General features: G+C 34.7%; 2 protein-coding genes and 1 long non-coding RNA gene across 6 annotated transcripts; 2 read left to right on the top strand and 1 right to left on the bottom strand.

Moving 5' to 3' along the window:
• The first annotated feature begins 19,283 nt into the window (after positions 1 to 19,283).
• On the top strand, positions 19,284 to 30,691 carry LOC115975853. Of its 3 annotated transcripts, none has more exons than XM_031096882.1 (8): positions 19,284 to 19,442; positions 19,637 to 19,804; positions 20,278 to 20,411; positions 22,592 to 22,775; positions 24,920 to 25,066; positions 26,378 to 26,956; positions 28,168 to 28,347; positions 30,022 to 30,691. In XM_031096882.1, exons 2-8 carry the CDS (start codon positions 19,661 to 19,663, stop codon positions 30,196 to 30,198), a joined length of 1,545 nt encoding a protein of 514 aa, XP_030952742.1. In that variant the 5' UTR covers positions 19,284 to 19,442; positions 19,637 to 19,660; the 3' UTR covers positions 30,199 to 30,691. The 3 variants fall into 3 exon arrangements, with proteins under 3 accessions (XP_030952742.1, XP_030952740.1, XP_030952743.1); XM_031096880.1 differs by having other exon boundaries at positions 19,284 to 19,509; XM_031096883.1 differs by lacking the exons at positions 19,284 to 19,442; positions 19,637 to 19,804 and having other exon boundaries at positions 22,575 to 22,775.
• Positions 30,692 to 35,971: 5,280 nt separating this feature from the next.
• LOC115978022 lies at positions 35,972 to 36,866 on the bottom strand. 2 transcript variants are annotated; one of them, XR_004088622.1, is made up of 2 exons: positions 36,695 to 36,866; positions 35,972 to 36,467 (listed from the first exon to the last, which is right to left on the bottom strand). It is a non-coding gene; the product is annotated as an uncharacterized LOC115978022 (long non-coding RNA). The 2 variants fall into 2 exon arrangements; XR_004088623.1 differs by having other exon boundaries at positions 35,972 to 36,464.
• A 3,186-nt stretch (positions 36,867 to 40,052) lies between these two features.
• Positions 40,053 to 41,053, top strand: LOC115966372. The gene is made up of 2 exons (XM_031085618.1): positions 40,053 to 40,538; positions 40,748 to 41,053. The coding sequence occupies exons 1-2, from the start codon at positions 40,053 to 40,055 to the stop codon at positions 41,051 to 41,053; spliced, it is 792 nt and encodes a 263-aa protein (XP_030941478.1).
• The last annotated feature ends 20,689 nt before the right edge of the window (positions 41,054 to 61,742 follow it).

Genomic DNA, 61,742 nt, shown 5'->3' with positions numbered 1-61,742 from the left:
TCTACGGAGAGGAAGAGTGCACACGGACCCACAGGACAACACACAATATTTTTAGTGAAAACTGAAAAAGAGTGTGATAGCATTTTGATTTTTGAAACTGTGGTCAATCAAGAATTTAAGATTGGGACTCCAAAAAAACAAAAAACAAAAAAAAAAGAATTTAAGATTGACACGCAATATTTTTAGTGAAAACTGAAAAAGCGTGTGATAGCATTTTGATTTTTTTTTGAAACTGTGGTCAATCAAGAATTTAAGATTGATAGAGACTACTTATATTTATATGTAGATAAATGCAAACCGTATTTTATTTATCGTAAGATCCGATGCAACCGCATTAAACGTCTAGTGGGAAATGAGTACAAGGCGACAACTTTCTCTTTCTTTTCATTAAAGGGGCCCACAAAGAAATTATTAATAATAAGTGTAGGAATTTTCCTTGAAAGCAGTGGGGATGAAATTTCCGTTGCAAAAGGAGCGTTGTATTGACCACGAGGAATTATACCGTTTATGAGGGTGTGCCACGACATTTGTATATCATTTTGATAAAAGATTTTTATTTATTTAAAATTATTGAGTTAGTATTTAATTTTTATTTAAAATTTTATAATTTTAAATAAATGAGAGTCTTTTATTAGAATAGTAGATCACATCATTTATCTACCATAAGACCATATAATTTCTTGTTGAACACGCCACCATGCTAGAGATTGAGATCCCCTGCGACATACCACATGGGATATTGGTATTACACAGTTTGATGGTATGAACTATGAAGGGTTTAAATTGAAAACTGCTTTTGGTAACTTGAAAAGAGTAAAAAAGTAAAATATTGTCAAAAATCTGCACTGAAAATTAATTTTTTTTTAAAAAAAATAGGATCCAAATCCACAGAAAAATTTGGATTTTAAAATTCTTATTGGGCAAGAATTTTATTTTATATAAACTATAACTATGCATGTCTCATGTACAACTTAATTAGGGGTGTCTATGGGTCAAGTCTAGTTAGATTTAAGCTCAGCTCAATCTTGTCGGGTGGCAAAACGAAGGACTTGCAGTTGACCGGAGAGCATCAACGAATTGGATCAAGTCAGATTTCCATGGGTTGAGTCGGTTTTGATAACGGTGACAATTCTAACCCTAAACAATGGATATCTGAACCCGCGGGGGGGGGGGGGGGGGGGGGGTGTGGGGTGGAAGGGATTAGTCAAATCGTTTCTATCAATTCTTGGAGGGCACTACCCAAATCGAGCTTTGAAGCTGCACACTTGTTGTGACTGCCGCTCTCATTAGATCAATTGGGTATCAGATTGGGCCACCAAGAGTTGAACAGTCTAACTGGATTATGGATAACTCTATGTTTAATAAAGAATCATATTTAAAAAGAAAAATATTTTAACAATATTATTAAAATTAAATAATAAAATAGATAGTAGAAAATAAAAGAACATGCATTACTTTAAGTTATATGACAGATGCACATTATGGAACACCGACTCTTTATAAAAACTAAAAAATAGATCATAAAAATAATTAAAACAGCAAAAAAATTCTTGGAAGTGATCTCTTAACATTTTAAATCTTTGGTAGAACATGTGATGAATGAACAAGTAATAGGAATGGAGCAATTCCTTGTATAAGTACTCAACTCGTAACTTTTATCTCATAATTATTGAAGTATAAACAAGTTTTCGCCTTTGTGCAAGTTTCTTTCTAGTATTTATTTATTTATTTTTCTCTTGGAGGTATAGATTCCCTAAAAGAAGTCACAACCCATTCAATCCATCCATCATTCTCATGCAAGTAACAATCCTAATCTCATTTCCATCCAACCCTGGCATTCTTAAACACCAACCTTCATCTCTTTCCATCAATAATCCTTGTTAGAGATATATTAGTTCAATGTAATAAGCTCGAACTCAATCCTACTTTGTATATAAACCAAGTCTCCTACTTGTACTAAAAGTCTATTAGTCTAAGATTTAGTTTACTATATATACACATGTTATGGTTTATTGTAATACAAAATTTGTACTGCACGCTTATATTTTAAAGATGTAGTCATTAAGGGTTTCCTCCATGGATGTAGGCCATAAGGCTGAATCATATAACTCTCGTATTCTTGTATTCTATTCTTCATACTTCTACTTCCACAGCTATTCCAATATATTCATCATGAAATATCAACGCTAATATTTAACAATCCTTATAACACCTTCATATATGAAAACAAATCATCAAAATTCTAATTTTAAATATAATAGTCTTTTGCATGTTCGAGAATTATATGTAAAGAAAAATGTGGGGACGCAGGCCCAAATATGTATTGGGCCTTGGGCCTTGTTTGAGGAGGCACAATGGTTCGAGAATAGATCAATAGTAAGAAAGACGAAATACTTTGAACTTCATGGGCAGACTATGACCGTAATGTCTGGGAGAGGTTGTCCGAGGAGGAATATCCCATCGGCTAAACGCAACAAAGATCAAGATGTGCCTCCTGTCATCCATGGTGACATTCCAGGAGGCTCTATTGATATAGACATGCACTATGAACATACTGGAAGAATGGGAGCTAGGAAATATCTAAGGAAAAGCTACTGCCACCACATTGAATGCTTTGTAGCTAACTTTCTGGCCACATTTATATGGAAAAGGCCCTTGAACGGTGCTACCTTGGCTACCCTAATTCATAGAGGACCAGAAAGGGTGTCCGATGGGACAAGCACTCAAGTAGTGGCCTGGATGATCAACAAATGGACGGCCAAGATCATTCAAAGGGAGATATATAATGTAAGAAACCCTAGAGGAAAAGGATCAAGAATTCAAGAGAGAAACATTGTAGCAAACAGGAAACAAATTTGTAACCAAACTTGTGAGAAGTATATAAAAACTAATCTCCTCAGACTGTGCCAAGGGCGATATAATTTAGTTTAAATCAATCTATCTTCCTATTTTTGTCATTTGAACCCATATTATTTGTTGTCCAACTCATTTTAGCCCAGTTTTCCAACCCATTCTCTACAAATTCATTGCTTTGGGCTTCCTAAGTCCATCTGTCTTTTGGGCTAAGGACTCAATTCCGGTCCTTACAAAAAATATTTCAATAATACAATATAAATTGATATTAAAATATAATTCTTCTAAAGTAAAATTCTATCATTAAATGTTTTAAAAAAAATCAAAAGATCATTTGGATTAAAAACTAATTATAAACTCTTTTTGCCTCTTGAAGTTTGGGATTATCTTTATTTTATTCATTTAAATTTTCATTTTGGCTCTATCATTCATTGTCGTTAGTTATATGATTGTTCAAAAAAAAAATTCCCTACCTATAAAAATAATATTCTTGCATTCCTCAATAATTTAGAAGTTAGAATTAGTATTTCATAAAATACTTAAGCATAAAGGGACCCTTAAGGGTCATATTACTGACAAGAATGAATAAGAGAGTCAATATGAAAATAGAATCAAACATGAAGCGCCAAAATGAAATCATGCCCAAACGTTAATGGCTAAAAGTAGGGGTTGATAGTTTGGGTTGGGTTGCCAAAAATTATTTTACATTTAATTGTGTCACATTTTAGGTTAGTTGGGGTTGAGGTTTCTTTGGTTTTCTCAAGGTTTATGGAGAACCAAAAGTGTATGTTTGTTTTTGATGATGTATGCTCCGAACTCAACGGTGGATCAACAACCTGAAAAAGAAAGAAAGACTATCGAAGGTGACCAGAATGGAACCGGCCAAAGACTCTCTAATGTTTAAGTCAATATTTCTCTCAATGACTAAAGTATAAGAAGTGGATAAATAGTTATGCATACCATAGTTTGGTGAGGCTTGGTCCCTTTAATAGAGAGTTTGGAGTGAGTCTACTTATTAGATGTCACTGACATCGTGGGAGATGTGTGGACTTTGTGAGGATAATGGAGCGAATTTCGGGGAATTCACCCCACATTTCAGAATAGTGGATTATGGTGCAACTGTTCTTGGTTTGTAAAAAAAACCTTAGAATTTACTAAGTGTTAGTTGTCCATGGTCTTTCGTCTGTAGACGACTTGTCTTTTATTCTAAACGACATCTCTCCTTTCTAGTGTTACTTCTTTCCCCTTTCCTTTTTGGACAACTGTGTAGGACGTGGATCTTTTGGACGACTCTTATGGACGATATATACTTCTTAATTATCCATAAGTTTCTATATATAAAAAATAATAGTAGGTAACATTTGAATCTTCTACACCTTTTTCTCTCTCCTTTACACGCATTCTCTTTCTCTTCCCTGTCGGGTTATATGTTTGGTTTGTTTGGGTTTGGAGGATTTAAAGGTGATAGTAACAGCGGCATGCTTCTTGGACGTGACAATGTTAGTGGCTACAAGAGGGATGGTACTAGTTGTACTAGGCATATCGATGAAAAAACAGGGATGGTAATAGAACAACCATTTAGACAGGGGGGTTTGGCTTTCTTGAGCTTGCACTTTTTCTTCAAGCTTTTGATTCAGCTCACACATTGATGATGTGGTGTGGACCTGAATGATTTGTTTACAAAGATGGGTTATATGTAATGTATTGTGAGGTTGAGATTGAGAGGGAATTAGTAAGGTGAGAGAGAGTGAATCATCAAATTTTGACACAAAGGGAAATTGGTTGGGCATTATGACTAGTGATCAACTTGGATGGAAGGGGAATAGGGTAGGGTTTTTCGATTTTAGATTTGATAATAGGGGTTTTTTGTGTTTGTTTTTGCAAAAAATCAAAGGGAAAGTGTAAAGGTGATGTTAGGAAAAAAAAACCATAAAAATAAGAAAAATAAAGTTGATTAGAATAAGAAAATTAAAATAAAATGTTTGGGTTGTGTTTGGTTCTATGGAAATTGATTTTAGAAAAATATTTTCCACATTTAAGGGTGTTTGGGGCAACTGAAAATGTTGGTCAACCGGAAATTGTTTTCCTATTGACAATACAATAAAGACACTTATGATGGAAATTGGTTTATACTTTCACTTTTCGTAAATTATTTTCCACTTCACCCAAAATTCATCAACCTAACCTCTACCCCTTACCCCCACTGTCTACCATCCTACCACCACCATCACCTACTAACATCTCCGATCTGATGGTCAGCCACTACTATCAGTCCTTAATCACAATTTTTTTAATCTATTTTTTTTAAATTATATTTATGCTTAGGAGATGAGAAAATGTGAGAAAGTAGTAAAAAATATATTTTCCATAACATTTTCAGGAATGCAATCAAACAACTGAAAATATTTTATGAAACACAAAACAATAGTTGAAAATATTTATTTTATGAAAAACTATGTTATTTTGAGTTGAGGAGACATTTAATGGCCTCCTCATTCTAAACGGACAGAAGTAAATTCAAATGATATATAACATTAAGGTAAAGTTAAAATAGTGGTTAAGGTAAAGTTAAAATAGTGGATTAAAATTTTAAGGAGTAGAATCAAAATCAACCCAAAATTTAAGAGTATAATATGTAATTTAGTCTTTATTGTTGAGTGTTTGATCCATTCAAATTATGTTAAGGAATTTGAATTTCTGATTCACTATTAAAGATGCATGAATTTTAATTTCGTCAATTTTTTACAACCAGGAATTTGAATAACATGTCATTAGGAAGACACTTTTGTCTTCAATTAATCTAATATTGGTAATGTTAGAATTACAACTTTTCTCATAACTTGCTCACGTAGTAAGTTACAAATAGTGGAATTATGGATTTACATAAACCTAACGCTTTTATTTCTACACTCACAAATTTTGCCACATGAACAAGTTGTTGTAAAAATTGTGCCAACAGTTGTTGTCCAAACATTTTCCTTCTAACATTGACTAAATCTGACAGTGGGGACGGGTTATTGAAAAGGTTGCAAGTTCCCATAAGTAAATAAAAAAATTGAAAAAAAAAAGAGAAAAGGTTGCAAGTTCCATGAAATTTCTTGACTTCATATATTTACTTTTCATAGACCTAAGAGCATGAGCATCGGAAATGCAAAAAAGAAAAAAAAAAAAAAAAAAAAAAAAAAAAAAAAAAAACCTTATTTTACATTCTCAAACACAATTTTATCTATTTTATGAATTTATTTTATAACTCATCTTACATTCTAACTTTTATTTTTACATACAACCCAATAAAATAATATAAACTATCTAATAAAATAATAAAAAGTATTCTTCTCTCTCTCTTTCCTCTCTCTCTCTTTTTCTTCACACACAACCACAGGATTAAAAAATTAAAAAAAAAATTTATTTACAACCTACGAACAATAAGGTTGCATATATGCAACCTTACTATAGCAGGTGGGTATAAATTTTTCCATCTAGCAACCCAGTTGTGGCATGCTTTTGATGGTTTGAGTTGTAAAATAGCAACTTGGGGGGTTTTATACTCCCAATGCTAATGCTCTAACGCAGTTTAGTTATTTAGGCATCTGTCCCTTCGCTAATGGAGGGATTCCTAGGAAATGCCATGTGTGTCTTGACGAATTATTACATATTATCCGAAGTTTTAAATACTTTATATTTCTTTTCTCTATTTTGATCGGAACAGTTTTGTATAGATCTATTTTAGTATTTTGTTTCACAAATGTTTTTGTTTATTCATTGAAATAGAATATTTTGGTACCTACTTATTTTAGTTTACCGTTTCAAAATTACCGCTAAATTATATATAGTTTATTATAAAATTTATATACCTAAATTAGCATCACATAATATTATACCATATTAAATTATTAATTCAAATTTAAATAATATCATCGTTATATAATATAAGCATATAATTTGTCATATATGAGTAATTTTTTTTTGAGAAATAAATAAAACAAATATATATATATATTAATGAAAAAAAATATGTCACATGTGTAAAGTAAACAAGAAAAGAACATTGTTAAAAGGAAATAATAATAATAATAATAATAATATGTCATATATGAGTAAAGTAATAAAAAATAAAAAAGGATTTAGGAAAAAATATCATAATTTGTTTACATATCGACTGAAGTCGCCATATTAGGTGAAATTTAGTAGAATAGACCAAAATAGGTAGAATGGACCAAAATTGGTTGAAATTGAGAACAAAATAAAATAAATCGGACCAGTTAGTTAATTAATTGGAATGGAAAATTTCGACTGTTTTGGATGGGAACATAATAGAATTCAAAACTATAGTATTATTGCAATATAGTAACTTGATATGCTATATAAAAGGTGAAAGTTATCATAATTTAATTAAGGCCAAGAGTTTTAGTTCAAGTAAACATCTCTTAGTATTTTTAATGAAGACATCTAGAATTTTAGAATTCGAACTGTCAATTCATTACCATAATTATCAAATTATAAAAAAATAAAAAAATTCACATACTTGTTCAAATTATATCATATTTTTGTCTTAAATAGTTTATTTTTATTCTTGTCCATACAAAATCACTGTATTTGAAAAGTATAAAAAAAATTTGGGTCCGTATATGAGCAAGAATGCCTCTTCCTTTTTATTATTATTATTTAGTTAGAGGGAAAGGACAAGATGCTTCTGTCAGGAAAGTAACGTGCAATTGAAGATGTATATTCTACTTGGGCGATCAGGGTGTTGGAAATTTAAAGGAAAGAAGTATGATTTTGCTAAGAAGTTTAAAATAATGATAGTCAACCATCGGTGGTCCGAATAATCCGTAAAGCAAGGAAAGCGTGTCCAGAGAATCCTTATATTTCTTTTTCTTTTTTTATCTTTTTTTAAGAGAGAGATTGAACCCAAAATTTATTATTTAATTATCTGAGAATTTCTCGATCAAGCTAGTTAGAACCCACTTTTTGGCTAGTTCTTATTAATATGAAATATTATACTTCTTGTTATTTTAGTAACGTTTTAGTTTACCTTAACTTGTTAACCTCCGTTTGGGAAGCGCAAACACGCTTTCTAGATGTTCTTTTTTTTGTTTTAGTGGGTTTTGTGTACTGTTTATGGGACCCGCAAGTAATTTTTTCAGTAAAAACAATTTTAAAATTGGGTCCTACAACATTATTTACACATTTAAAAATTATTTTGTTACAGTATTTTCAGTTTTCAATAATAAGCAGTATCCAAACAGACCCTCAAGATATTATGTATTATTTTTACTAAATATATATAAATTGACACATTCTTTTGCTCAAAAGATTCTTATTTACTTCATGTAAACTGCTTATGGTATGGGCTTTCGCATGTAATTGCTTCAGCAGGTAATCACTTGCAACTACCAACCAAAACTAAATGCAAGATCTTACAAAAATAGTTAATGTGATCTTTATCATAGTAAGCAGTTGCTTCATGCTCTTAAAATTTTTAATTTATAAACAGCAATCCAATTTGTTAAGTAGTGAACTATGGTACCATTGGATTTTTAAACAACTTTGTTATAGTGGTTTATAACTTTTGCTAATAAGCTCTAGCTCATATAACACATTTTTCCCTTGAGAGCATGGTGGGTGTGTGATGAGGTTGTCGGTTAAAAGCCTATTGGATGCATGACTTATTAATAACAAGAAAAAATCTCTCAAATTCAAACTAATTAATTCTCATCTCTCTCTCTCTCTCTCTCTCTCTCTCTCTCATAGTTATATAATAGTCTCATATTTTTAATTAATTGTAATTATACAAATACAAGTATCAACTTATTCAAGTTGGAGGCTTGGAGCATTTAATTGGAATATTGGATTAAGCAGTTGAAGATCTAATTAAACTTATTTAAATTGGAAGGGAACCTCATTACCTTGAATTTTGATTTATTGAATTCGATCTTTTCATAATTTCTATTTTGTTTATTTGCTAACTCATTATTATACTTCATTTTTACTAGTGACTAAAATTTTAAAATGGCTTATAGAAATGATCATGTCATACTAGATGATGTAGAAGAAAATGAGGAAGGACACCAATATTATGAGTCAACTGGTTTGCCAATTTCCCTTACATCCTCCTCCCCAATTATTGGTAAAGTGATAGTAGTTCACATTCACAATCTCTCACCTCAAATATACTAGCTACTACAAGCACCCCAAATGTTAGCCAAAGAAAATTAAAATTTGAGGTTTCAATTTATTTTTATAGGATAAAAAGCATAGTTGTCAATATCATACGTATGATACATATCGTACCGGATACAAAAAAGTTCCATATTGTAAGAACATATCGTAAGTGTTAATGAATTGTACGATACAATGATGTGTATCGTATGAATCGTAAAATCGTATTGTATTGTACGATATGTACGATTCTTAGACATGTGCTTTAACGAGTTTTTTTTGGGGTTAAAATTTGTGCTTTTATTTTAATCCAACAAGTCGTTAAACTTGTTTTTAACACAAGGATATTAGTTTACTTAATTTAACCCAACAAAATAAAATGTCCATAAGGTCTTTTTTTTTTTTTTTTCATACAAAATTTGGGACCACATACTTACACTTTACTTTCATATTTGTAATTTATTTTCTATACTATGAATAAGGTATTAATTGACAATATAATTATTTTTTTGTCATTATTGTTATAAGTCTAAGAAGTTAGAATGCCAAGAAGAAATATTAAAATAAAATATTAAAAAAAACAAGAAGAGATAGTAAATATTGATGATAATAAAGAAAATTTCAACGAAGAAATAAATTTGCAAAATAATGAACATGTTGATAACGCTGACTTAGATGTAGTTGATTAGGTAAGACAATGAAATTAAATCATTATTTTGGGTTATTTGTCATGTATTATAGTTTTTGAGTTTAATTAATTTGAATATGTATATTATAAACACATGCTAATTTGATTTATTTAATTTGCTTGTTATAAATTATTATATAAGTGATATTAAATTAGTTATTAGTTGAATGTACTCCAAATTTATAATAAATATACCCTTTATATATGTATGTCTATAATTTTAGTATTAATTTTATTAAGTGTTTGTGTATCTTGTAATACACGAAACGATATGATATGGTACATCATACAGAAAAATCAAAAATCAATTCAAGATACGAATAACATTTTGACAATTATGATAGAAAGGATAAATCCTAATGGAAGCTGTTTGTTTTTAGACCCCTATAAAAATAGATTGTTTAACCTAATTAATTAACCAAGTAAAAACTTAGGTTTATTATTCAGATCTAGGTTAAAACAAAACAATCATATCAATGTAAAATGCGGAAAATAAAGAACACAAAGATATGATGACCTAGGAAACCAAACCGATAAAAACCTAGGGAGGATTTTACCTAGCTATCCTTAAGGTAAACCTGAATCTACTATGAAAGAATTGAAGTTTACACAATAGCGACTTAGACCACTAACATTCTATTGCTACCTCAAGTAGAAAACAAACTACCACAATCCCATGATAGCTCCGAGTCCAAGGACTACTTCTTTCTTTGGCCTTTGTAAAACACAAACACCCACGTTTGTGACTTTGAGATCCCACTCAAAGGTTTATCAACACAAACTCTCCTGTTTGTGACTCTAAGACCACCCTTGAAAGTTTAGATCATCAACACTTTTGATGACTAGAGAAGGCGACAACTTCTACAACACCGGATCTTGAGATTTTTCAAGTAGTAACACCAGTAGAAAAATATGAGAGAGCTTTTTAGGTACAAAACCCTAAATACAAAAGAGGCACAGTCTTCTCTCTCTAAAAAGCCTTATAAAAACATGCTTAGGGTTTCCTTTATATACTAGAAGAAGTAGATCTGAAACCTTAATCCTTAATGGGTTTGAATTGCTGTTTGGGCTTAATTAAAATTCTGCAGATACAACTTTTGATCAGTTGAGCCTGTTCTTCATTCGATTGAACCAGGCAGATTATGAAATCTTCTTCCTGTAGCTTGTATCTTCTTGAATCTTGACTTGAATCACCTTAAGCATTGTCTAATAATACTTATAGACTCTAGGATCTATATCTAGACAAATTTGTGTTCACGATTTGCCAATTGTTTTAAATTTTTAGAACCTAACAATCTCTCTCTTTGGCAATTCGTGACAAAACTTACATACAATATGAAATGCTCAAATACAAGAACAACCCAATACAATAAAATGCCCAATTACATCACAAATCTCAATCTAAGACTCCTATCTAAGAAGTTGCCAATAAGAGATAGAAGGTCTTGTTCAGAATGTACATGTCTTTCTTGAAACACTCAACAAACACATAAACACATGCGTGGAAAAAAAGACATATAAATAATATGAAACACAAATATAAAAACAAGAGTAAACTAACTCTCCCCTAAGTTAGATACATCAAAAATATTCTCCCCCTTTCAAAAACAATTTCAACTCCCCCTAAACAAAACAAAAAGGATTCCCACATTTCATCTAACTCCCCCTTTTTGTCACGTATTGACAAAGACAACTCACACAAAGAGTAAACAAAAACATACGCAACAAAAGGCAAGAGAAAATAGAGAATTAAGATAACACAAAACAATTCAACTCTATAGAAAATAGAGACAACTCCCCCTATAAACAACAAAGGTTAAAAACAAGCTTCTCCCCTTATAAAAATAGGAAACACTAAACAAGTGTTGGGAAAAACAGTTTTAGGGAAAATTTAGGAGGTGGAAATAAATAAAAACACACAAACCAGACTTAAAAACTAAGTTGAGGATATACATGAAGAAAAATATTCTCTCTTTCAATAAATGCAAACATGACATTATATGACCCATAAACAGTTGCATGAGTAGAGAAAATATTTGCACATTGATTATCTATCATATCTCTTAAGAAAAATATTTTATGCAGTTCACGCATAAAAATAGCATATACTAAAATGTACAAAGGACCCAAAAATTAATTAATCAATTTTTAAATCAAGTTGAGTACCCAATTTAGCAAAGTGTATGCATGTTATGTGTGAAAACAATGAGAGATATGACTGCAAAACTGCAAGATGGATACAAAAAAAGCAATGCAATGCATGTGAATCCTAAACATAAATGATGCATGAAAAAAATTTGGTCAAAAACTTAGAAACTGAAAATTTTCAATTTCGATCGGTCGAGCATCGATCGATTACCAATCAAGCTAGGCAAATTCAAACCAAAATTTTTATCGCAATTTCGATCGGTTGAGAAACAACTTCGATCGATCAAAAATCTGGAATTTCAAATTTTTTGAAAAACAGAGCACTTTTATGCAGAAACTTATCAAAACATAATATTTCATGAATAAAATGCATGAGTATGAGATTAAAAGTTTTTCAAAAACACTTGAATTCAACTCAGATCTTCCAAAAACACATTTTTGAATCAATTTGTCCTCAAATCTCAAACATTAAATACATTTTGCATCAAAATCAAGGAACCTTTAATCTTGGATGGCCACAAAAAGATCACACACAATATAATGTACCAAGTTTAGCAAAGAGTAACTTGTATAGTGTGTGCAACTAGCAAAAACTTGAGATATATGTGAGGTGATATGTGAATAGTAATCAATCACAATTTCTACAAAATTTATCACATAAATTTAAGAGAGACTATCACCTAAAGAGTTACATCATATAACTTTCACATCTCCTAGAAAACAAACTTGTAATCATGTAAGTTTCTTGATTTGTCTTATAATATACACACCAATTTTATTTGATCAGAAACTTATTAAAATAGCCAGGATAATGTACACACTAATTTTAGCATTTAAACCGAGGCTACACCTTATGTTCTTTTTGTGTATGTGCTACACTTTCTCGAGCATAAAAATCTTATGATATGCACTAAGATGTTCATGATTGGTTAGTAAACAGTGGTGAGATGGTTATTTATGCCTTTCTCAATAAGTTGAAGTCCAACAATCAAAGGCATGTGACTTCAAGATCAAGAACAAGTGATCAAAAACTATAAATATCTCCCACACAACATGCACTACAAAGCTCAAACTAGTAAAGTGCAATAAAATAAACGCATCCAAGCTAAACAAGGTACATAAACTTGTTATGTAAAGATAATATGACCAATCATTGATTATAAATCCAAGATGTGAAATACAAAACACAAAAATATTTTTGGTTTTTAAAAACTTTATGACCAAAAAACAAAAAGCATACATTATGCTAAATGAACAATGCAAATGCAATGCATGACAGTGCTTAACTAAGCTATAAAGGGTACACAAACAGAAAATATCAATTTCTTAATTAACCCTTGAGTACATGTACAAATTAATATATACTTACACAAAATCATAAATAGCTTAGCACTTATATAACACATACTATTCAAGTTTCTCCACAATGTCAAGCATGTTCTAAATCAAGAGAGAGATATTATAACTCATGTAATCCTTAAGAAAAATAAAACTAGACACAAAATAAAATATTTTTGTCTTTTTGGAAATTTTCAATGTTTTTGGATTTTTTTTTTTTAAATAAAAAACAACCTAAAAAAAAAAAAAAAAAAAAACAAAAACAGAAACAAAACATGTCCACAAATAATTGAAAGAATTAAATCAGGGACAAGTAAACAACACTCACCTTAGAGAATCTTTTCTCACCCATATAGCACGAATCTTTGGCTTTGTAAGTGAAAATCCATGAGAGGCAGAATGTATTTGAGGGATTACACCAATCTTCTGAGAGAGATTGAAATCCTGCAAATTCCTTTCACAAGCCAACAAGCTCAAATTTTTCAAAAGAATATGAAACAATTTATATGGACTTATGGTAGGAGAAATATCATCACATATCCTAGACTGAAACACAGAATGCTTAAATTTCAATTTATGATAATTAGGACGAATGTGACCAGAGACACCACAAAAGTGACAAACAGGAACAAATTTAGGATTATCAGTATTCCTAACAGCAAATCTAGTCTCAGATTTTGGTTTTTGCCTCAACAAATAACAATTTGGTCTAATATGACCAACAACACCACAAAGGTGACAAGTAGACACAAAAACAGATTTATTATGCTCTCTAACAGTAAGTTTAGACATAGGTTTAGAAATTTCAGCGTCTACATCAGAACTTTTACCTTTGTCTAACCTAGCAAAATAAGCATTTTCTTTATTATTCCTCTTGAAAGGAGGTATATAAACTTTTTCAGTTTTTGGCTTAAGAGAAACAGAAATACTTTTGTTATCAACAACAGGCTTAGTACTAGTCAAATTTTCAATTTTAGCTTTAGATTCAACTAACTCTTGTTCCAAGCTTTTCATCTTCTCATCTTGAGAGGAAATTTGATTTCTCAAAAATTCATTCTTTTTATTAGATTCATATAATCTAACAACCAATTCCTCTTTTTCAAGATTAGCCAATTTTAATTCTTCCTTGAATTTTTTAGTAATTTTCATAGATTTCAATAATTCCTTACGGAGAATTTCACAGGCATCAAAAAGATAAACAGAAACAACAATGTCCTTTTTATTCAAATCATCACAATAAAAAACAGTAAGACACTTAAAATTATCCATGATAACAGGGATCAAAGATCAATTCTTAGATCAAAAGATCTAACACAAAAGAGCTACCTGCTCTGATACCACTTGTATATTTTTAGACCATTTTTAAACTAGATTGTTTAACCTAATTAATTAACTAAGTAAAAACTTAGGTTGATTATTCAGATCTAGGTTAAAATAAGATTAACCTAGTTAATTAGTCAAGTGATTACTTAGTCAAATTAATCAGATCTAGGTTAACTCAAATATATCATATATCATATCATTGTAGAGTGCGGAAAATAAAGAACACAAAAATATGATGACCTAATAAACCAAACTGATAAAAACTTGGGGAGGATTTAACTTAGATATCCTCAAGGTAAACCTAAATCCACTACGAAAGAATTGAAGTTTACACAATAGTGACTTAGACCACTAACATCCTATTGCTACCTCGAGTAGAAAACTTACTGCCACGACCCCATGATAGCTCCGAGTCCACGGACTACTTATTTCTTTGGCATTTGCAAAACACAAACACCCACGTTTGTGACTTTAAGATCTCACTCAAAGGTTTATCAACACAAACTCTCCTGTTTGTGACTCCAAGACCACCCTTGAAAGTTTAGATCATCAGCACCTTTGATGACTAGAGAAGACGACAACTTCTACAACATCGGATCTTGAGATTCTTCAAGTAATAACACCAGTAGAAAATATGAGAGAGCTTTTTAGGTACAAAACCCCAAATACAAAAGAGGCACACTCTTCTCTCTCTTAAAAGCCTTATAAAAATGTACTTAGAGTTTCCTTTATATACTAGGAGAAGTAGATCTGAAACCCTAATCCTTAATGGACTTGAATTGTTGTTTGGGCTTAATTAAAATTCTGTAGATATGACTTTCGATCGGTCGAGCCTATTCTTCGATTGATCGAACCAGGTAGATTATGAAATCTTCTTCCTGCAGCTTGTATGTTCTTGAATCTTGACTTGAATCATCTTGAGTATTGTCTAATAATACCTATAGACTCTAGGATCTATATCTAGATAAGTTTGTGTTTACGATTTGCCAATTGTTTTAAACTTTTAGAACCTAACAGAAACAAAAGAGATCGAAGAGAAAGGTTTTGTTGACCCTAAAGAGTTGACTTAGTGGTTCCAAAGGTCTCATGTTATCCATAAGATCTTGGGTTCGAAATCTCTTGCTCATCCCATCTTGGGGCCACCTTTATAGGATTCTTCTCTATAATATCCTAGTGTGTGTGGGACATGGTATGTGTGTATGTGGGATGGAAAAAACTGCATATATTTAAAGGAATAGTTAAATACTTGAAGATGTATGGATACCTTTATTTAAAAAAAAAAAAAGAAAAAGAAAAAAAGAGAGGTTTTGCTCTCCAATTCATCCCGTTAATTGTTTAATAACAACAAGAAGGCACACCCAGCCCAGTCCATGGGCCGAGTAAGAACAGATTGGGTCAACCTAGTCGAGGTTATTGTGACCTTTAAGTGAAATTCAATTTGCTAACCATATTTACTAATTTATGGAAGAATCTTTTTACCTTGCATCCCATAATACTTGACCTTTTGGACTAGTTACTTTAACACACAACGAGAAAGTTAAAGTAGGGGGTGTTTGGTACATGTGTTTGAAAACATATGTTTTGTTATTTGAAAACATGTGTAGAAATACGTGTGGGTGAAAAAAAAAGTGTAAAAATGTGTGTAATTTTGTTTAAAAATAGAAAACATGTGTTGGGGAGTTTTACCAAACAACCCCTTAATATTTGACCTTTTGCACTAGTTTTTTTGAACAAAAAAAACGATAGAATTATATTAATGAAAGCAAAAGAAAAATACAAGAACCATCACCGAGAGATCAACCAAAAGAGAAGCCAAACACAATTGCAGGAAGAAACTCCAGACAAAGGAGACAAAAGAAAAAAGGTCTATAGTAAAACGTATGGGATAAACACAAACAAGTGTATTTATCGGCCACGTAGGGCTGCAGTTAGCCTTTGGTATTCCTCTAGTAGAGATGTTGCCCCTCGAAGGATTGTGTTAGGATGTTTTTGAGTCTTCTCATAGTGGAAGCGATTTTTGGCATTCCATAGAAACCACATAGTCATCGCCCAAATCTCCAATTCCTTTGTAGACAGTTGCTCAAGCATTTGCCTAGCTAGGGTATAGAAACCACTTATCACAACTCTACTCTTCTGCAATTTCCCAGGGACTAGAGCTCAAACATTTCAGGCCAAGGGGCATTCCCATAGGATGTGGCATTGTGGCTAGTTGTCTCATCTGACTGACCTTTTGCCGGTGCTGGTTTTGGGGAATTTTTTTTTTTAAGTTGGTCACTAAGAAATTTAAATTATACAAAATTTAATAAAGTGATAACTTGAATATTTGCTACAACTATGAGTCGAGTCACTAAGGAAAGCAAAATTGTTGCGACTGCAAAGCTAAAAAGAATATAATTGTTGTCACCATGAAGGAGAACTAACAACTATAATATCTTTTTTTGTACCATTTTTCAAGGAAAAATGAAATTAGATATCATTTTTGTTGAATAGGTTGAACGAGCTACAAATTTGAATATTTAGCGATTTTTATCTTTTTGTTTTATAATAAGCTTTTTGTTGAACGATTTGATCACTTGATGTTTTTGGTTTATGTTTGTTCATATTTGGGCTAATATTTATTGTTGTTATTTAAGCTTTTTCTTTTTAATTTTATAAAAGGGATTAAGGATTATTTTTAGGGAGCAAAATTAATTTTGGAGTAATGCTACGCCTGCAATATTTTTACAATAAATCTTATGAAAAAGCTATTATTAGTGAGTAAAAAAATAATATCATTATTGGGCCCAAATTAGAATTAGTAACAGCTTATCACATTGGATTTGTTGTAAAAATATTGTGAAAATATTGTGAAAGTAGGATTATTTTTATTTTTGTTGAACCCAACCTTTTTGTAATTCTCAAGTCAAGGTGTTCAACATTTTTATTAGGACGGTCATAATAGATTAGTTTAACATATAATAATTTTTTGACAAGTGTATATATGCATTTTTTTACAAGTCAAGGTAGTCTTACGACCACCTTGGCTTGCATGTGGAGCCACCAGTGCCTTTTGCACTAGTTACTTTAATATATAATGAGAAAGTCTAAGGGCATAACAAAGTCCCATAATATTTTTACAACACTATAGTTTTTTTTAATTGTGGTGGGTCTAAAGTATAATATTTTATTTTAATTTGACTAATGGTGAGTTGGCATCTCAATATATCATAAAAAAAATTGTAGATTTTGTTGGATCCATACCAGACTTTTTGGCTATTAATTTAATTAATATGGGAAATAACCCTTTCACACACTTCAAGATTTCAGTTACCACTGTGCACCCTTGGTGCGGTGGTCACTCCACAAATTTAAATGCTTCTGAGGTGTGGGGGTAAGGGCCGAGATTTAAGTCTCTAGGAGGGAGCTTCACACACATATAAATTTAGATTAGGTTAGAGTAGAAATTCTATCTTGTATAAAAAAAAAAAAATTTCAGTTAAAAATTCTTATAAAAAAAAAGATTTCATTTAAAAACATGAGTTTGTGTACGTAGACACTTGCATCAGTGCTTGTATAATAAAAAAAGTACAATATTTTAACCAATAAAACCAAAAATCACTCACATCAGGTAATTTAAAGTTGTGTAAAAATATATGATTGCTATAGTAGCTATGTAAATTTACTCTGGTATTATTCATTTTGCATTTAGTTTTTTTTTTTTTTTTTTATTACTTTATATATCCTAAGGATGAAGGAAGAGAGTGGATGATAGTTGTTGTATATGAAGAAAGAGAAATAATTAAAACATCAAGAAAATTTGATATTTTAATGAAATGTAGTTTAAAATAGATAATGTGATGTGGTGTGATTTTTATTTTTTATTTTTATAGGAGATGTGTGATGTTTTGAAAAGTAAGTATGTAAAATAGAAAAAAATAGGTTATATTATATTAAGGACAAAGTTTGACTATGAACTTGGTTGTAGTCTAAGACTACAATTCCACTTAATATCTTTTGATTAGATGTAAATTTTGAGAAATCTACAATTGGATTATATTTTTTTCTTATATCTTCAATATTTACAAAAGATCAAAGATCATAGTTATGTCAACAATTAAATGTTTAAATTTCAAATATTTGTTGTTTAAAATTATGCATAAAAAATAAGTTTATGGATCGAATAGTAAATAACATTTGATTGACACGAAATTTGACAAATGTATTAAAAATGCAAATAACATGCAATACAACCAGTTAGATTTTTAAATTATGTAAAAATGTTAAGTTTTTTTGTAGAAGTTAACCAAGTTTGTAGCCCAACTTTTTCCTTATATTAAAAAGTAGGCTAAAATGCAAATTGCACCCTCAAAATTTGGCTGAAATTCATTTAAATACTCTAACTTCTTTAAGTTTCAAATTTATTCAATTCATGCCTTATTTCCAATTTTGTTAAAAAATTTTCCCTTAAAAAAATTATCTTCACTTGAAAAAAATCTATAAAAGTAATAAAAATATTTAATAGATTTTGTTTTTCAATATATCTTTTTTCATTAGTTAATTGCATACTTAATGACAAATTTTTAAAACAAAATATGATAAAAAGCCTGAATTAAATAACTTTAAAACACTTTCTCAAAAAAAAAAAAAACTTTAAAACTTATATGATTCAATTGAAGGACTGAAATGAATTTTAATTAAAAACTTAAAAAGTGGACTTTACATTTTAGGCTAAAAATTACATAATAAGTAATAAACATCGATCAATTAATATTTCAGGCTTCAAACACTTTTTGACATTATTGGTGTGGCCATCAAAATTCAAAAACATATATTTTCCCGGCAGAGCCAAAAGCAATCCCCTTTAGGCTACTCTACTCTACTCTGTCTTACTCTAATCATCCAGTAAAAAAAGATCTGCTTCCGCACTCATCCTCGCCAATCTCAAATCAAGGTCTGAACCCTTTCGATGCCCTAATTTTTCATTTTCTAATTGTTGCCAATGCGAACACTCTTACCTAGTAAGCATACTCCATTTCTCATTTTCTATTTTGTTTTCTACTCAGATTCGCTTCCTCTTTCATTGCTTAACCATGCGTGTTGTCGTCAATAACTTTGTGCATTTCAAACATGATTTTTGTTTTGAAGGTCTTTTTGGATAAGAGGCTATCTATGGCTTGGCCAATTCAAGGCATGGAGTCCGTGGTAGCTACAGTCAGTGGGTACAATGGATCGGAGCGGTTTAACCTCATCAAGCTGATTTCACATGCCGGCGCTAGTTATGTGGGTACTATGTCAAGATCAATTACACACTTGGTGGGTTTTTTTTTTTTTTTTTTGCCCTCTTTAATTTTTAGCTTATATTGTGTTAATGAATCTCCAAAGTAGGAAAATAAGGTAAAATTTCTTCCAATGTGGGTTTGGAGGAAAATTATTCTAACCCATTGTGTTGAATTAAGATCCTCTAATTGGAGATAGTCCATTTCATGGGTCATTTAAAACCTTGATTGTTCAAGTGTATTTTTAATTAATTGACCCTCTTAATGTTTACGTGATTTGTTTAGATGATTTAATGGGTCGTGTGATTAAAATGCACTTGTAATTATTGGAATCGTCATGTTATGGGTTGGAGGAAATTCTTTTAAACCAATTTGGAGGAAGATTTTATAGAAGAAAAGGAGTTGAAATGGAGTTTTATAATTTGTTAAATAAAAAAAGGCAAAAAAGGACTACCCAATAGGTTGTTGTCTTTTGTTTATTGAGGATGTATATTCTACTTGGGTGATTAGGTGTGTTGGAAATTTGAAGGAAAGAAGTATGATTTGGCTAAGAAGTTTAAAATAATGATAGTAAACCATCGGTGGGTTGAAGAATGCATGAGGCAAGGAAAGCGTGTCCCAGAGAATCCTTATATTTTTCAAAGGTATGACTAAATTTTTTCCTTTCTGGCTTTTCCTTAACAATAGGAAGTGTGATACTTCTTGTTATTTTCGTAACTTTTTAGTCTACCTTAATGTTATTCTCCATATATTATGTTTTTTTAGTGGATATGTATAAATTGACACATTCTTTTGCTCAAAATATTCTTATTCATTTCATGTAAACTGCTAATGGTATGTGCTTTCCCATGTAGTTGCTTCATTGGGTAATCACTTGAAACTGCCAACCAAAACTAAGTGCAGGATCTTACCAAAATAGTTATTATGATCTTTATTGTAGTAAGCAGTTGATTCATGCTCTTAAAAATTTTAATATATAAACAACAATCTAATTTTTTAAGTAGTGAACTATGGGACCTTTGGATTTTTAAACAACTTTGTTAAAGTGGCTTATAACTTTTGCTAATAAGCTCTAGCTCAAATGACACCTTCTCCCCTTGATAGTATGGTGGGTGATGAGGTTGTGCGTTCAAGACCTATTGGGTGCATGACTTACTAATAACAAGAAAATTGAACTCATGTAGATTCTTTGAACCATATTGCAAATTTGAAATAATCAGTTCTCACCTTAGCTTCAAATGTTGATATGCTGCATAGAGCTCTTGATGGATCTCACATAAGAGGGGGGCCATCATAGGAGTTGGATGCCTCTTTTATATGTTTTAATTATTTATTTATTTATTTATTTTGCGTAATATCATTCACACATGAATGTTTGAGGCAATTGCCTCAAAACATTTTAGTTTTTGTTACTTTTTTGGGTCCTTTCAGATGGTAGGTGCTGGATATTTTGTACATGGGATATGGTTTTTTATTCTTAATAATTGTTGCCTTCATATATATGAAACTCATATTTTATATGAATCATTATCAAGATGCTGCTAGCGTTGTGTTTTTTTAGCCTTATGCTCTAATGTGAGATTGCATCTATATAGTCAGCATGTGTGGTGCCAAAGATCTTCCAATTTGACAAATTGCTAATTTTGGTTGGTAGTTTTTGATTGGAAAAAACAAAAAAAAACCATCAAGGAAATAGTTTAGTAATGAAAAGTAAACTTTTATTATCTAAAAGACTAAAACACAGGGAACTGTGTCACTTTGATATTATTTTGGTAGAGAAGGGAGGGTAAGTTGGTTTATATATATGGATTAGGATCAAGTTACACTTGATCCAACTATTTGTTAATGTTACACCACTAAAAAACTTTTCATTGGATTAATATTTTAAAAATTGCACCGGTGGACTACATGTTCTCGTTCTTCTTAAGACGCATACTAAATTTTTGATTAATCGGATGTTATTTACTTTTAGATCAATACGCTCATATTTTGTGTATAATTTTAAAATATAAAAAATAAAAAATGTAATAATTTTATAGATAAGATAGTTATTGATCTCTGAACATCTTGAAAATTTGCAAGTATGGAGGGTACAAGGAGAAGATGTAATTTAATAGTAGATTTGTCAAAATACTCACCTGAGAAAAAAATTATTAAGTGGTGTAATATTGCCAAAAGTTACACCAAGTGTAACTTGAACCCAACCAAATATATATAATATAAATTATTGTCAAGTTCTCTTTGTCTCTGTTTGCACTAAGAGCAGCCCCCAAATTATCATTCAAAATCAACAATTATGTATATATTTTTTGTCTGGTAAGTAAGAAATTTTATTGATAATGAATAGCGATCCAAAAAACTCGGCAACCTAGGTACGTGGGAAGTTTATGCATTCACATTATGATCTTAAATTTGTCATTAATATGGCTTCACTTAAATGAAACTACGAGGAAGGTAATTTATCAATTTATAAACTTGAAAACCTTTACATCTGTATATAGCCTTGTCCCCCGAGAAAAACTTTTTGTCTCCCCCATTGGTTGCTTCAATATTTAATAAGGCCAGTGTACCTTTATATGACTTAGCACATGGATTGTAAAACCCCCTGCTTTTTATTACATCTTGGGTTTAGTATTTGTAGAAGTGGAGCTTGTTTCCATGTTTTAAATCTCAATTTTCTTACTCCAATGACTCAATTATCTGAAAGCTTCTCTCTTTTTGGGAAGAAACTTGTCTCCCTTGTGCTAAAGTTGAATTCATATTTTGACCAGTAATGAAATTTATTAGTGTTAGACTTATGCTTTCTGGGTTTTATTGTATGCAGTGGGGAAGAAGTGGGGCCCTTATTGATGGAACTCCCACTTGTTAATACGAGTGTCTCAGCAAAGAATTGTAAAGTGCTTACTGACAAATCAAATACTTGTGAAATCTCTCAAACACAATCTATTGATTTGGTGTGCGGAGATTCTGGTCTAGCAGCATTTTCTGAATCTTGTTTGTTGAATAAGGTACTTGTAGGGACTCTCTCTCTCTCTGTCTATATATGTGTGTGTGTTGTGTGCGTGATGCTTAATTTTGCTAAAATACAGTAGCTGTTGTTTGGTTGAAGAAGTCATACTGTTCTGGAATACTAAGGTTATGCTTGTGGGACTGTGGCTGTCAAGGCCTTTTTGGTCCAAGAGAATCTTTCTAGTTATTTTCTTTAGTTGTTCAGCTTTGAGTCTTATATTTGTTAGGCTTTTTCTATCCATAATATTTTCAATTGAGGTGTGGAAAATTGTATCACAATAGTGCCAAAATAGGAAATATTATGCTTGCTATGGAGAAGATTGAATCAAGTTCATGCTAGTAATTGTGCTTGTGTCAATATGTCTTCTTGGTTTTCTTTTACTGGGGATATATTAGATGTGAGGTTAATTTGGTGGAATGGCTAACATCCTTCTTTGCCGCGCGCGCCCCCCCCCCCCCCCCCCTCTTTCTTTTAGATTGTTAGGATTGAACGTAACACCTATTTCAAACCACGTCAGCCTCTTCTCACCAGAGTGAAGGCCTTGGCCTGCAAGCAAAGGGGCATCAATGTTATTTGGGTTTCAAATTTATAACAGTCACAATTATTTCAGCTACCATCACCTTGAGGGAGAGGAAAAATCAAACATTTGATGTGGTGGAGGTCTCAGTTTTTTAGTTGAAGTCCTTGTTCTTGAGATCATTGTTTGAGTGTTCATGCATCACAATCACTGTAGACTTTATAGACTTTCTTTTCTTTAGAGTGTATGTCTTATAAATTTTCTAGGAGGGATTTGGGTACACACCATGTGTACTTAAGGTCTCTCCTCCATATCAATAGAAATCAGGAAAGTACATAAAAAGGCCTAGGGTTTAAACCTTGTTTAGATTAGGTCCTGGAATTTTAATTTTGTCAATTGAAGTTCCAAACTGATTAACTTGTTTCAATTCAAAGCCCTCGTCCATCTCCGTTATTCTACGCAGTAATGGTGCAGAGAAAAAAGAAAAACTGTTGAGGGTTTGTTTTTCTAGCAATTGCTTTCTCTCTAATGGTCTGTTTGGATTGAGAGGAGTAAAAGGGAGTAGAGTAGAATTGGCTAGAAATTAGCGCAATTTTTGGACAACTCTACTCTATTTCCCGTCCCTTTCTCTCAATCCAGACCGACCATAAGTGAAATGTTCTCTCCCTAAATGAAGATTTCTTTCTCTATCCTCTCTGTACAATGGCTGCCAACTTGATTTATGAACAGACCCTAGGTGAAATGTGGAGTTTATAAGTGATTTCTAGCTTTTGCATCATTATCATATTAAATTCTGGAATCAACTTGATTGTGGCTAGTTTTTACCTTCAGACTTGTCTCCCCTCCCCCACCCCTCCACCCCACCAAAAAAAAAAAAAAAAAAAAAAAAAAAAAAAAAAAAAAAAAAAAAAAAAAAACTTGAGGCCACTTAGACATGTTCATGGATTGACTAATTACATGTATAGGGAGGAAATTTTATGTCTCAGTGGTAATCATGGGTAACTTTGCCTTTTTAATTCTGAAAACCAAGACGATCCTAAATATTTTTGCATGGGTGGAGATGATAATTTGACCACTGGTGCGAAGTACTACTGAGCATATATTAATACTGCATCCTTTTCTTTAAGAAAATTCATTTGAAAGTTTGATCATGGTTTTCTGTTTTTAATAGGGTGGCCCCCCTTTGTGTGCTTTTATTAATGAAATACTTGTATTTGTATATATATGAAACATGTAAAGAATTGTGTGTGTGTGTGTGCGCGCGGGTGTGCGAACATGCAAGAATCTATGTACATTTTTGGATGTATTTATGTATTGATTGTATGAAGCTATGTATATACACATTTGTGGTGGATGAATCAAGAAAAGTACATTTCCATACTGGCAAATGTTGTTTCTCAGTTTTGTGTCCTGCAGTATACTTTTGTTTGCAGAAGGTCCCACTTGACTCAGTAATTCTGTATCTTACACTTCCCAATTGTCTGCAATTTAGTTGGAATTACATACAATTATTTGTCCATGCAACTTATTTACAATTCATTTTTAATGTATAGTAATTTGATAGAAGTTTTTAGTATAAAAATGAGTTGATGCTCACATTTATGTCTTCCCCAACTCTATTGTAGAATTTATTTCCTGATTCTCGAGAGAGAAATGATATTTCTAACAAACTAAAGCACAAACTGGTTAGAAAGACTTCAAAGCAAGTGAATGGGTCAAGTAGCAGATCCTGTTTAGAGGAGCCTCCCTTATCTGGTTTATTTACAAAAAAGGTAATAAATCCCAGTACAAAATTTTCTGCTTTACTTATTCTGTGTTTTGTAGAAGAAAACTTATTTCTTATGCTACTGAGTTCTTGTTAAGTTAGCTTTTCTGTTCTGCTGGGTGTTCTAAAGCTTTAGCTGGTATACGGGACAAAAATGAAAAATTCAAACACTAAGTTGTATTATCTGTTACAAATTCTTAAAAGGATTAATATATGGTACTGCATATATAGTAGAAAGTGAATCACTGTATAAATATATGTAGTATATGATATGTTTGGTGTGATTGCAAGTTTCTTCCACCAAAAGCGGCATGTCATAGGTTTGAGTTTGGGAATCAGCCTCTCCAAGGAAAAAAAATTGGGGTTAAGGTTGCCTACTAGTTACATCTCCCAAAATCCCACAAAAGTGGGCAGCTTTGTGCACTTGGTACAACCTTTAATTGATGTAATACAAAGGAACAAAACTATATCAGATTTGGTATTCCTGGACAGCTAGGATTATGAAGAATTAGGATTAGGATTTGGTGGGAAAAAGATTTGGAAAATTTGGGAATGAAACAAAGAGAAAAATCTAAGGTTCAAGTTGCTGTTTCAGGGATGTGAATAGTAATTTGTGAACAATACTTTGGATCTTTATGGGTTATTTTGGGCTATTTGATGGATGGGTGGTTTGGGGTTTTCAAGTTTTGGAATTCCTAGTGGTTTTTTGAATTTCCTTTTGAAGTTAATGGATCTCCAGTTGTTTTTATGATAGTTCAAAGGGTCTACGCCAGGGTGACCCGCTTTCACCCCTTTTATTCTTTATGGTTATGTAGGCCTTGAGCAAGTTGATGTTGAGGGCAGTAGATATGCAGTTTAGTCAGGGGTTTGAAGTGAGGGGAAGGGAGAATGCACAATTTATTCTCAAAAAAAAGGCTTTAGTTGGGTTTGAAAACACAAAACAACAAAACAACAAAACAGAAAACAACAACCAGACAGCCCTGAACTTTTTTGTGTTCCAAACTGATTAATTGAATTTGGCATGCAATCTTAAGCAACTGAGTGGTTTCCTTAAGATTTGAGCATTGCTGATGTATATCTGCCTAATTAATTTTCAAAGTTCATATTTCTGTTTTGCAATTTGTGATTCTTTCTTATTTCACTGAAACATTGTTCAGTCTCGCTAGTTGCACGGGTTTTGCCTTACAAGTACAGATTTCTTTTTCTTTGTTCACATCATCTTTTTCATTCAATACTTCTAGAAAAGCTTTAGTCATTTTTGAAATATCTATTCAAGGTCATTATTTCCTTAATTCTTTTTTTTTTTTTCATTGAAAAGCATGAGTCAAGTTCTTATTCTAAGCATCTGGATAGAGACAAGAGAAAGATCTTAAATAATAATGGACTCAATATTTCGGCTGAACCTTCTTATAAAGGAAGGAGGCTTGTGGAAAGGAATGCCAGTATACCTTTGCTGGAGTCTGCACAGTTGGATTTGGACAAAGAGTGCTACCCAATTAGAGTACTTAACCCACACAACAGTGTCGCAGGTTCATCAAGTCATTCAGATGCAATACAGAATACTAATATATTGGAAATTGGGGAAGCATCTGGTGATTGGTGCCATATTCTAAGTAGAATTACAAATGAAGGTTCAGAAGCTTCCATGGATTCAGATTTATGTGTTAAGCATGCGTCAACAGCCGTGGAAAGAACTTCACAAGATGGGTGTACTAATGTTGAGGACTTACAAGAAGAGACCATAGATGAGAGTCAGAATGAACATGTTACCAGATTACCTACTTCAACAGAGTTATCATGTGTTATATGTTGGACAGATTTCAGTTCAACCAGGGGGGTTTTACCATGTGGGCATCGATTTTGTTATTCATGCATCCTAAGCTGGGCTGATGTAATGGTATACATTCTTTCCATTTATATGCTGCTTCATATTTCACATGCTAGAATAAAATTTTTACTTCAATGCTTAAAATGTCCTCATTGTGCAACAAATTGCATTAAAGATAATCTTTTATTTTATTAGTTCTTCACTTATAAAATTGATCAAATTTCGATATGCAATTCAAAGATTTGAGGTAGTAAATAGTCTTTTACATATGCATAATGCATGCTTGTCACTTACCATTCTCTTCATTGCAGTTTTATAACTTTATATCACACTTTTTCCATATGCTCCTATTTATTAAGGATTTGGTGCTTGGTTTTCCTTACAAGTAAGAATGGTATTTCAGTTTCCACTGAGTGATCGTAATAAGTATAGTTTTGATAGGTTGTGGCTTATAGTTAAGATATATGCCCTCCTATGCTGGACGTGACATTCAGTTTGCTATCATTCAAGTTCAATACCTTTTACAATGAACGTTATAGTGGAATTGCATGGTTGGAATGTATTGTACTACCTGAACAAATACGTTAATACTTGATAGAATTCAATTTGGAAGAATGGTTTTCTTGGTAAAAAATATGAGGAAGGCTAAATTGGGAAATTTAGTGTAGTATTTCAATGATATTTAAAAGGACTAGGGTTTTGAGAAGATATTCCTGCTGAATAAATGTGATTGTTCAAACCCTCTGTTGGTCATGTTGCTTACTTTCATTTATTCTCTTAATATCTCATTAATGTGAACTTTTTTATTTTTTATTTTCATTTAATAAAAATGAGCAAATAAGTTGCTTCTGAAGGGATTTTTGTTTTGAAATTATAAGTTGCCTGATGAAGCAAATAGCCACTCCAAATTGACAGGAAGATATTTGGGTCATGTCACTTCATATGTTTGTTATTGTTACTTTTGGAAATTTTTGAATGATAAAGTGTCACCTAGTATGCACCAACAATGTGCAGCATTATAAAACTAGAGAAAGAAATTTCTCTTTGATTTTTTATTGGGGAAGTTCACACACCCAACCATTACATGGTCCCACAATTTTCTGAAGCTAAACATGGTTAATCAAAATCTATTTTTTGTGGACTGAGTGATCGTGGTTTTTTTCTCTTCCTCATGTCATCAACATTTGGAAAATTTTGGATTACAATCAGTATACTACTTTTGTGCTCTTTATATGAATTTCAATGCCAAATTGCTCATATGTTGGTGACCATGTATGTAGGCTTCAAGGAGAAAAATTTCAACTTGCCCTTTGTGCAAGACGAGTTTTAATAGCATTACAAAGGTTGAGGATGCAGCCACTACTGATCAGAAAATATACTCCCAGACTATTCCATGTGCTCATTCAGACTTGGATATTTTCATTCTCGCTGATTTAGAAACAACCAGTTTTGGTGCTCAGGTAAGCTTATACTAGTAAACCTTTCTAGGTTTTTGGCATTACTTATGGAATTTTTTCTGTTGGAGTAGACATAGAAACATCTTTCTCCTGTTTCCTGACATCTGGTTTTGAATAGAACTTCAGTTCAGCCATTTCTTACAATTAAAATCATTACTCTAAGGGTTGAGGAATCAACGGGATATTCCTGTGCTGTGTACTTAACTACGATGGCTCATATTCTCATAATAGCCTAATAGACGTGAAAGAATATAATTGATTATCTTTATATTGACAGTCATATGAATACCACCAGCCTGTTAGGTGGGATGGTACCTTCCCCAAGCCTTAGAGCTTGGGGTTAAGGGTGGGTCTCAGGTTCTAGCTCCAGGGCATATCTAGCAATTAATATTTCTAACCAATCTGAAAATCAACAGTCATATGAACTTTTTTCCTTTTGGGTAAATTACTCTATCTATTGAGATTTCAAGAAATGACTCTTCTCTCCAAAGTATGGGATGAAATGAAACTCATCTCCTTGAGTTTAGTATAAAGAGAACAGATAAGTACATGTCTGACTTTCCTTACAGACTATTCCATTTTTGAAAACAGATTCCTACCCAAACTATGGATGAAATGACATTCCCACTTGAGATTTGTATAAATGAGCAAGAATCTTTCTAAAAGTGGAATGTTAAGGAGTCATGATGTGAGAGGGCATGGATCTTTGCATTTATACAAGCCTCAAAAGAAAAAAAAGGGGGGGGGGGTGTGGGGATTGACATTTTGTGAAACCTCAAGGGAGGTTGGTGTAATTTACCCTTTCATTTTTTGTTAAGAGAGTTATATTGTATGACCTTAAGGAGCCACTTTCAATAGCAATGGTAAAAATCCGGTGCTGTTGAGTGTGAGTGTGCAGGTTCTAACATTGAGATTAATCACTTAATGTGAAAATGCTGAAGGTTTAGGGTTGTACGTTGATCTTTCCTCCCTAGCATTCTCCTTTGTGGGACCAACAATAGGTCATGGATTTTTGGGTGAAAGAGAGACTGCATTTTCAGGACTGCCAACCTTCACTTTGTAGTGCAGAATATATTCAGAAGTCTGTACTGTGCCAAGTTGTGCATATACCTTAATCCTGTTTAGTCATTTTCCTTGCCATGGAGAGTTCAATTATCCTTTACTACTCATTCTCAATTTCTCCAACTGGTTTGAAAATGGTTCTTTGTGGACAGTTTTCTTGAATGTTTTCAAGATTTTCATCTTTAATTTGGATGAGCTTATCTCAAGCCATATAGTACAAATATGGAAATGATAGCAAACCTGAATTGATATCAGAGAAATGATAAATTGAAACACACTCACACATAAAGGTGTGGGAAGAACTTGTTATCCTATTTTTTTATGTAAGTAAATTCCATGACCTTAAGTGTCCAGTAGTAGTCCCTCCAATGTTGGTAGAACATTTAACTAAGTCTGAAGTTAAAATATCTGTTTTCAAATTCTGGATACATGTCAATTGTGCTAGATACTGATTGTTAAAAAAATGTTGGCATGTGACACTTAGATGGCCCCTTTCATAGAATTGACTGAACTACTTAGCTCTGTAGTGAATCATTAAATGTCACCCATGAAACATTGGAAGTTTGTGCAGATTTGGTAGCATATGTGGCTAACTTTCTCTTTTATGTTATACAGTCTTCCCTTGCGCTGATTTGTAGCAAATGCCGCTGTCGGGAACCTGAGGATCTCCTCATCAGCTGTCATCTTTGCCGGATTCGACGCATCCATTCCTACTGCTTGGACCCTCCCTTGTTACCATGGACATGCATTCATTGTAAGGATCTCCGGATGCTCTACCATCATGCCTCTTAACACACATCTCTTGAAACTCTACAATGTGCAAATATGTGTTAATCAGTTATACATATACGGTGAAAATGACAGCTGTTGTATAGCAGTGTGTATTTTTCTGGGGTTAAACAATATTGGATTAGGATCCTTCAGAGTTTTTAGTGGAGTTCTTAAAATTGTATCCATCCATTTTAAAATGAGTGGATTGAATTTTGCCACATTATCAATAAATTTAAACAGATATCAAAATAGTGATAGTCAATGTTATGTTGATAATGTGGTAAAGTCTTATTTACTAATTTCAGAATGGATGGATTAGATTTTAAGAACTCTATGGTGGAGTAATCTAAGAAACTCTCGAGGATCTTAATCCAAGCATTCTTAAGAGGACCTTTGGTGAACGTGTGTTGGGAACTTGTATATCTCGTTAGTTGTCATCTGTGACAGTTGTGACTTTCATTCCAACTTCCTGGACCTATCTTTCAGTGGGTGTAAGCTCACTATTTTCAACGTTTATGCATGTAGCAATTGCATTTTAACATGAATGCTGAATCTGTTATGATTTCTGTTGTGCTTGAGATTGAGTCTTCTATTGATCCTTTGGAAAGTTTGATCTTGGATATTCTCAAGTGATGTGACCTTATCTAAGGCTTTTCTTTGCAATGTCTTTAATTGTCAAGAATGAATTCTACTATGAGTTATGGTATCACCTGTTTGAATTAGTTGATTTATATCCCAAACTACTTGGTTGGAACAAAGGGTTTTGAGTCGAGTATTGTTTTTCACCTTGAAATGTTTGTAGTTCGTTAGTGATAGATGATTGCTAATTGATTGGTTATATAAGATTGTGGTTTTAATTTACATCTTTGCATAAGATGAAGAAAAAAGCATCATTGTTTGGTAACTTTAAGAGAAAACCAGGTTAATTTGACTTGATCAGGTTTTGATAGTGGTGAATTACGGTGTTTTATGTTATTTTTTAGACTCATTTAATAGGAATTAAATCTAGCATGCTCAGTGAAGCGTAAATGGATAAATCTGTTGATTGAGAGGGAGAATCTGAGTGGGGTCTTGGATTGATATATTACGTATGAAATTTGAAACAGGGTTATGATATAAAGCATCACGTATCTTCTTCTGGCAGATACAGGTCATGACCAATTTTTTGCTTTCTGGGTCATACTGATATTTGAGACTGCACATTAAATAATTGCAGAGCTCTTTCTTACATATATAGAAACAGACATTTTTTGTCTCATCTATTTGTTAATCAACAGTAGGAATTTCAACCAGGACCCACGTAGATTCCCTAGCCGTATTAGCAGATTTGGAAGTGATTCAATCGAAACTTTGATGCAAGCCTATCAATTATATTGCAGTAACTATCCCAGCTCTTACATTTCACATCTTTTATTCTTTTTGACAAGTTATATATATATAAAAAAACACAGATGCTTTCGTAAAAAGGTCCACACTTTTGATTTTCAAGCGTCAATCCTAGTAGGTATGATAAGCTTACGCAGCTGATATTGTAGATTAAGCTTTGCCATGGACTAACTACTTTGTTCTCTAGCCTTAGGGGTTGGAGAGACAGCACAGAGGGAAGTTCTTTATGTGATACGTGGCCCTATAGATGTTAGGACACCAATTAAGAAGAAAGTAATAATTAATTTGGCACTAACACCGTATTTTCTAATAATTTTCTCTCCACTTATCGCTTATCAGTCTCTATTACCACTTTGGCTACACTCAGCCTCAAATGGGAGAAAGTATACAATGTTTCAGTAATATTAACTTAACATCTGTTTTGGTATTTCTTACCCAATAAATGAGTGACACTTATTTAAAAAAATCACATCAATTACTCCAATAAATTAATTACAATTTTCTATATTATTCGGAAGATAAATTAATCATTTATTGGAGTAGTCTGATATAATTTTTTAAAACAGGTGTAACTTATTTATTGGGTAGGAAATACTAAAACAAATGCTAAGTTGATATTACTAAAACATGGTATACTTTCTCCTCAAATGACAGCCTTCAACATTTATGTCAGGCGCCAAAAGCAAGAGAGAAGGTATATGCTGCATCTGCTTTATGCAGCATATCCTTTTTCGAGTTCCTCATTACCATTGAATGCTATTTTGGGCTGTCCTTGAGCAAAAAAGTCAAGGGAGAATAAATTTCCTTTTTTTTTTGTTTTTTTTTTCCTTACAATTATTAAGTTGAAATCAATGGTGGTTTCATGTTAAGGTGATGTTGCATTAATTACAATTTGTTAATTCAAAAAATTTGTGAAATTTATTGAATTTTTGGCATTGTTTTTTTTTGTCTAGTATGCGGGTTTGCCTTGCCAATTTCCATCAAGGCATGCATGCCATCTTTTTTCCAACCCTCAAGGAGATGTATTCTTTTTGTTAACTTGAATGTTCAAAACTTTTTGATTGCTTAATTATTCTTTTGGGTGTATGTAGTTCTCCCTTCCACATATACAAGGTAATTATAAGGAAGAATTTCTTGAAGGTAGTCTCAAAATGTGGGCTAAGAGTTTTGAACGTAAGATCTCATAGATTTCAAAAAATACCATTAGACAAACCATTTTACAATCCAGCTTATCATACACCATATTTTTCACACTTTGGGATAACATCTTTGGGAAATTCTTCATGCAGCACTTGGATATATGGGTTAGGTACTAAGGGTCTTTAATCTTCCCCCTCCGCACACAAAAAAAGAAAAAAAGAAAAAGAAAAAAAAGAAGGGTATAGATCTTGGTCTAACAATTTTAAGCTCGTTTTGGCATGCAATTTTTCTTGTACCCAAATCCTTCATCTTCCAACCATAATATCTCTTCTAAAGTCCAGATTTAGGTGGATATTGCGTGTTACATTTGCATTTTGAACCATAATATTTAGGTAAATATTACTGCTTTTAGCAACTTAATATGAGTGATGGGCAATGTCTTATCCATCCAAAGGCAAAATCAAGGAAATCGTGTTAGTTCTATGAATTGGAGCAAAAACATTTGAGTCTATTTAAATATTTTGTGCAAACATTCTTCATGAAGGAAAAGAGGGGCTGGAAATTTTGAGAGGGGTTTCCGAGAGAGAGAGAGAGAGAGAGAGAGAGAGAGAGAGAGAGAGAGAGAGAGAGAGAGAGAGAGAGAGAGAGAGAGAGAGAGAGATGAGAGAGAGAGAGAGAATTCTAGCCTAGAGAATTTTTGTAGGAATTTTGTGTGTGTCTTGTAGTGTGTATTTCCAAGAAGAGGAGGGGGGGAGGTGAAGGGGGGGGGGGGGGAGAGATATTTATAGGGTTAGGAGAGGGACAGGTGGCTCTCATTCTGCTAAGCACTAGTTGTAATACTAGTTGTTACCTCTAGAAGTTTCTCCATTTTTCTTTTTCATTTTTATGATTTTTCTTCTTTTCTGACTCTATTTGCAGGCTGCTGTTTGGAGGCCTTTCCGAGCTCCGATTTCTTCAAACTTGATATTCCTAGAAAGCTCTAGATGCCTAATCTCGACTAACAGTTTGAAACCAAACCGGTACCTAATTGCATGGTATGTTTTACATTTAGTTTTCCAGCTAATTCAATCTATTTGCATAAAACAGAATTCTCCATCACCTTCTAAAGCTATGGTTCACAACCAATCTTTGCAAATTATTAGTTTTTTTTTTTCTAAGAAAAATTAGAACAAGATACAAATCTATTCGTGCATCAAGCTAGCTTGGTGAAACATCAGCAAAGGTTTTGTGGTGATTTCAACGCCTTTCTTTGTTCCTTTGGCTATAATTTTTTAGCTTTCACCTCTTGATGCTATTCTTAAACAAAGCAAATAAGTGACAATGAGCTTTGTAAAGGGCGGCCTCGACAGAAAATGATCATCTTCATTTAAAATGTACTTTAAAAAAGAAGAAAGATATCATAAATATATCAATGTATACAATATTATATTATTGAAAAATTTAAATAACATAACACTTTGTATACTTTTAAATCTTAGAAATAAGTTCTTAACCATAAAATGGATTCTCTTAATAAATAAATGAAATGAATAAACTTAGAATTAGAATCTTAGGTTGCTTGAAACAGTCAAATAATATGAAGTGGAAACACAGGAAAAAGACCCCCTTTAAAATCTTTCCTAATAGAAGCAACAAAAGATCTTTCGGTGAATTTGAACTATATATGAGCTGATGAGGAATATTTGCACATGGTAATCGAGGCAAATTGCAGGACATGAATGCAAATTTTGTTGGTTTTACTTTTCTATGATTCTATCCGTTTGATCAGTTGATCATGTACCCAGATTCAAACTACTGTCCTTGATTCCTAAAAAAGTTATACTTAAGGATCGAAATTAGATTTTTCGAAAAGCACTTTTGTTTTTTAGAACCTTTTCACTATTTTATACATGTGGACAGCTTTTAATCAAACATATATAGTGGGAATGAATGTGGAGTTACTTTCTGAGGAAATAATAATGTAAAGGTCTGAAGCATGTTGTCCACCATTAAACTTCATTGTCATGTTCAAACATTTCCACATCAAAGAGCAACTTTCCTTCCTCTGTCATTTGTCCTCAGCCTATAATCTCCCATTTCTTAATTGCTCTTATATATTAAAGGGTCTATATAAGTTCTGTAAACTTTTTATTCTTCTCTTGGATTCTTTTCATTTTATTTTTGATCCAACCTAAACCAACTTCAATAACTGCTAGCGAAAATAGAGTAAATTAACCAATATACCATACCCATTTTAATGAACTCGTTACAGCTTTATTAATTTCGTGGAGAAATTAGGTAAGAGACTCACTTAAAATAAGATGACTGATTCATACATATGGTTGTTAGTTCTACGTCAACTGGACTGGCATGATTGACTATATATATAAAGAAATTCATTCATGAGACCACATGTGAGGAGAAATAATGAGATACAAAAGGGTGGGTTTATATTAACATTTCTCAGATTAGATAATTTTTGGGCATTCTCAAGTACAATTTTTTTTTTATTTTTATTTTTAATTTTCTATTATAGGTAAGATAGGATTTGAAATTTGTGACATCGGGATGATTGTTTTTTATTATCATATTAATATAATAATAAGTTTTTTTAATAGCACAAAAAAAAGTTATTTATTTATTTATATATATATTTTTAGAAACAAATACATGCACACAAAGGAGAGGAAAAAAAAATTCTAATATAAAGATATACCACAATTTCACACAAAAATTATGGTAAAAAAAAAAAAAAAAGTTTGAAAGTGAGTAAATTGTTGCAAAAATATTACTCTTGTATACTCAAACTGCTTCCCATAGCAAGGTGCCACACGTGGGTCAAGTTTCGTTTAGAGTTTAACACATGGGTACTCAAAACGAAGAGATTGCTCTTCATTTGATGTTGGTTTTTATATGATTGATGCTGGTGAGATTAAAAATTGAAGAAACTTATGATTTGACTTTGAGGGACCGTCAAGCATCTTTACAACTCTTTAGTTGTTTCATTTTAAGGGTGTTTTTACCAAGTGACAACTAAAAATCGTTGCCAATTGGGGCTCTTTCTATACTAATGATGGACGAAAAGACAGATTTTTATGTATATGAAACTTTTGGAAAGCATGTTAATTCTAGCTTCCATCAATTAGAGTGAATAGTTGAATCCATGAAAATTATAGAACTGCCAAATTATCCACCAAAGCTGGCATGATTAGTCAATTTTTACATCCTAAAGCACGGAAAAAACATCATATATGGTTTTACAAGGGCATGCACGCTTGATGCTTAAACATGAAAACAAGAAAAAAGAAATATGTACAACCTTTCCCAGCTTTAAATTCTGGAAGAATATCCACCACATATGTTCTTGATATGGTACATCCATGTGGATGGTTGATAGAGAGAGAGAGAGAGAGAGAGAGAGAGAGAGAGAGAGATGTACGTGACAGACAAAAAAAAAAAGAGATACTTATACCATCTTGTATAAAACTACAATGTTTAACATCAAAAACAGAAATTAACCAGCCTTTTATTTATGGTCTGTTATCATTAGATGAGAAACACTCAGAAGTCAGAAAACAATAGCCTTGGTCTTGGGTGAATCCGCAATTTTGAGGGTCTTTTGAATAAGCTTCTGAGCCTTCCTGCTTCTGATCTCAATCCTCATGCTTTCACTCTTTTCAATCTTGTCATACGGTTTCTTCATCTTCAAGGACCTTATTTTAGATTTCAAAGTCACCATCAACCTTTCCAAGCCCATCATCACCATGGCTATATAGCTAAACCTGCTTCAAGAGGTAAAAAGAACCTCACAAACTCATAATATATAAGCAGAAGAGAGAGTAACCGATTAACCCAAAATAGAAGATACATAGTAGGAAGCGTGCATGAGATATATATGAGTATGCCAAAACATGAAAGATTAACTGCAGTTAGTGAAAATGAAGAGACTGTTGAGTGGCAAAAGAAGGTTTCATTTTGTGGTCCTACGAGAGCTAGAGAAAGACCTACCTACCTTAGAGCGGAAGAGAAGAGGAGAGAAACCAGAAAGTTAGAGAGGTAGAGAGGGTTTGGGAAAAGCAAGTGAGAGAGAGAATTTGTATGAATGTAGCAGTAGTTGGACGCCACAATGTAAGCATTAAGAGCTTGGAAGGCAGACCATGCGATAGACAAGGAATTAATGAGGCCTATATAAAGTTGCATCCATCAATATTTTATTCCATCATTGTCCTTATGCTGTTTTATTTATTTATTTTTATATATAAATATTATTAATTTTTTAAATAAAAAAATAAATTCATATGTCAAAAGTCAATACTTTCTTTTTCATATGTACAAAAATATATTAAAACTTAGAGGCATGTTTATAAGTGCTTATGCATGTCGTTTTCTATATATTTTCTCTCAATATTATGTTACGAACGAAATTTAGCTACAAAATAGATTGTAATTTTATACTACAATTTTACTCAATATTTTTTTATTGAAGGAGAATTTTTACAAATCTACAATTGGATAACATCTTCTTTTTCTATTCTTCATATTTGCAAAATTTTTAAAAAATTAAAGATCAATAGCTATATTATCAATAAATTTTTTAAATTGCAAGTTTTTGTTGTTTAAAATTATGCATAGAAAATAAACTTATAGATCAAATAGTAAATAATATCCAATTGATACAAAATTTAACATGTGTATTAAGAGCGTAAAAAAATATGGAATTCATATCATCAATAAATTTTTTAAATTGCAAGTTTTTGTTGTTTAAAATTATGCATAGAAAATAAACTTATAGATCAAATATAGTAAATAATATCCAATTGATACAAAATTCAACATGTGTATTAAAAGCATAAAGAATATGAAATTCAACGGTTAGATTTTCGTAATATGTAGTAATGTTTATTTTATTGAGTAAGGTTGTAACTTTAGACTACAATCAATTTTGTAGTTAAACTTTGTCCATTACGTTAAACCAAGATTAAAAATTAAATTGTCTTCTTTCCTTTAGCATCTCTAGCTTTTGGCTTTAATTGACATTTTTAATAAACCTTATGATTTACTCAAAAATAATTTTCTAGTTCGACAAATGAATACTGTAGGGGCAAAGGGCCAAGATCATACAATGGGCCGTGGGTCCCATATAAAAGTTCGACCACGTCCGAGGAGAAGGTGTGGGTGCCAAAAGGGCTTCTGGCCCAATTCTTATGGGCCCAAAATTATTTAAAAGGCGGTCCGAGGAGAAATGTCTCCTCGGACGTACCAAATATGGCTCAAACATGCACTCTGCCTGCTATAAGGATCCACTCCTATGAGTATTAGTAACAAGGATGAGTCCCACAAGCCCGTAAGAGGGAAGAAAGTGTAGGATGCCAAGAGAGAGGCTACAGCTGCCACATTAAATGCATGACAGCTACTTTTCTGGCCGCATTAATGTGGAGAGAACTTGCGAACAGTGTTGCCTTGGCTACCACAACTCACAGAAAAATGGGGGAGATGTTCGATGGGACGGACACTCAAGTGAAGGTCTAGATGATCAATAAGTGTAAGACCCTGATGACTTTAAGGGGGCTATATAAGAGAGGTGAGTCCCCATGAAGAAGGGGACGAAAAAACAGGAACTTAGAACAGAAGAACAAGGTGAGAACCATAGCCTTTGAGCAGGGACAGAGATACATCCTCCACGTCTCCTCGGACCGTATATCTAATGGACATGAAGGAGATTTTCTTATTTTCAATTGTTGTATGGCCCAATGTTAACTAGTATGCACTTCGTTAGGGCCTAGTTCTGTGATCCACTCTTTACAAATTCATTATTTCGGGTTCCTTGGGCCAAAACCCCATACCTGTTGGGCCTGGACCCCGAATTGCAACCCTACAATTGGCGCCGTTTGTGGGGAAAACTTGTGCCTCACCAAGTGAGACCGTTAGAGATGGAAGGATCAGGTTTGCGCCAAACGGGACACGCAGACTCCTAACGGCAAGACAACTTCTTGAACCTTGAACGGGAGAGAGATCAAGATAAGCGACGAGAGGGTAGTGTAAATACCTCCCACACGAGCAGAAGTCGCTCGAAAGGGAAAGGTCACGCATCCCAAAAGTGGGACGATCATAGGGCTCTACAGCAAGAAATCGACAACTTGAAAAAGAGGTTACGCCGAGCACAACGAAGGCGTCCTTCCCCTAGTCCGGACACCAGCGATGAGGAGGACAATGAGTACAGACGGAGATCGAGAACCCTGCCAAGTGAAACCTTCTCCTATAAGGAAGAGCAACCACATAAACGCAGCCACAAAAGCCCATCTTACAAGGGCCTAGCAAACAACGCCATGAGTAAGGCCCTGGACTGCATCTCCCAGTCACCCTTCACGCGCAAGATAGAGGGGGTTGAGCTTCCTCGGCGATTCCACCAACCCACTTTTGCCATATATAATGGTCGGACGGACCCAGTAGAGCACGTAAGCCAGTTTAACCAGAGGATGGCCGTCCATTCCAGGGACGAGGCGTTAATGTGTAAAGTGTTTCCGTCCAGTTTGGGACCCATGGTGATGAGATAGTTTGACGGCCTCAAGCCAAACTCCATAAACTCTTTTAAGCAGCTGACATAGTCTTTCGGTTCTCGCTTCATAACTAGCAACAGGGTTCCTCGGCCCCTAGACTCCCTCCTGTCCTTGTCCATGCGAGAATGAGAGACCCTGAAGGCCTACTTAGACAGATATTGGGAAATGTATAACGAGATAGAGGAAAATTATGATGACGTCACCATTAGCACATTCAAGAGGGGCCTGCTGACAGAGCATGGTTTAAGAAAGTCCTTGACTGGAAAACCGGTCACCAGTGTGCGCCAACTCATGAACAGAATCGACAAGTACAAGAGAGTCGAAGAGGACCAACAGACGGGAAATGGCAAAGCGAAGGTTGTCCCTCAGGAGAGGAGGGACTTCAGGTCGGACCGCTTTGACAACAGTAACCGACCGAGAAGGGATTACTCGGAGCAATCTGGATCCACAGGGGCATAGGCAGTCCATGCTGTGTTTCGAGAACCATTACATAAGATCTTAGAGAAAGTGAAGAACGAACCGTTCTTTCAATGGCCAAGCAGGATAGCAGGCGACCCCGCGAAACGTAACCAAAATCTGTATTGCGAATATCACCAAGAGTCGGGCTACACCACTGATGACTGCAGGAATCTGAAAAACCACTTGGACCGGCTGGTCTGAGAGGGAAAGCTGAGACACCTCTTGCATCATCCTGTTGGACGGTAGGAGCAGTCGAATGTCGAAACAAGGCAAAGCACATTGAGGCCACTCATTGGCACGATAAATGTCATTCTTACCGTACCAGGAAGAACCGGCTCCCATCCTTTCAAAGTGATGTCGTTGGCCCGACTCCCCGTTGAAGCTAACGACCGGGAGTCCAAGAGGGCTAAAGGGATGACCATACCCCTAATCGGATTCTCGGATGAGGATAAACTAGGAACCCTCCAGCCCCACGACAATGCTCTAGTCGTCACGCTCAGGATTGGAGGATATGACGTGAAGAGGGTGCTAGTCGATCAGGGTAGCGCCGTGAAAGTAATGTACCCCGACTTGTACAAGGGGCTGAAGTTGAAACCAAAGGACCTGACGGCATACGACTCCCCTTTAGTGAGTTTCGAAGGGAAAACCGTCATTCCAAAAGGCCTGATTAGGCTGCCTATACAAACAGGCTCGGACATAGTGGAGGTGGACTTTATAGTGGTAGACTCTTACTCCCCCTATACCGCCATTGTAGCCAGACCGTGGCTTCACGCCCTAGGGGCTGTGTCATCAACCTTACACCAAAAGGTGAAGTATCCATCGGAGGGTCGGGTGAAAGAAGTAATAGGGGACCAAGCCATGGCCCGGCAGTGCATGGTGTCCGCCATCTCACGACGACTGAGTACTGAGCCCTCCACCTCAGCCGAGAATGACTTATAGCAATTAACAACCCCGGCCCTGGCCTCGGGTATTAGGGACCTGCTGAGGGAGCGAGTTGTGAGGATTTGGAAAAAGTTCTTATGGGCTCCAACCCGAAAATATTTTTTCAGATCGGCTCAGAACTGCTGCCCCAAGAGAAGGAAACGCTGATTGACTTTCTCAGACAGAATGTGGACGTATTTGCATGGGACACCTATGAGACTCTGGTGGTCGATCCAAATTTCATTTGCCACCACCTTAATGTTAGCCCGGCCGTGACACTTAAGAAGCAACCTCCTCGGCGACCGTCGAAAGAGCATGCAGATGCTGTGAGAGAAGAGGTGATGAAATTGAAGAAAGCAGGGGCTATCAAAGAGGTATTTTACCCCGAGTGGCTGGCCAACACAGTCGTGGTGAAGAAGAAGAATGGGAAATGACGGGTTTACGTGGAATTTATAGACTTGAACAAGGCCTGCCTGAAGGATCCTTTCCCTATGCCTCGGATAGACCGATTGGTGGATTCGACCGTGGGACACCCTCGAATGAGCTTTTTGGATGCCTTCCAAGGCTACCATCAAATACCCCTGGTTGCCGAGGACCAAGAAAAAACGGCTTTTGTCACCCCCGTTGGAAACTACCACTATAAGGTAATGCCCTTTGACTTGAAGATTGCTGGGTCGACCTACCAGAGGATGATGACCAGGATGTTTGAATTACAGATGGGTAAGAGCATTGAAGTCCATATAGACGACATGGTGGTGAAGAGCAAATTAGTGTCCAACCACGTCAAAGACCTCGACGATGTCTTTAGAATTCTAAGAAGATACAGCCTGCGCCTGAACGCGTCCAAGTGTTCATTCGGAGTGGGGTCAGGGAAATTCTTAGGTTACATGGTGACCATAGAGGTATTGAAGTCAGCCCTAACTAAATTAGAGCTATCCATAGCCTGCAGCCTCCTCGGAACCCCAAAGAGGTCCAAAAACTCATTGGCATGATTGCCGCCTTAAACCGTTTTATCTCCCGCTCGACGGACAGGTGCGGGCCTTTCTTCCTCTTATTAAATAAGTGAAAAGGGTTCGAGTGGACTGAAGAATGCGCCTTAGCCTTCCAGCAGTTTAAGGAATACCTGTCTCGGCCACCAATCATGTCCAGTCCTGAAGCCGACGAGGTTCTATTCGCCTATATTGCTGTGGTCCCTCACGCAGTGAGCCTAGTGATAATCCGGGAGGACAACGGCACACAACGGCCCGTCTACTACATGAGAAAATCGTTGCATGAGGCAGAGATCCGTTACCTCCCCCAAGAAAAGGCCATCTTGGCAATCGTACAAGCGACGCGAAAGCTCCCCCACTACTTCCAGGCACATACCGTTGTTGTACTAACCTAACTCCCGCTCAGATCAATACTTCGGAGTGCCGACTACACTGGCAGAATAGCAAAGTAGGGGACGATTCTGGGCACCTTCGACATTAGGTACATACCTCGCATCGTTGTGAAGGGCCAAGTCCTCGCGGATCTGGTAGCTGAGTTTACCGAACCTTCATCAGAAGGAGGAGGAGGGCCACTAAACTCAGACGAAAAACTGATCAGCAGAGTCTCTCAGTAAGAGCCCACTTGTTGGAAGGCATACGTTGATGGTGCGGCCAACCAAAGGGGCTTAGGGGTGGGGCTCGTCCTGATTTCCCATGAGGGGATTACCATCGAAAAATCGTTAAGGTTGGGCTTCTCCGCCACAAATAACAAGGTAGAGTATGAGGCCTTGTTGGAAGGAATGTCTGTGATCTAGAAGCTGGGCGGGAAATCCATAAACATGTTCTTGGACTTAAGACTTGTCGTGGGACAAGTAAATGGGGAATTAGAGGCGAGGGATGAAAGAATGCAAGAGTACCTAGTCCAAGTCAAGCGCTTGCAGGCGCGTTTCAACTATTTTAGCCTAATGCACGTATCCAAGAGCGGGAACACCCATGCTGACTCCCTTGCAACGCTCACCACCTCCTCGGTGTAACCCCTCCCTTGGGTCATACTCGTAGAAGATCTATACAGGCCATCAATGGTGAGAACCGAGTTGGTGCATGTTCACAGCGTCAGGGTAGGGCCTAGCTGGATGGATCCTCTAGTACTGTTTTTAAAGAACGACATCTTACCCGAAGATAAGAACGAGTCTGACAAGATTAGAAGAAAGGCTTCTCGATTCTGGCTGTCCGAGGAGTCCAAACTGTATAAGCGCTCATTTTCAGGACCGTACTTACTATGTGTACACCCAGATGCCACTGAGGTTATCCTGGAGGAATTGCATGAAGGAATTTATGGGAGCCATACGGGGGGTAGGTCCTTGTCCCATAGGGCTATAACGCAAGGTTATTGGTGGCCGAGCATGCAGAAAGAGGGGCAGGAATATGTGAAGAAGTGCGATCAATGTCAAAGGTTCGCCCCAAATATACATCAACCAGGCGGGACCCTTAATCCGCTATCCAGCCCTTGGCCATTCGCGCAGTGGGGCCTGGACATGCTAGGACCATTTCCTAAAGCAGTGGGGAACAAAAGGTTTCTTCTCGTCGGCACAGATTATTTCACAAAATGGGTCGAAGTTGAGCCGCTGGCAAACATTAGAGACATTAATGCCAAGAAATTTATTTGGAAGAACATCGTCACCAGGTTCGGAGTCCCTTACACCCTAATCTCGGATAACGGTCTCCAGTTTGATAGTAAAGCTTTCAGAAGGTATTGTAGCGAGTTGGGAATTGCGAATAGGTACTCCACACCGGCTTACCCACAGGGGAATGGGCAGGCCGAAGCCGTCAACAAAGTCATAGTAAATGGGTTGAAAAAGAGATTAGATGATGCGAAAGGGAGGTGGGTAGAAGAATTGCCCCATGTTTTGTGGACGTACCGCACCACGCCACGTAGGTCCACAGGGGAGACCCCATTTTCAATGACCTATGGAGCTGAGGCCATCATTCCTCTAGAGACAAATTTCCCAACACTGAAGACGAGCACATTCTGCCTTAATGCTAACAACGGGCTGCTGGAAAAAAGCTTAGACCTCATCGAGGAAAGAAGGGAGAGAGCAATGATCCAACTCACCTACTACCAGCATAAGCTCAAGTAAGGTTATGATGCCAAGGTGAGGCTAAAACCCCTAGCACCTGGGGATCTGGTATTGAGGAAAGTCCTGGGCACTGCAAGAAATCCCACGTGGGGAAAGCTCGGACCAAATTTGGAAGGCCCATATCGTATCACCTCGGTGGCCGGCATAGGGGCCTACTTTTTAGAAGATTTGGATGAACATGTAGTACCACATCCTTGGAATGTAAATAACCTCAAAAGGTACTATTATTAATGAAAGTTTGTAATTTTTGGCGCCATACCACTGTGCATTTTTATCTAAGTGTTAAACAGAACCCTTATCCTGCATGGCTCCTCAGACCACAGACTAGGGGGAAATTAACTACTACGCGGTCTTATCTAAGTGTTAAATAGAACCCTTGTCCTGCATGGCTCCTCGGACCACAGGTTAGGGGGAAATTAACAATTACACAATTTTTATCTAAGTGTTAAACAGAACCCAAGTCCTGCTTGACTTCTCGAACCACAGGTTAGGGAGAAATTAACCATTGCATTTTTATCTAAGTGTTAAACAGAACCCTTGTCCTGCATGGCTTCCCGGACCACAGGCTAGGGGGAAATTAACAACTACGTGGTTTTTATCTAAGTGTTAAATAGAACCCAGGTCCTGCGTGGCTCCACAGAAATTAACCACTACTTGGTGCTTATCTAAGTGCAAAATGGAGCCCAAGTTCTGCTTAACACCTCGGACCACAGGCCTTGGAGAAATTGGTCACTCTCCTCAGATTCATACTTAGCCGAACTTCTTAAACTACAAGTAATGGGTTATCCCCGGAGGTCTAGTAGCATGGTTAAATTCGTTCATAATGGAGACAGAAATAGAAGCAGAAAAACGAAGTCCAAAAAGGGAAATTATATTATTCATTAAGCTATAAGAGACGCCATCTTACAAACACTAATAAAGATTAAGGAAATGAAAACAAAACAAAACAATTACAAAAGAAGTCCTACACTTTTGCCCTAAGCCTTTGTAGGGTCTTCAGCTGCGAGGCGGTCATCTCCTGCTATAGGTTTGGGTCCAGTTTCTTTGGCCTGCGCGACCATGTCCTTTATAGTAAGGGAGTCCTCGGGTGATGTGTCTTTAGGTGGCGGCTGCACCTCCTTGTCCCCACCTTTCCCTTCAAGTGTGGTGGGGTCGAGGACAGTGTTCAGAGCTGAAGGGGGCTCCTGAGGGGGATCAGAAGTAGGAATCTCGCGAATATCCTCAGGGAAGAAGATATTCTCGATCCTTTTAAGGTTGGAGTCCGCAGGAACCGCTGCCCGGTCTAAGGCTACTCCCCAGGACTCGGTGACATTGTCCCTGCAAACTACGACCACCTCCTCAGTTAGCCTGACTTCAGTATCCCTTACACTACGCTTGTAGGAGGCCGCCATCGCAGCCTCAGCCGCCTCCCTAGCCAAAAGAGCAGCCTCCTTTGCCTACAGCAGCTGACCCTTCAGGTTCGAGACCATTTGCCTCTCGGTCGCAAGGTTTATCTCTGCTGTATGAAGCTACTGGCGTATATCCTCGGCTTGTTTCGTTGTGGTCTTCAGCCCCGCCTTGGCACTGGCCTGGGTTTTGAGTGCCTCTTTAACCTCCTTGTTCAAGCGGTCTTTGTCCAGTATAAGAGCACCCACAGCCTTCTCCGTGGCGAGGCGGGCCTGAACCTTAGCGTTCAGCTCCTCCCGAGAGTGCTTCGCCCACTCCTCAGTGATGAAGATCTGTTGAGTCACCTACACAGAAGTAACGGAGAAATCATTAAGACAGAAATGACAGATAGATGAGAAGGGAATAAGGAATCTGAGCAGACAAGGATCCTCATTTTACCATGGCGAGGTCTCTCTTCAATGACATGAAGAGGTCGGGCTTCCTGGTGGCTCGGAGTCCTTCCATATCACGAGGCAGGAGGAGGGGCTGCTGTAGGGCTTCAGCGAGGTAGGATGCCTGCCCCCGCTAGGACTCCCAAAGAGTGGCGTCCCATGGAATAGGGCCGCCATCCAACTCCAAGTGAGGGGACCAAGTGCGTTGCTCCCTCTTAATGGCCGCTTCCTCTTGGCTGTCAATGGACTTCGTCCTCTTGTCCTTTGGCTCTTTTCCCTTCTTCTGTTGTTTGGCCTTCTGAGGGCCGACCTCACCTTCCTCCAATTCTTCCACCGGCCTCTTCCGCCTCAAATTGGGAAGTGGTTGTAGCACGAGGTCAGTGGAAGAGGGAGGATGAGGAGGAGGTATTTTAGCTGGAACTTGCTCCTTAGGGGCATCTTTGGAGGATTGCCCCTTGATCCTATTGGACATAAGCCCCCCTCAGCCCGGAACTTGGTTTCAAGTCCATGTTCTCCTCTCCAATCTCTTGGCTAGTGTTAATCTGAGCAATTACTAAGCCAGGAGTGGGAGCCGTCGAGAAACGATCTGCGTCCGAGCCGGAGTTTGAGAGCTCTACAGGTTTGGTTGATACCTCTCCCTCCTTGGCGAAGTGGAATTGGTCAATTTCAGCCTCAAGAGATGAGTGCGAGGAATTAACTCATTCTCCTGGGATAGCTACCTCTTGGACGACGCGCCGAACGGGCAATTGGGTTGGTGGCAGGTCTCTCCGAGTAAGAAAGCCCGGTATAGAAACGTCGATACGGGCTAATCGAGGACTTCCAGCTCTTATGGCTTGACCCGCATCCACGAAAGTGCGAGAAGAGGGCTTGTAGTCCAAGATAAGGGGAGCGGCATGCAGTTGCCCGTCCTCGCTCACAAAGATCTCAGACCTTAGGAGGAAGTTGAGGGCTTGGACGTTGACTATACTTATCCTCGGAGTTGTTTGTTTTTTGTCTGCAAAATACCTAAAAGGAGGGTTATGTCAGTCCGAGAGGGCAAATAACCAAAACCAAAACTGAAATAAGTGAGAGGAAAGCTTAAGACTAAGATTCCCGCTAAGGGATCTGACCTTACAGTGCCCCACCTGGTGTTCCTGCCCTAACTAGGCAGTGAAGACCGTCGTGCCATGCTCCAGAGACGATCAAATGGTTGTCCCTCAAGCCTTTGTTGGACTTGGGAAGGCAAGATATCAGCCTCACTTCGTTGGACCTGGATTTCAGGTAATACGACTCATTAAGGCAATGGCATCTGTACAAGTGAACTACATCGTGCCATGAGAGGCCGAAATTCATCTGTTCGTTCAGAGTGTCTACGCATCCCAGGATCCGGAACATGTTCGCAGCACACTGGTGGGGGGCCAGCCTATGACCATGCAGATAATCCCTAGTTATCCTCCCTATGGGGATCGTCATTCCTCCTTCTATGAAAGCTATCATTGGAATGACAACCTGCTCCGTCCTTCTCTTGACTAAGATCTGGTTCGAGGAGCAATACTCTAGACCTACTCCCGGTGGGATACGGTATTTGGCCCTGAAACCCTCCATACCGGCTGGAGAATCTACCAATTTCTCAAACTTACCCATCCCACTAACCCTAGGCGACACGAAGAAGGTTTACTTAGGGAAGTAAGCTGGGAAAGGCAACGGAGGAGAAAAGCTAAGGAGTGCGGGAAGTGAATACTTATGGGAGCGAAGATCCTAAACGTCTCGAGTTTGTGAAGAACTTGCCGGAAATCCTCATGGGAGTGGCTATGGAGTTTCGAATGTTTTGCAAAAGGAAATACTGGAGTGCTTTGGGACGTTTGAGTGCTTTTTCTAAAAAGGGGAATAATTCCCCTCAGAAGTCTTATATAGTAAGGAGGAACTGAACGGGCTTACTCCCGCCCAAAGGATTGGGGAAATGTCAACCGTCGATTAGGCGCCCCACCGTTGGATGCAGGGGACATAAAGCCGCCTGGCACAATTAATAGTGCCTTGTGAGTTACGAAATGCAGGTAGCAGTAATGAGGCACGTGAGACTGTACCTCCACACACTCGAGTCAAGGAATTATAATAAGTAATCCCATGAGTATCAAAATCCTGCCTTTTCTCCTTGGATAATAGGGAAAAACCGGAATTTTGAGGGGCTATTGTAGGGGTAAAGGCCCAACATCATACAATGGGCTTTAGGTCCCATATAAAAGTTCGACCACGTCCGAAGAGAAGGTGTGGGTGCCAAAAGGGCTCCTGGCCCAATTCTTATGGGCCCAAAATTATTTAAAAGGAGGTCCAAGGAGAAATGTCTCCTCAGACGTACCAAATATGGCTCAAACATTCACTCTGCCTGCTATAAGGATCCACTCTTACGAGTATTAGTAACAAGGATGAGTCCCACAAGCCCGTAAGAGGGAAGAAAGTGTAGGATGCCAAGGGAGAGGCTATAGCTGCCACATTAAATGCATGACAGCTACTTTTCTGGCCGCATTAATGTGGAGAGGACTTGCGAACAGTGTTGTCTTGGCTACCACAACTCACAGAAAGATGGGGGAGATGTCTGATGGGACGGACACTCAAGTGAAGGTCCAGATGATCAACAAGTGTAAGCCCTTGATGACTTCAAAGGGGCTATATAAGAAAGGGGAGTCCCCATGAAGAAGGGGAAGAAAAAACAGGAACTTAGAATAGAAGAACAGGGTGAGAACCATAGCCTTTGAGTAGGGACAGAGATACATCCTCCACGTCTCCTCGGACCGTATATCTAATGGACATGAAGGAGATTTTCTTAATTTCAATTATTGTATGGCCCAATGTTAACTAGTATGCACTTCGTTAGGGTCTAGTTCTGTGACCGACTCTCTATAAATTCATTGTTTCGGGTTCCTTGGGCCAGAACCCCATACCTGTTGGGCCTGGACCCCGAATTGCGACCCTACAAATACAATTTCAAATAAATTGAATGATTTCATTAATACTTCATATATTTAAGAGGACTTTCTAAGCAAGGAGAGATTGAAAAATACGATAATGACAACAAAACTAACGAAAATAAAATCAACAACAAAGAAATTGAAAAAAAAAATTGTTGGTAAAAAAAATTAAAAATATAAGAGAAACATAATAAAAATTTCAATAATTATAATTTGAAGATCTCTCAATTGGAGATACCTCCTCCCTTCACCTTCCTCCTATATGCATACTTGACCCATTTTCCTGCATTAAACTTTTTATTTATTTATTTTTATTTTAAGGAAACAGTAATCTCCCCACTTTAAATTAAGTAATAAGGGCTATATATCTCGTGTTATCAATATGAGGTTTCAAATTTGACTAAGATATTAACCCCTCATTTAAACATAAACCTCCTAGACCTTTTCATTAAATTTGCCAACTTATTATTTATTAATTTATTAAAAGAACAGTTTAATATTAAAATGTTAAAGCAAGAACTTATTTATATTGATAAAGTGCTTAACTAAATTATATTACTCATGCTTACATTAATGTGAATGAATTATAAGTAAATCAATATCAATATGATTATATATATATATATATATATAGAGGTAAAATGCATTGGCATCTCCTAAACTTCAGGGTAGTTACTTTTACACCCCCTATACTTTTATTTTTGCCAATTTAGTATATAAACTTTCACATTGTAACAAATAGACCCTCTTAACTTTTATTTTAAGCAATATAGTACATGAACTTTGGTATTGTAACAAATAAGCCCCTAAACTTTTATATTGTTATTGTAAGATTTCTTCATTTTCATTAAAAAAAAAAAAAAATTTATTTGGAGCAAAAAGTGGTTTTAAACTGGCTAGGGGAAAAAAAGTTGGGGGGGGGGGGGTCCTTATTATGGTTATAATTTATAATATCAAAGTTTATGTACTAAAATTGGCAAAAGAAAAGGTTAAAGGGGTCTATTTGCTACAATACTAAAGTTTATAAAATAAATTGACTAAAATAAAAGTTCAAGAAGTGTAACTACTAACCAAGCATTTTTCCTTATAAAAATAGAGAACATAATATTCTATCGTATATGGCGCATTTCTTACTATTCTCTTAATTTATGTTTGAGAAAATGCTTGCAAGTCTCTAGGAGTTGAAGAACAACTCAATTCAATCCCCCCTCATTGGAAGATACTTTTTCATAAAGTATTTGACTTGACAAGTAAAAAAAAAAGTTCTATTATTTTATTATGGACACACATAAGCCCTTGATTTTTATGCAATGTCCACCTTTTGCTGCATAAAATATACATTTGCCTTTTTTCTCAAGCATAAGGGCAATCAAATTTATTATTAACATACATATTTCATTTTTTTTTCCATGCAATGTCCATCTTTTGCTAAATACAATGGACAAAGCATTTTTCTCACAAACATGAGAAGAATCAAATTATAAAAAATATAGTTTTACTTTGAGAATGACTAAAAGTATTCTTTAGGGCTTCAAGTGCGAGGTTTTGACTTGGATCACAATTACACGTAATCACACCCTTGATTGCCTACCAAGAACTCACACAAGTGGCAAAACTAAAAAACCCATAACTTTGTACATATAGGAGCTGGAAGACTAAGGCTATAACAAATGCATAAATGGAGATAAACAAAGTTTTTTTCTTTTCTCAAATTTGTTTTTGTTATGGATCTCATTTCTAAAACTTCAAGACTAAGCTCTATGCATTATAATGAGCCCACTGTTGATATTTATAATAGGCTAAATCTTAGACTTGACAATATTTGAATTACTAATAGGATTAAGATTAGTATTCCAAGTTAGACACTAAGATTACTCTGCTTGCATTCCAATTTCCAAGTAGAATTACATATTATGAAGATAAACAATATTCTTGGAGCTTGACTATGGTTGAATCTTGGTATCTTTACAAGTAGATAACAAGATGGTAACCTATATTCTGAAAAACATGATGAAGATAATGACCTGTAAATTGTACAAAAGATGTATTTGTTTTCGAATTCTTATTTTTCAATGAAATTTGAGAAGCAGGGGCGTAGCCAGAAAGTTTTGTTTGGGGTGGCCAACTTATGATACTAATTTATTAGTTTATACAAACTTTCATAATCACAGACATCTATACACATATATAATTTAGTATCTTTCATAGTGAATCCTTAAAATTTTCATTTTTAATATAAGTTATCAAATTGTCTACCAAAGTGAGTAAAAAAATTTCAATTGAACTAATGAAGTATTCAAAGATATGAAAGATCCAAGACTTTAATAGACACAAAAACACATTTTACAATAAAAAATAAATGTGAGGAAAAAAAAAAAATTATCTATAACTACTAGATCAATTGGAAAACTTTTTAAAGAAAATTATTGGACTAGCTCAAATATTTGGGGGGCCGAGTCCCATTTTTGTAGGCTAATAATTAAAATGTTAAATATTTATATATAGTATTTAAGTATTTTCAAAATTTTTGGGGGGCCACTCACACAAGTAGCTCCGCCCCTGTTGAGAAGGATATGGAGCAAATAATCATTCATGTTAAAAATACAATCAGTGTCACATCCATCTATTAAATAAATTTAAGTGACTTGAATATAATTTTTTTTTGAGGAATTGAATATAAATATTTTATAAAATAGGGTTAACCAATTTTAAATTAGACTAAAATATTGGTTTTGTGCCTAAACTTTACAAAAAGTTTGGTTTTTGTCCCTAAATTTTAAAAAGTTATTTTTTATCATTAAACTTTTGCAATTATTCTACTTAATGTCATTTCGTCTGTTTATTAGTTTTTTTGTCCTACGTGGCCTAAGAGAAAGTTGATGTGGTATTTTTTTTAGCAATAAATAATCTGACTTGGACAAAATCATTATGAAAAAAAAAGGGGAACCCCATAAATTGCTGTAAACCGTACACATAATGCAAGCAGCAATCAAATTAGGAAGCAAGGTAGGCAAAGTTGAGAGGAAGGGAAAGAGAGATTGAAGGGGTATACAAGATCAGAGGATGAGCTGATCTTGAGACTTAGATTGCTGCCTCTGCAACTATTGGCGGAGCCATTATTTTAGTTCAGTTGGGAAAGATTGTAAGTAAAATTATTTTGAATTTGAAAAAAATTAACTGATATTAAGAAAAAACAAATATATATTTTTAAAATATTAGAAAAGAAATATTCAACCATATTGTTATGTATTCTTCATTCAAAATGAAATATATATTGATTACTTAATTTTTTAAAAAACCTAATCAATTTTTAACTAATAACAATCTAGATATTAATCTAAATATATAAAGTTTAAAAATGTGATTCTATTACTCAAAATAAATCAAGGTAAAATTGTTTAAATTATAGCAATATATTTTGAAAGTTTTATGCTTTAAAAAAGCATGTAGAATAAAATTTTGTTTCTCTCTTCTTCAAATTATTTAAAATTTAGATTTATAGCAAAAGTCTAGCATTGAAATGTGAAGAGTCAAGAGATTAAAGGGAAAAGATTGAAGGAGAAATAGAGACATCAAGTATTTAGTGTCATCAAATAAAACACATGTAGAGTTCCCCCTTCCTAATTTTAAGTTTAAAACACACGTTGAGTTTTAGCTCCTCCGCTGCCCCCTCCTCTCAGCTCCGTCTTTGCCTCAACACAATCTAGCATATCATTCAAATATTTTTTAATTAAAAAAAAAAGAATCTTTCTCTTACTCCCTTAATTGTTGATAGCTAAAAAGGCAAAAGGAACATATAGTAAAAGAGCGGAGCATGGAAAGAAAAGAAAAGTTTTTGAACATTGCTGTCCACACTTAGCTGTGCCCAAAAACACAAAATAGGGAAAGGAATCAATTTAATAATAATGGAAATCAAGGTATGGAGATGGAGGAAAGTCTAGGGTTTGATCATGGAAATAAATTTATTTTCTTTCTATAATAGATTAGTGAAATAAACGTCCTCATCATTGTTATTACTAATTAGGAGTGTATAGAAAAGTGCATAGCTAATAAGAATAAGAATGTTTATGGTTTCATTTCATTTCATGATACATCTCTAAATTTTATGGTCCAAGTTAGATCACTTAATGCCCAAAAAAAAAAAAAAAAAAAAAAATTCCACATCAACTTTTCACTAAACCATAAGATAAATACTAACAAACGTGAATGGAAGGACATGAAATAAAAATATTCGTAATATTTTAAAAATGAAAAACAAACTTTTAAAATTTAAAAAACGAGAACTTCTTACAAATTTTAAAGTCAAAACCAATATTTTAACATTCTAATTATGCTATATCAAGCTCTATGAATCAGTAGGAAAAACCTAGAATTGCAAAGAGCAGCCACTGCAAAATCTGCAATCCTTAGCTTGATGGTTAAAAAGTAAAGCCGTTAGTCATGCAAGCAGCATAGATTCCCTCTTTTTTTATTTATTTATTATTTTTCAAATGGGGCATTTGGTATATAATAAAAAGAAAATAGAAATTAGGAAAAGTGTGAAGGTTATAGTTGGGAATTTATCTGCGTGCATTAATTGTGCTGGAATGACACTCTGCTGTGGACCAAACTCATAAATTTGTGGAAGAAAATTCCACTTTGAAGCTCGACGGCCTCATAGCCATGCATCCAAAAGTACTTTATATGTTGGCGATGGACAAAGTAATATAGCGCTAACCATGCATCTGTTTATTAATTAGTTCAACTAATCTATATTATTAGCGTTTCATACACGGGAGAGGCCATGCAAACTTGGGGATGTTATTTATAATGGAGGTGGATATATTTGAACTTTAGGCATCTTCGTTGAAAAATATTAAGAGGTGCTAATCAAGCAAGAAGATTCCTGGTAATTTTTGGGATGTTCTACTCACAAAAAAAAAAAAAGAAAAAAAGAAAAAAAAAAGAAAAAGAAAAAGAAAAACAAGAACAAAATCTTAGCCTCCCATATGTTATTAGTGCGGCAAACATATATTTCTCATTTTTAACATATATAGGTTTCATGGCAACTTAGCCTCAAAATTCTTGACCAAAACCACTTTTATAATACATAACATACTTTTTATTTAGCGTTTTTATTTATTTTAAGTATAGTTTAAAGTCTCATTTTTATAGGTATAATTGTATTTTGTTAATTATAAATAAATAAGCAAATAAATGTTGTAAAAAATAAATAAATTAAAACACTTTTTTTTTTTTGGAGAAGGAATTAAAACGCCTTTTAGTAATAAAAGTAATCCGAACCCGAACTCACGAGTAGTGATTTAATTTTACAAATGCAAGTGTGTAAGTAAAGATGAACTAACATATCAAAGTAATTAAAAAGAGAGAGAGAGAGAGAGAGAGAGAACAAGACAAAAGCACAAGTTCCATCTTAAATACGTACAATTTTTTTATATTAATTAAATACGTACAAATTACAAAAATATCAGCTGGTACTACTCATCTATGCTATGTTGTCTTTTTCTTTATGTAGGACACCTAAATGTATGATAGCCACATCTTTAAAAAGGCTAAAGAAAAAAAAATTTATTGTATGAATATTTGACTTGCGTGATCATTCAATACACGAAGTCAACAATGCTGCACACATGAATTTCATAATCTTTTTCACATGGTAAAATGATAAATTGATAAATTGTGATGAGTGTAATATTAGTTTTACATGGATGATCACTGATATTATTTTTATTATACAATAAATTAATAATTATAAATTATGAAAATAATTATTAAATTTATTATGTATTTAGATTTATTATCTTTCTTGAAAATATATATATATATATATATATATATCAAAATTGAATATTATTCTAGAATGATTGATGTAGAATGAATAACAAAGACTCTTTTTGAACAAAAAAATCGTTAGAAGCTAGCATACCGGAAATTTAAGAAATAAAAAAAGAGTAATGCTACAGACACAAACTAATTTACAATATTTTTACAAACTGTTAATATGGCTTTAGTAATTTTCAAATAACTATTGATAAACATAAATGTGATGTTAGTAGTAGACCCATATTAAAACTAATAAGAATTTACCACATCAATAGTTTGTAAAAATATTGTAAAATAGTTTGTGACTGTAGCATTACTCATAAAAAAATGCTAGTAGAAATCATCAGCAACAGTGATAGAATTGTGTGAAATCATTGTTTTGCTTTTGAAATCTACGTTTTTGCCGGTTTTAATAATATTTATTTCTTTTATAACTTTTAATTTAAAAGTTAGAATAAAGTCTTGTATATTTTTTATGTCTATTAAAAACAATAGTTTTTCATTTTTTTAGTAAAATTTACTATTTTGCCACCTAATTCAAATATCTATATATATATACACACACACTAGCCTTTAAGGCTTTCAAATTTTAGATTAATAAAAATTCAGAGTTTATTCTCAAATTCTCTAGTGGATGTCAGAACCCTATCACTTTGTCAATTTAATGAATCCCTTGTGAGTTCTTGGTTATTTTCTTGAAATAAACATGCTTTGTTTCTCATAGGTATTTCGCTACGTTAATGACTGTTAAGAACTATTATTTGGGTAACAAAATGTATAATTTCACGATAAGATCGTCAGAATTGGATTAGAGTTTGTTGTATTGAATATGCAACATATTACAAAAAGTAATAAAATCTACTTTACATGCTTGATCACCAGAGTAACTTACATTTAGATTAACTTAAAATGGAGAACGTGCATTTTAGAGTTAAAATACCAATATATTTATGAATAAAAAGATATACATAATGTTTTTTTTTTTTTTTTTTTTTTTTTTGAGGATCAATACCGAGCAATATTATTAAGGAATTGGAAAATCAGAAGTTTCAAAAGTAGAAATGTCAGGTGGAACATGCATAATCCAGACTAACAAAGGAAGATATAACCTCGCTCTCTTTAGCTAATGCATGGGCTACAGAATTGCCTTACCGCCTAGTGTGAGAGAAAGAAAAAGTTCTAAGTGAACTCGCAATAGACACTATGTCTTTTACAAACGGACCAAGTAGATAATGCATTGCAAACCACTTCAGAGTCACCTTCAAAAACAGATTTCTGAATGCACAATTCCACAGTAAATTGGGCTACTCTTCTTAAGCTAAGGCCTCCAAAACTTCCACTAAATATGGGCAGGGGATTTTTTCAGACATTGCAACAATTACTTCTCCATTGGCATTTTGAACTACAACCCCCAAACCTACTTCGTTCTTGTCTGCAAAGATAGCTCCGTCGAAATTGGTTTTGTAAGTATCACCCAAAGGGGGTATTAATCTAACACTTTTCGATGAAGGTTGTACTATATGTAGCAGATATTTTTGCTAGAATTCCGAGAGATAGCTGCAAGTGTTGGGCTTTATGGAGCCTAGTTTTGTTTAATCCGGTTTGACGACTCAATCCAACCCAAATAATATTGCGTGGTTTTTAATGGGAGATTTACTGAGGCTTAGTCCATGGAGCGGAGGCTTGAAAATTTTTTTTGGGCCCGTTTTTATATAGAAACCAACTTTGGTGATTAGGGTTTTAAGTGTGGTTGGTGTTGCCATGTTTTTTTGAAGAGTGAGAAAAATATGGTAGCCACACTTTGAACTTTTCCTTGATAATAGTGAAATCTCTGCAACTCCGTGGACATAGGCAAATTGCCGAACCACATAAATACTATCTTGTGCGTGTGATTATTTTTCTTTGGCATACGTTTTCTCTACTTTGTTTCTCACGGGTTTGGGAATTTCGGGTTAATTCCCTACACATCTTGAGTCGTCCAATATTTTCCTTCGTAGATAAGGCTTTGGAGCAAGCTCGCTACAAAAAAGTTTTTATTTTATTTGGCACTCGAAGTTTCCAAAAATTCTTTTGAGTCAAACTTTTTGAACTTGACGCATTGCCCCTGTCCTCAACCTCACACAGCAGTTGATACCCCGTTTTAACCTGTCTTGACATACAAAGAGGGATAGGTTTTATTCATTGTGCTTCGAACCACAAAAAGTTTTGGTTAATCAAGTTACAATTCCACCTACCCGTATCTGAGTTAATCAGATGGTCAACAGTGGCATCTTCCAACACCACCACACGGGGTGAGATAATCTTGGTAGAACCATTACCTAGTAACCAATTGTCTTCATAAATTTTTATGCTCTTCCCATCACCTAATCTCCACCTCATCCTAGTCAATATCACCTTCCTAGCTTTCATTTTGCTCTGCCAAGCATAGGAACCCGTGGATGTTGAAGCTTCAAAAACTGATCCTCTTGGGAAATATTTAGCTTTAAAGACTCAACAGAACAAAGAGTTATCATCACTCATTAATCTCCAAACCTGTTTAGCCAGTATCGCTTCATTGAACTTCACCAAATCCTTGAACCCCATCCCCCCTTCCGATTTTTGTTTACAAAGTATCTCCCATTTTTTCCAATGGATTTTTGTTGCTCTCCCTTTTGGCCCAACCAAAATTTCTTATCAATGCCTTAATCTCATCACACAATCCCAATGGGAGCTTAAAACAACTCATGGCAAATGATGGAATCGCTTGCACCACAGGTTTGAGTAAAACCTCTCTACTTGCTTGGGACAATAACTTCTTCTTCCATTCCTGGAGTTTGCACTAGACTCTTTCTTTAATGTAATTAAGGTTGGCATTTTTATTTCTCCTTACAATAGCCGGAAGACCAAGATATTTTTCATACTCTTTCACTTTAGGCACTCCCAAAAAAATTGTGACTGAATTTTTAGTATCTTCATTCGCTGCTTTGCTAAAAAAGGTAGTGGTTTTCTCCCGATTTAGCTGTTGACCTGAATGCTTGTTCATATAGAGTTAAGATGCTCTGTATTGATTGTAAATCTGACATAGTAGCTTGACAAAATAGCAAGGTCTTGTTAGCAAAGAACAAGTGGGAGATTATTGGGCCCCTTTTGCACAATGAGAAACCCCTTATATGATCCTCATCCGCTACCTTTTGTAACATTTTGTTTAGACCTTCGGAGCATTGCAAGAAAAGATAAGGGGACAAAGCATATACATAATGTCATGTCATTTAATATCTCATTTCATACTATAAGATATGAAATTTTATTTAAAATGACATCGTGATATTATATATATCTTTAAATTAAAAAAAAAAAAATAAACTCTTTATCAAGGAAATGTACCTTTTCTATTTCAAAAACATATGGATACATGGACCTCTTAGTATTGATATATGCGTTTAGAAAAATAAAGGATATATTACAATTCAGAAAGCAATAAATTTGAACCATAACAATTTGATTAGAAGTCTCATAATTTTCTAACTTATCAAATTTTCTTCCACCCGATTGTTCAACGAAAAGTAGTCATGTAAATTCTAAATAAAAAAAAAAAAAAAAAAAAAAAAAAAAAAAAAAAAAAAAAAAACTTAGTTTAGTTGGCACAGTGTACGCGGGAGCCTAAGCCATTTCGGCCTGGCCCAATCGTAGGTATTCCCAATCTGCTCATACTTTTTTCAATCACACGTTATCATTATTTTTGAATCAGGATATCAGAAATGGGCTTTTTATGGGCCTACGTTATCCATTTTTTTTGTGGGCTGCTGCGAGGTCCTTATGCTTATAAGCTCCACCATAATTCTTTGAGCAATTATATATTCCTAACATTTTCATAATAATTTCATAATAAATTCTTAATATTTTCATAATAATTTTACAACAAATTTTAGGTAATAAACTGTTATTGGTGATAAAAAAAAAATGACGTTAATGACGGTCTAAATAAAAACCAACTTGTCATTTAGAATTTATTGTGAAAATATTGTGAACATAATATATATATATTTATATATATATATTTTGGAAAGAATTGTTTTTGCAAATGGCCAAATTCAAGGGTCAAAAAAAAAAAAAAAAAAAAAAAACAGAAAAAAAGGAAGAAGAATGCCATAGTTAACAAGTCTACTGTTTGAGTGCTGGAAGAAATGCTGAAGTGGTCTTCTAAGTTCTAAACTTCTAATCAATATATATGAATGAATAAATAAAATGCATATGTTTGCTTTTACATCGTTATTTAATAACTTTTTTTTTTTTTTTGAGAGAGATTATTATTTTATAAACTAGTATGTTTATTGGATATTTGTATTAGAGATAGCTAAAAAACAATTATAATAAATTATAATTGCTAGGAACAAGCGTGACATGACATCACATTCCTGTGGCTCATGGACAATGCAATATGACAGTGTCTTGCTGTGAATATCCTACCTGCCTGCTTTATTTAATTAAAGATAAAAATATCCATCAAATTTGATACATGAAGGCAAACAACCAAATCCCATAGAAGTTATTCTCTCAACTCAAAGATTTGTTTGCAGGTTTCAGGAAGCACACAACAAAGAACATTTGGACAGGAGGATAGTACCAAAGAATGGCAAAGTCAGTACCAGTTCAAGTTCAACATGGCAATTACTCATCAAAACTTCTAGCAACCGAAACAGGAAAACAAAGAGAGGAAATGCCTTCGAAGCTAGAAATAGAGATAGAGCAGGTACTGTGATTTTTAATGGTTGTCACAGTACTGGAGCTGCCACAATACTGTTGGCGAGTCTGGAAGCTATGGTGGAGGCCTGGCCTTACTTAAAGCTAAGGAACTAGGATTTATAAACATTATAGGCCTCTAACTCAAACCAGAAGCCTAGAATAGATATGGTAGGGTAACAGGTAAGCTAACTGGCAGGAACTACCTCTACTGGAGGATAAGCAATTTCTCAAGCATCGAGGATTAACTCTTATCTCTTACCATCAAAACTGTTTCAAAGCTTGTTTTGTCTAATGTATTTGATATGGCTAATGCTGCCTCTAAATGGCCTATTTGGCTATTCACCACAGCTGGGTTACACCAGCAATTTTGTAGCTCTTCCGGAACGCTGTTCTTGTACTGTTTTGTTTATCTGAGTATCAATTTTTTTTTTTTTTTAAAAAAAAAAAAAAGATGAAAATTGTTCCTGTGGTTGCATTTGGATTCAAAGGATTTAAAATTAAAATATTTGAAAAACAATTCATAGCACAAATTAAATAATATAAATTTCATAACACATGATGATGTGAAATTTGAATTTTTTCTCAAACAAAAACTTTTGTAATACAATGAATTTAAAATGACACTTAACACAGTCATTTCAAACCCACATATTAATAAAGTCAAATCCCTCCATAAATTTCATTAATAGAAATAAAAGTATGTCCTTTTATACCTTTTTTCAAATCTCTAAACTAATGATTCTAACGAGCAAGAAATGGCCTTTACGTTAGGGCGCCTTTGCTAATATTAGAATATAAGACGCTTCTTTCTCAAAATCAAGTTCCACACTTTTGTTTTGGAAAGATTGCAAAGGAGCTCACGTTTTTTGGCTCCTTCTTGACCCCGAAGCTTGCTTCTAGCAACTGGCTTCTACTGCTAGCACTTGGACTTAGAAGTTGGAAGCGAAACTACAGTTACCTTGAATCAAACAATGAATTAATGAAAGGAGGGACAAGTTGGTTTGGGAATCCGTTGGTCAAAAGAAAGATAGGGAGTCCTTCCGGAATGGAGCCTTATGATGCAAGATTGTCACGTACAGTTCCTTTGAGAAGGGTGTGATACCAACACCTATCAGGCTTGATCAATAGTGCTTGATACACTTTTTAGTTATGGGAGAGCCAAAGTACTCTCTTTCGAATCTAAGGAACTGACTTTCAGAGAATTTTTTTTCTTTATGGAAGATAAAGAGTGAAATATTCAACCTATTGATATTAGAGGAGCCAAAAGAGTTTATAAAATCTAAATCATTCTCTTAAAATTCTTTTATCGAAATGGCTAATGATTGATTTTTAATTACAAATCAGATACACATAATTTTCCTAGTTGTACATCTTTTTTTTTTAGATAGGTATCAGTCATCAGTGGGTGGAGGGGAGAGGTTAGGTGTGGTTCAAACTGTTGTATATCCATTTCAATTGGTCTAGAGTTAAGTGAGAGAATTTTATGACACTAGCAATATGTTGCACAGTACTAAAAGTATCTCCAGTAGCTTTTTAAAATTTCACGCAAACTTGAAGAAAAAAAATCACTTTTTCATACGCACTCTCTTAAAATTTTTTCTATTCTTTCTCTATTTTATTCAAGTTAAACTTATTATTATTTTTTAATGATTTTTTCTCCATCAAAATTACTCTATTTCATTATATTATTTTTTTTCCCCACACCCACAATCTTACTCGTTTCCACCCTACTAAAATGAGAGAGAGAGAGAGAGAGAGAGAGAGTTGTGACTTTTCCCTTTGCCATTGTGCTTTTCCCCCTGCTCATCCACACCGCACTCATTAAAGGCCCTCAAGGTTAGATAGAGAGAACTTTCTTGGGGTTGTGTTTGGGACTATTTGTTGTCATTAAGAAAAAAAAAATAAAAAAAAATAAAAGTTTGAAAATGACTCCCAACTCCCAAGGTGTAGAGACTGTTGTAGCAAATTGATTTTTTAAAGTCTCAAGAAAGACTATTATTATAATTTTTTTGCTGAATAGAAAGACTATTATTGGAGCCTTTATTTTAGGTGATACTTTCTAGAAATTAAGAGGGAGAGAGTTAAGAGAGGCGGTTGGAGATGCTTAAATTGGGTGCTTGTATAATTGGAGAAAATCTACCCTATTTCTATTGCATGCTTCGTCTCCCTCACATGAGGGTTTCGAAACTCTAAGGCTCTATATCCCTTCTTCATACACTAATATTCTATTTATAGAACCAGGAACTCAAACTACAATTTAACATATTTTACAAACAATTATTTTGCTGACAACATAGTAGAATGCATGGCTTGACAAATCTCCTTTATAGCACCATAATGTCTTTTGGTAGGAGTTGTTGGAAATGATAAAAGCCGGACTTGATAAAAGGTAGTGGCAATGATAAAAGTTGCTACCATACAGAGGAATGAATGCTGCTAATAGATAAAGGTTCCTTGGAACCAATTATCATCAATGTCCATATCTGGGTCATGATTGTCATAATAAGGGTCATTGTTTATGAAATGGTGGCCAACTAGCAAAGGATTGGGTAGTTCCCAAGCATCAACATGTGGCAATTATTGGTGATAGACTTCTAGAGTACTTGGACCTGAGTCATTCGAGTTTTGAATTCCTGTGTTGAGAGTTTCTGTCCACAAGAGTGCTTTCTGGCAACATGACCAAAAGGGGTCCACATGCACATGGAGAGAA

The sequence above is a fragment of the Quercus lobata genome, chromosome 2 (genome assembly GCF_001633185.2).
Source record: "Quercus lobata isolate SW786 chromosome 2, ValleyOak3.0 Primary Assembly, whole genome shotgun sequence".
NCBI classification, from domain to species: Eukaryota; Viridiplantae; Streptophyta; class Magnoliopsida; order Fagales; family Fagaceae; genus Quercus; species Quercus lobata.
Note: the sequence above shows the minus strand (reverse complement) of the source record. Positions and strands in the feature narration are given on the sequence as shown.

Bases quoted from the DNA above. Each gene is read 5' to 3' on its own strand.
- LOC115975853 (XM_031096882.1), top strand. From the start codon at position 19,661: ATGGCTTGGCCAATTCAAGGCATGGAGTCCGTGGTAGCTACAGTCAGT. The intron at 19,805-20,277 runs GTGGGTTTTTTT...TTGGGTGATTAG, and splicing joins CAAGATCAATTACACACTTG to GTGTGTTGGAAATTTGAAGG. The intron at 22,776-24,919 runs GTACTTGTAGGG...ACTCTATTGTAG, and splicing joins AATCTTGTTTGTTGAATAAG to AATTTATTTCCTGATTCTCG.
- LOC115966372 (XM_031085618.1), top strand. From the start codon at position 40,053: ATGTCGTTGGCCCGACTCCCCGTTGAAGCTAACGACCGGGAGTCCAAG. The intron at 40,539-40,747 runs GTAATAGGGGAC...ATATTTTTTCAG, and splicing joins CGGAGGGTCGGGTGAAAGAA to ATCGGCTCAGAACTGCTGCC.